Genomic DNA, 67,500 nt, shown 5'->3' on the forward strand with positions numbered 1-67,500 from the left:
GACATGACTGAGTGACTTTCACTTTCTTTTTTCACATAAATAAATAGAAATAAAAAATATATCAATATCTTCTTGTAACTCAATAGATCATGAAACTTCAGAGGTAATGGGTCTAGAGACTTTTGAAAAACAAAGTACCTTTATTTCAGATATACATGTCCTAAAAGTACCAAAGCCACCTTTGAATCTTTTAATTTAGATGAACTCGTAAAGCAGTCAAGTTAAAGTTTTTAAAGTTAACAATCAATCAATCATTGAATAAACAAAAATACAAAGGAAGGTTCCTCAATTCTAAGCTAAACATCAAATTCCTTACCTAAACTGAGAGGCAGGTCATCTGGGAGCCAAGTGGCAATTTCAGAAAAGGACCTAAGCTGCTCCTAGTATACATACAAAACTTCAGATCTCATAGGATGTTAGATTAAAAGTATGTTTATCGATTAGTTGGAGCTGTTTTAGTTTTGAATCGGGTTCTTCACTAGTGGCTCAGATGGTAAAGCGTCTGCCTCCAAAGCAGGAGACCTGGGTTTGATCCCTGGGTTGGGAAGATCCTCTGGAGAAGGCAATGGCAACCCACTACAGTACTCTTGCTTGGAAAATCCCATGGACAGAGAAGCCTGGTAGGCTACAGTCCATGGGGTCACAAAGAGTCGGACACGACTGAGCGACTTCACTTTCTTTCACAAGCAAAAAGAGGCTGGAGTAGGAAACAGCAGCCCACTCCAGTATTGCTGTTTGGGAAGTCACATGGACTGTATAATCCATGGGGTCGCAAAGAGCCAGACATGACTGAGTGACTTTCACTCTCTAACTCAACAATTAACAATGTCTTAATATCATCAAATACCCAGTCAATGTTAAAATTTCTTGTTGTTTCATAACTTTTTTCCCCGGCAGTTCAGTCACTCAGTCATGTCCTACTCTTTGCAACCCCATGGACTGCAGCACACCAGGCCTCCCTGTCCATTGCCAACTCCCAGAGTTTACTCAAACTCATGTCTATTGCGTCAGTGATGCCATCCAATCATCTCATCCTCTGTTGTCCCCTTCTCTTCCCACCTTCAATCTTTCCCAGAATCAGGGTCTTTTCAAATGAGTCAGTTCTTCGAATCAGGTGGCCAAAGTATTGGAGTTTCAGCTTCAGCATCAGTCCTTCCAGTGAATATTCAGAACTGATTTCCTTTAGGATGAACTGGTTAGATCTCTTTGCAGTCCAAGGGACTCTCAAGAGTCTTCTCCACCACAGTTCAAAAGCATCAATTCTTCGACGCTTAGCTTTCTTTACAGTCCAACTCCCATATCCATACATACTGGAAAAACCATAGCTTTGACTAGACAAATCTAGTCTTATAAGAGATTATTTACATCAGAATATAAATGGTATTCAAATATTAAATTTGATTGCCATAACTGTTGCCTTTCTCTTTTCTTAAGAGCTCATAATTTATGAGGATAGATAAGAGCAGAAGAGTTAAATTCGAAGCAGAAACTGATAGGTAGCAAAAGACACAGGAAACTAGAATAAAATGGGAATTCAAATACAACTTTTGGTGACAATCTCTAAAAATAATATTATTGTTCTGAAACAAAACAGAACATTGGAGAAGTTGACATATAAATTACATGATATATGTAATGAACATGATATATATTATACTCCTTGTAAAAGGATAGATTTCTTCTACTTCTAAGCACTCAAATATTTTCCTGTATCTAGGAAATCCAGTGCACAGACACAACAGATAAAGATACATTAATTTTTAACTAGTTTACAGATTCCTAAAGACTTTATTATGGTAATTTAAAATACAAAAGTAGACATAATACCCTGGATAAGCTTCAACAATAAGCATGACTAATCTTATTTCATATATAGCCCCACTCTGTTATTCTCTCCTGTATTATTCTGAAGCAAATCCCAGACATCATATCATCATATCTATAAACATTTTGGCTTATATCTCTAAAACACAAGGCTTAAAAAAATAAGAAAAATGCCATTATCACAACTAAACTATTAGCAATGATCCCTTAGTATTATCAAATATCCAGTTAGTATTCAAATTTCTAGTTGTACCATAAGTTTCATAAAGGAGCTTCTTTCATACGGTATGTTTGTTTGAATGAAGATCTTAGTAAGATCTACAAATTATACTTGGTTGATAGTTTAAGTCTCTTTTACTGTATAGCTTCTCCCTCCATTTCTATTTTTTTTTAATTGAAGTATACTTGATTTACAATGTTGTGTTAATTTCTTCTGTACTGCAAAGTGATTCAGTTACACACACACACACACACACACACATATGTATATATATGTTCTTTTCCATTATGGTTTAATTTATCCTGGGACAGTGAATATAATTCCTCGTGCTATGCAGTAGGACCTTGTCCATACATTGTATACATAATAATTGGCATTTACTAACCCCAAACTCCCATTCCATCCCTCCCCCTCTCCCTGCCCCACTGGCAACCACAGATATGTTTTCTGTGTCTGTGAATCTGTTTCTGTTTTGTAGATAAGTTCATTTGTGTCATATTTTAGATTCCACATATAAGTGATATTACATGGTGTTTGTCCTCCATTTCTCTTCTTCCCTCTCTCCAATGTATTTGTTGAAGAAACTGGGTCCCATAATATATTCCACATCCTAGATTTTGCTGGCTGCAGCCCCATGTCATTTAACATGTTTCTCTGTCTTCATTATTTCTTGTTAACCTAGTAATTTATCCTAAGGGATTGACCTTGTACAGGTTTGGGTCTTTGAAAGACCACCCCTGGAATTCTTCTGGTGGCCCAGTCATTAGGACTTGGCGGTTTCGCTGCCAAACCTGAATTCAGTCCCTGGTCAGGGAACTAAGATCCCACAAACTGCATGGTGTGGCCAAAAAAAAAAGAAAAGAGAAGAGAAAGTTGCTTCATAGATGATGACATGTTCTTCCATCAGAAGTCGCATAATATCTGGTTGTCTATCTACCTGATATGTTGACAGTAAGTGAGGATCACTGTCTACATCAGCACTTCCCAAGAGAAATATAATATGAACCATATATGTAATTTTAAGTGCTCTAGTGCCCCTACTTTAAAAAAAGAATATTTTTTGACACTCCACTCGACTTGTGGGTTCTTTGTTCCCCAAATGGGAATTGAACCCAGGCCTAGCAGTGAAAACGCTGAGTCCTAACCATTGGACTACCAGGGAATTTCTGAAATAAAAATAATTTTTAAAACGTAATTTAATTCAATATATCAAAAATACTACCATTCCAACATTTAAGTGTGTAATGAAATCTTTTATATTCTTATTTTCATACTAAGTCTTCAAAGTCCTTTGTATTTTTTCCACTCACAGTCAGTGGGTGCTAGAGCCCGCTCACACAAGCCTGTGAGAGCCAACTGTAGGCATCTCCTCCCAACTCCGTTCATGACATCCCTTTGGTGGTTCGAAACTGGCTATGGAGGTAGTATTCACTCTAAACAAACACCAAAAGTGGGGTTTTTTTCCACCTCAGAGAGCTAGTTATTAAACATTTACCAGCACACCATAGCTTACATCACATCTCATTTTAGACCAGACACATTTCAAGTGTTCAATAACCATGTACGGCTAGTAGATATTGTATTGCATAACCCAGTAGGGGTTTGCAAATGAGTGCAACTTAGTCTGCCATTCCTTCTTTTTATTAGCTGGAACAGCTCTACAAATTTTTCTTCACTGAATTTAGCTGCCCTGTGTGTGTGCCTAGTAGCTTCTGTCATGTCCGACTCTTTGCGACCCCATGGACTGTAGCCTGCCAGGCTCGCCTGTCCGTGGGTTTCCCCAGGACAAGAATACTGGAGTGGGTTGCTGTGCCCTCCTCCAGGGGATCTTCCCAACCCAAGGATAGAACCCAAGTCTCTTAAGTTTCCTGCATTGGCAGGCACCACCAGGGAAGACATAGCTATCCTAATATACAGTAAATTCAAGGAAGGTGAGATAAATCTTTGACTCTTTTTCTTTATTAGCTAGTGTTTAAGCGAAGAGGAACTAAAGAGCCTCTTGAAGAGAGTGAGAGAGGAAGAGTGAAAAAGTCAGGTTAAAACTCAACATTCAAACAAAAAAATGAATATCATGGCATTCAGTCCCATCACTTCATGGGAAATAGATGGCGAAAAAGTGGAAACAGTGATAGACTTTACTTTCTTGGGCTCCAAAATCACTGCAGATGGTGACTGCAGCCACAAAATTAAAAGACGCTTGCTCCTTTAAGAAAAGCTATAACAAACCTAGACAGCATATTCAAAAGCAGAGACATTACTTCACTGACAAAAGTCTGTGTAGTCAAAACTATGGTTTTTCCAGTAGTCATGTATGGATGGATGTAGAGTTGGACCGTAAAGAAGGCTGAGCACTGAAGAATTGATGTTCTCAAACTGTGGTGCTGGAGGACTCTTGAGAGTCCCTTGGGCTGCAAGGATATCAAACAAGTCAATCCTAAAGGGAATCAACCCTGAGTATTTATTGGAAAGACTGATGTTGAAACTGAAGCTCCAATACTTCAGCCACCTGAGGCAAAGAGTCGACTCACTGGAAAAGACCCTGAGGCTGGGAAAGGCTGGGAAAGAAAGTAAGAGGAAAAGGGGACAACAGAGGATGAGATGGTTGGACAGCATCACTGACTCAATGAACATGAGCTTGAGCAAGCTCTCGGAGATGGTAAAGGACAGGGGAGCCTGGCGTGCTACAGTCTGTGGGGTCGCAAAGAGTCAGACATGACTTAGCAACTGAACAACAATAAGTTAGTGTTCAAAACAATGTCGGTTCTCCAGCAAAAGTAACCAATCAATATTTTTTTGTGTCATTATGAACTCATGGATTCTAACACTGAACTGCTTCAATCCATCACATTTATTCTTTTAATTGATTTTAAGTTGTCCATCGTCGGACAGTGGAAGCCTCTTCAAGCTGAAAGACCACATTTAGACCACTGTGCTACCACTGGCATGGTCCAAATTTTACAGTTTACAGTCACAATGATTAGGAAGTGATTGACCTTATTTTCTAGATCAGAGGTTCCAAATATCTGGGATTCACTGTGCCAGATTCTTTCAAGTGCTCACCTCTGTGACCAGCAACTATATGTGGGAACTTGGAGGCTCTGTTAGAAATTGAGGAAGGGCCTGAACCAGAAGAATGAGCACTTGGTAGACAAAACAATAGATATCCAAAGATAACATATTTAAACTATTACAAAGAAAATTTTAAAGCACATGGTCCTTCTCATGTCATTGATTGGTTATTTTGCTTACATACTTGTTAAGGAGGTATGATATTCACAGAACTGTTGTTCTGACTATAAAAGTGAGTTGAAAGAAACATGAACCTGTGTGAAATTCTTGAATCCCTGAAGAGTTTTGACTTTATCAAACTGAAAGAGAGTGAGTGCTAAAAGAAATTTACATCCTTTAGAAAGTAGAACACAAGGCACAGTTGCACATATTTAAGAAGACAGAGCCTCTTTTTGCTTCATGTGAGTTCAAGGAAGACATACCTTTTAATCAGACTGTACTTTAGCTATGAAAAGTAAGTTTCACCTTAAACAATCTCATCTTAAATTTATCTGTGATAACATTAAGTGGAAAAAGAAAGAGTTCTAACCAAGCAACTATGGTCTCTCTGAGTATCTTCTCATTGAAGTCTCAAGGGCACTAACAATGATTGAAAAATCCTACTAACCAACCAGACTGGCAGATAGGTATGTAAGTCATGCTCATATGTTTGCATAATTTTCAGGGAGAAAAAATATGAAGAACTTGTTTTCTAGTAAAAAGAGAATGCACAACAACCAAAATATTCAAAGAATGTGTTGCTAAAATTCATTAGGTATTCCAAAACAAGCAAAGAAGTATTTCCATGATTTTCTTTTTAAAGACAAAAATATCAAGAAAGGTATCAAACCTGATGTTTAATGTTGTAGTTGTCTTGTCATATTTAAGGTTTTTCAGTATAATCCTTGCACAAGTACATATGTAGATAATTGAATAAATAAAAACAACTATGAAACATGTTAGTGGGGGAAAAAAGTAATGAACTTGAGAGAATAAACAAGGAAAGTTACTAGGCAAAGAAAGGCAGAGATTCCGAGACCCGCAAATGAGAAATTGTTGTCCTGTGCATTTTATATTAGAATCTTGGTTATCAATTTTTTGAGTAGGGGGGTAAGAGGAAGCTTAAGAGATAATTTAGAAAAATGAAAATGTTATGGACTATATTTGAATTTTTTTCATACAAAATGGAAATAGTAAAATACTATGGGAAGAAAAAAATGTATGCTTTTAGCACTTAAGTGATCTATTTTATTGAAGGAAAGAATGGGGCATAACTAGTCATTCTTTCTATTCTTGTAACACTGATGATTCTAGTAGTCCTGTGTTTTCAATAACAGTAAAAAAATAATAATTTTTGTGGATTTTCCTTCTAAGAGGGGCTTGCATTTCTCCTATATACATATATGTATATATATTTATTCTTCAAATTTATATATATTCTTTCAGTCTAAATACTTTCATTTATAAGTGTGTTACTTAACAATCCTGATTTGGCTAGCAATGTTTAAATACATTACTTAGTCATTTATGAGAGTTTGGCACTAAAGTTAAGCAATTATACGTATTCATGTTTACTATATTCATTTCAGCATTATAGGCTTCAGTGATTTCTAAGGAACTTGAAAGTACATCGAGAGTTATTGTCCTTGCTTAGTCACTGTATTTTGTATTATCCATTTCAGTTAATCTGTTGCAAATTCAAGGTGATGATATCATTGCTTCTACTTGTGTTCTATTGCATACACTCATAATGATACTGTCATTTTTTTAGTCAACATCTATGGAAAGATTACCAGTGCGAGGCACTATGCTAGTGTGCTATGGATCAATCAAATGAAAATGTGACATGATGTCTTTTTAGAGAGTGCATAGCACAGTGGTACAGAAAAATCCATACACGGGGAGGTTAATAAAATGTGCTAAGGGCAATGGTAGACATGAATTCTAGGTATTATGAAGGCAAAAAAAATAGGAGTGCGTGTGTGTGTGTGTGTGTGTGCGTGTGTGTGTGTGTGTGTGTGCGTGTGTGTGTGTGTGTGTGTGTGTGTGTGTGTGTGTGTGTGTGTGTGTAGGAAGGTAGGTAGGTAGGTAGTAGAAAAGGACTTTCTAGGAAGAGGTGACAACTGAGGTTGGTTTTATTAAAGAACAATTAGGAATGAAGCAAATGATGAGGAAGAAGGTTGAAACGGGGAGGGTGTTCCACACAGAGACAGAGAAGAAACATGATTGCTAGAGAGGAAGGTGAAAGACAAGACACATACAGAGATGATGAGGGATAAAGCAGAAGGTTAGACGGGGGCCAGGTCACAAAATTCAAAATGATATGATACGGACAGAGCTGGAACTGAGACTAGAAGATTGTTTACGAGGCTGTTGCACTGTTCAGGATGAGAGAGAACTAGGCCAGTGATAGCAGAGGTGGAGAACAGGAAAAGCATTCAAGAACTAAGTAGGAAAGTAATTAGAAAGACTCTGGTGAGTTGAATGTGGGAAATACAGAAAATAGAAGAGTTAGAGACAATTGTGGAGTGTAGCATCAATACCAAACACAATAGCGATTACAGAAGAAGGAGGTTTGACGGGAAGTGATGACTTCAATAATTTGAGACTTGTTGAATCTGAGGTGTACAAGGAGCGTTCTTGTAGCAAACAGCAACTCTGGAGAAAGTCCTGAGGTGTAGCTGCAGACTTGGTGTCATTACCAAATGATATTCAAAATCATGTCAATGGTTCAAGTAACTCAGAAAGAACATAGAGTTGGTGGAATGTTTCTCAACTCACTGTGAAGTTGCACTGTTCTTTATTTTTTAATAAAGGTTGACGTGGACCATTTTTAAAAGTCTTTATTAAATTTGTTACAATATTGCTTCTTCTTTTTTTAATTGTTTTGGTTTTTTGGCCGCAAGGCGTGTGGATCTTAGCTCCACAAACAGGGATCAAACCTCCACCATCTGCATTGGAAGGAGAAGTCTTAACCACTGGATCAGCAAGAAAGTCCCTGAAGTTACACTTTTAGAGCATTTATCTCACTATTAACTGTAGACTTTAGATGCAGCACCTATCACGAGTGGATCAACCAACTTGACTTATCATTACTTTAACTATCTTTGGGGTTATTCTCCAAAGTCTAGACATTGAGGCTCATGTTCAGTGAAGAAGCACAAAACAACAAAGCAGAGAAGCAAATGAACCGAAGCACCTAAAATGGGATGTGCTGACAGCTTTCCAGGACCATTTCTTACATTCCAGGGACCGGACAACACCCACAACATACTAATTCTTCAGTTCGCTCCACCTCTTAGGTCAGCTTTTACACCAGACTTTATCCATTTGACAAAGACGTCACTAAAGTTCCAGGCATTGAGTTCTGTGTCTAGTACTACATCTTTTGACAATACGCTGTCAGGGTAATAATTAGCAATAACACCGCAAGATTATTTGTGGAAATTTTTAAGTGGCAGCTGAATTCTTTGATTAACTTAACAAAAAACTCACTCCATCTCTATTATTTTCATTGACTTTTAAGTTAAATCAAAACTATTTTCTGAGCCACTTCCAGGAAAGAATCGTGAACAAAACACTTGTAATGACATTTCAGAGCCATGTGTGGCAACCATGCAAATTAGCACTGACACAATTTCCAAGAGTTACTAAAAAGAGGTCTTGTGCAATTGGACAAAATGAGTGGGTGTAAAGATTTTTTTAAAAATAGGAGCATGACCTCCAAGATTTTCTGTTGTTTTTGCTATGGTCCCTTAAACGGAAGAAAGTGCCGTTTTCTTTCTCATAGCAATAGTCTATGAATAGTGTGGGACCAAGACATTGTCTAGGAATGAAGGCATAGTCTTGTCATTGCTTTTAGTGGCAAATATGGGCTGCCCTCACCTCTTCTCCTGTGCCCTATGTCCATGGCAAACAGTTTGCTAGAGCAGCTCACAATTCTAAGTCCCAACAGTTTCAGTTGGAAACAGCAGTTTTTCATGGTCCATGACAGCGCTTCAGGGTGCTTCTAATCACAAGGCTCAGGAATAAGTAAATTACTTATCAATTTGAGATGACAAGCAAGATGGAAGTCAAGATCCATTGCTGGTCAAGACCTTCCTTTTCTTTTTTAAAAAGTTAATTAATTAATCACTGTACTGGGTCTTCCTTGCTGCGTGCAATCTTTCTCTAGTTGCGGCGAATGTGGGCCACTCTCCAGTTGTGGTGCTTGGGCTTGTCTTTGCAGTGCCTCCTGTTGTCATAGAGCATGGGTTCTACAGCATGTGGGCTTTAGTAGTAATGGAGCATGGGTTTAGTTGCCCTGTGGCATGTGAAATCTTCCCAGACCAGGGATCGAACCCATGTCCCCTACATTCACAGGCAGATTCTTTAAGCACTGGACCGCTAAGGAAGTCTAAGCTTCCTTTTCTACACTGGATTTAAGGTAGGCACCAATGTGATTTTCCTTGACATTTAAAAGTGGGCTGAGAATATAAAGACAGCCAGAATTGGGCTCCTTCTTCAAGGAGCTCACAGTGGAGAGAGGGAGACACACATGGGATAAGAGAAGTAAGCGAGGTTCCTTCACATTTAGAGTTTAATCTGACTTCATCATTTAAACAAAAAAGGGGATATGAAAAAGAACATGCTCTTAATCTATGTCATCCTATGCAAGTGCATGGCATACAAAGCTTTTACTTCCTGCCTAAACTGATGTCCTTGAGACCAAGGACAGATAAGTTGTAACATTTGGTCATAGAACAGTATTGAGAATTATCTCTTTGAAACAATACTGTCAAAATGGACTGAGCATTAATAATACCAAAACTTAGCTAGATAGACATAAATAGCCAAAATAAGATAGTTTACTAGAAATCCTGTATTTAACATGGAGTAGATCCAAGCATGACATTGGGATATATAAAGCTACCATATAAGAAATTTAAGGTTCTTCCATAATTGCCAAAGTGAGTCTTGAAAGTACAAGGTCCAGCCAAGGACTCTAAAGTTAAAGAGGTTTGTGGAAAAAGTGGAAGAGATTCAACAGAGAGTCACAGAGATGATAAAAGGGTTGGAAAAATAGGAGCTAGAAATTATTTAGCCTAAGTTAGAGAAGACTACCAGGTTTCTTAATAACAGTATTCAAGCAAAGGAAAGGTTGTTATATACAAGATGATGAACAGCTGCTTTCTATCTCAACTGGAGAGTGGACAGAAGAAACAGACTTTGATTACAGCATGACAGATCTAAGTTAGATATAAAGAAGAACTTTTTGAGAATGATGATTACTGGATGAGAGACATTCTCGAGATCTTCTTGCACTTTTCCCTTAAATGATGTGTTTCACTGGGTCCTTTTTAAATTTTCTCTGTCTTCTCACTTTACATGTTCTCCTCAGTTTATTTCATTTATTCTGGCTTTAATTACCCATTCATCATAAGCTGATAATTATTCATCTCTAAGTATTTCCAATCTAGACTACTTTCTACACGTCTCCTGAACATCAGACTTCTTTTACTTGTTCATAACTGATAACCTCTGAATCTCCGGTTCCATTCTCTGGTCTATATGATGGTCGACCATTTCTATCTAAAAGCAAGCCTACTGTGTCATTTCTTTGTCTACAGGCTTCTAACTGGTTCCATTACTCACTTGCTTTCCATTATGTGGTCCCTTTACCTTGCTAGTATCATCTCCTGTCCCAAATGTTATTAACCCCAAGATAATTTCACTTCCTTCATCCCACTGTGCTTTTATGTACTTGTGCTTTTTAAAGTTCCTGTACTCTTCACTCCTTCTAGAATACATCTTCCCACTTCTTTTTGTGGTCAACTTCTACACTTCAGTTCCAGGAATTTTTCTCTGACCTTACCATGTTGGACTTGCGACCCTCAATAAACGTTCATGAATTTCCATGAAAACTTTCTTTGAATACTTTAATGTTGAAGTTATTATGAATAAGAGGATTCCAGGGACTTCCCTGGGCTTCCCAGGTGGCACAAGTGGTAAAGTACCCGCCTGCCAACGCAGGAGACGTAGGAGACATGGGTTTGATCCCTGGGTTGGGAAGATCCCCTGGAGAAGGGCATGGCAATCCACTCCAGTATTCTTGCCTGGAGAATCCCCATGGACAGAGGAGCCTGGTGTGTTACAGTCCATGGGTCACAAAGAGTCGGACATGACTGAAGCAGCGTAGCACAGCACAACACGGGGAACTAGATCCCACATGCTGCAACTAAAAATTCCACATGCCAAAACCAAGCTTGAAGATCCAGAGTGCTGCAACTAAAAACTGGTGAAACCAAATAAATTGAAAAAAAAAAAAAAAAAAAGCCTTCCAGGCTTCAGCTTCAATAACTAATTATTTAGAAAACATCTCAGTTAAGCAGCTCAGTAACAGATCTTGTGACCTTCAGCTGTGGTATATACACCAGACTGTTCACATCACACTGGATACAGGATGCTGCTCCTCTACGACTGCTTGTAGGCTCCTCTCAGGCATTTCCCTATTACTCTTCTGGTACTGAACCCAAGACCATGTCTTTACTCTCTTGTAGCTTAGCACAGTCATTCACATATACTTAGGTACTTTATGTTCTTCATACAAGATTCCTCTGAAGCAGGTTTAGTACGCCCATTTCACAAGTGAGAAAGTCACTACCTATACAATGCAGATGACGTGTAATGCAAGTGTGTGTGTGTTTACATATACACTTATTTATGATACCCCATGTGCTCTAGCCATGAACATCTAAAAAAAAAAAAAAACCCTCTAAATCAAATATCCAAAAGGGTGAATTCATAATTTTACCCCTAAACTTTGTTCTTCTGATTAACCATCTTGGGGAATGGTGTCAGAAGCCTATGAGTGATCCTCAAAACTTTTTTTTTTTAATTTATTTATTTGGCTGCACTGGATCTTAGTTGTGGCACACAGGACTTTCGATCTTTGTTGCAGCACATGGGATCTTTAATTGTGGCATTTGAACTCTTAGTTGAGGCATGTGAGATCTAGTTTCCTGACCAGGGATCCAACTCGGACCCCCTGCATTGGAAAGCATGAAGTCTTAGCCACTGGATCACCAGGGATACCATACTTTGTTCTTTTTTAATCCTCATATTCAATCCATCACCAACTCCCATGAATTATTCCTCCTAAATATCTCTCAAATATGTCCAGTTCTCTCCACCTTTACCATGATCAACGTAGCCCAAACTTCCATCATCTTTTTTTTTTTTTTGTCCATGTCTCATAGCTTGCAAGATCTTAGTTCCTCAACCAAGGATTGAACCCTCACCAGTGAAAGCGAGGAGTCCTAACCAATGGAACACCAGGAAATTCCCTCATCATCTCTTCTAATAGCTTCTATTTCCTCTAGCCCTGCTCCTATACGTTTTCTACAGCCAAGATGATCTCAACATCCAAATCCGCTCCTGGTACTTTCATGCTACCTTTTCCTCCCATCTCATTCAAAAGCCCATCAGCAGCTTCTCATTGTTCTTATCAAAAAGACAAACTAACAACTGCTACACAATGGATCCCACCCACTTCATCTCAAGCCCACCTTATCTCCCATCCTGCTCCCCCCTCAGCTGCTCCAGCCACTCAGGCTTGCTTTCCAACCTTCGAATCTGTGACGGCCCACTCCTCTGCAAACCTCCATGCAGGCTGGAAAGCCATCTTTTCAATGTCACTGAGTTAACTCTTCACCATCCTGCTGTTGGCCACTCAAGAGACACCTTCCCAGGGAAATTTGCTCAATTACCCTTGGGAGTCAAGTCAAATTGTTCTAAGTTCCAAAAGCATCATGTTGTCCACCTTCTTGTCTCCACTCTTCTCTTTACTTTTGTTTTTTGGGACTAATTAATTGCCAACCTCCTGCCTTAGATTGTAAGCTTCATGAGAGCAAGAACTGTGTCTGCCCTTGCTTGTCATCTTATCTCCAGTACTGAGTGCAGCACCATGCAATAAGAATTTGAACAGTTGAGTAAATTAATTTGTTGGTTGATGTCTGCCCCACATTGAGTTAAGTGCTTTACATATATCATCATTACATTTTTGAAGCAGATTTATGAGGTTACTACCATTCTATGATTAGCTCCATTTTACAAATGAGTAAATAACAGGATCGGGAGATAATAGGTGATTCTCCCAAATTTCACAATATGAACACTGAAGTCCTCTGCAGTAAAACTACATGTGTGACTGCTGCCCATCATTGGTAGATGTCTTTGTAGATGTAAACATATTAACTAAAGTGCCGTTACTGAGCAGCAGGTGAGAAGAAAGAAATCTCTGAATCACGAATAGATCATTTATGTGTCTCTTGAGCAAACTTGAAAATCCTGCAACATTTAAGCGTCATCAACAGAATCCCACAGCTGTTAGATCAGGGTACTTAAAAAACAGAAGAAAAAAGTGGGCGGTACCTGAATTGTACTTGTTCAGTGAGCCTGATTGTTTCACTAACCAGTGAGGCGTAATAATTTAGCAGAGCACAACACTGACTATGACTGGCCTGGGGAAACACAACCCAAAGGGTGAAAAAAATATTATCAAGCCACGATTTTAATAACTTGATTGTCATTGAACCATCAGGAAAAAAACTTGCCTCGTTTACGCTGACTATCTTTGTACATGCCCAGAACACTACCGAGCGACTGTAGTGTGACTACTTTGAGCAGTCTGTCCAAAGGTACTTAGGAATTTTTACTTCCCCACCCACACTGTCTAGTCCAAACCTTCTGAGAACACAGATACAACAGCACAGTTATTCTTAATGGTTCTTGTGTCAAGAGTTATAACTCAAACTTCAAGGCAAATTTTATGTAGCTGCTAAGTCACTTCAGTCGTGTCCAACTCTGTGTGACCCCATAGACGGCAGCCCACCAAACTCCCCCGTCCCTGGGATTCTCCAGGCAAGAACACTGGAGTGGGTTGCCATTTCCTTCTATGTTAGTTGATCACAAATATTTAGAAGAGTTTCCTTTTATGTTAGTTGATCACAAATGTTTAGAAGTGTTTCCTCTTCATTTCTGGAAGTTGTGTTAAGGATTTTTAAAGTATGACATCATCTTTTATGAAATTATTGCCATTGTGATTGTGGAATTCTCAGTATACCTGAGAGTTAGGAGGCTGATGGGTGTGTATTCTTCAGGGTACTATACAGAGGGTTGTTAGAAGTCTTATTAGGCAGGACTTCAAGAGGTGGCAATAACTAGATCTCAAAAATACCATCTCAGATCTCCAACTCCAGTATGGGGATCCCTAAACTGGGCTTGACTGCTATATTTAAAATCTATTAGGGGGACTTCGATGGGGGTCCAGTGGTTATGACTCCACACTCCCAATGCAAGGGGAGTGAGCTCAATTCCTGGTTGAGGAGCTAAGATCCCACAGGCTGCAACTAAGAGTTGCCATGCCACAACTGAAAAAGAGCCCACATGCTGCAACTAAGACTTGGCACGGCCAAATAAATAAATAGAAATATCTTTTAAAAATCTATTAGACTTTGGACACTACCTCAAACCAATCAAATTTAGAAGAGACTGACAATTCATCATTTTCAACAGAACATTTATCTGGCAGGATAACCTACTACATAGGAGACCCCGTAAAAAATCAGACTGTTGGATGAGTCAACATTAGGAATTAGATGTTAATTAAGAAATATCTGATTCAGTCATTCCTTTGCTGAAAAATCTTTCATTGCTTTCAGGATAAAGTACAAACTCTTTTAAAATTTTTCCTACTCCTTTCTTTTCAAATCTCAATTCAGACATTTTTGTAGTACACACACACATTGAGCTATTTACAATTTCCTTACCAGTAAGATAAATTTTCTTTTATTTTGATTACAGTCATATCTATATCTCAAAACCCTGCTCAAGGATCTATATTCCTTCAGTTCAGTTCAGTTCAGTCGCTCAACCGTGTCCAACTCTTTGTGACCCATGAATTGCAGCACGCCAGGCCTCCCTGTCCATCACCAACTCCCGGAGTTCACTCAGACTCACGTCCATCGAGTCAGTGATGCCATCCAGCCATCTCATCCTCTGTCGTCCCCTTCTCCTCCTGCCCCCAATCTCTTGCAGCATCAGAGTCTTTTCCAATGAGTCAACACTTCGCATGAAGTGGCCAAAGTACTGGAGTTTCAACTTCAGCATCATTCCCTCCAAAGAAATCCCAGGGCTGATCTCCTTCAGAATGGACTGGTTGGATCTCCTTGCAGTCCAAGGGACCCCCAAGAGTCTTCTCCAACACCACAGTTCAAAAGCATCAATTCTTCGGCGCTCAGCTTTCTTCACAGTCCAACTCTCACATCCATACATGACTACTGGAAAAACCATAGCCTTGACTAGACGGACCTTTGTTGGCAAAGTAATGTCTCTGCTTTTCAATATGCTATCTAGGTTGGTCATAACTTTTCTTCCAAGGAGCAAACGTCTTTTAATTTCATGGCTGCAGTCACCATCGGCAGTGATTTTGGAGCCCAAAAAAATAAAGTCTGACACTGTTTCCCCATCTATTTCCCATGAAGTGATGGGACCAGATGCCATGATCTTCGTTTTCTGAATGTTGAGCTTTAAGCCAACTTTTTCACTCTCCTCTTTCACTTTCATCAAGAGGCTTTTTAGTTCCTCTTCACTTTCTGCCATAAGGGTGGTGTCATCTGCATATCTGAGGTGATTGATATTTCTCCCGGCAATCTTGATTCCAGCTGTGTTTCTTCCAGCCCAGCGTTTCTCATGATGTACTCTGCATATAATAAGTTAAATAAGCAGGGTGACAATATACAGCCTTGACGTACTCCTTTTCCTATTTGGAACCAGTCTGTTGCTCCATGTCCAGTTCTAGCTGTTGCTTCCTGACTTGCATGTAGGTTTCTCAAGAGGCAGGTCAGGTGGTCTGGTATTCCCCTCTCTTGAAGAATTTTCCACAGTTGATTGTGATACACACAAAGGCTTTGGAGAATTTTGAGCATTACTTTGCTAACGCATGAGATGAGCGCAATTGTGAGGTAGTTTGAACTTTCTTTGGCATTGCCTTTCTTTGGGAATGGAATGAAAACTGAACTTTTCCAGTCCTGTGGCCACTACTGAGTTTTCCAAATTTACTGGCATGTTGAGCATAGCAGTTTCACAGCATCATCATTTAGGATTTGAAATAGCTCAACTGGAATTTCATCACCTCCACTAGCTTTGTTTGTAGCGATGCTTCCTAAGGTCCTCCCAGGATGTCTGGCTTTAGGTGAGTGATCACACCATCATGGTAATCTGGGTCATTAATATCTTTTTTGCATAGTTCTGTGTATTCTTGCCATCTCTTAGCATCTTCTGCTTCTGTTAGGTCCATACCATTTCTGTCCTTTATCGTGCCCATCTTTGCATGAAATGTTCCCTTCATATCTTGAATTTTCTTGAAGAGATCTCTAGTCTTTCCCATTCTATTATTTTCCTCTATTTCTTTGCATTGATCACTTATGTTCCCTTGTGGCTCAGCTGGTGAAAATCTGCCTGCAATGTGGGAGACCTGGGTTCATTGCCTGGGTTGGGAAGATCCCCTGCAGAAAGGAAAGGCTACCCACTCATGTATTCTGGCCTGGAGAATTCCATGGACTTTATAGTCCATGGGGTTGCAAAGAGTTGGACACAACAGAGCGACTTTCATTTTCATATCTCTCCTTGCTATTGTTTGGAACTCTGCATTCAAATGGGTATATCTTTTCTTTTCTCCTTTGCCTTTAGCTTCTCTTCTTTTCTCAGCTATTTGTAAGTCCTCAGACAACCATTTTGCCTTTTTGCATGTCTTCTTCTTGGTGATGGTTTTGATCTCTGCCTCCTGTATAATGTTATAAACCTCCATTCATAGTTCTTCAAGCACTTTATCTATCAGATATAATCCCATGAACCTATTTGTCACTTCCACTGTATAATTGTAAGGGTTTTGACTTAGGTCATACCTGAATGATCTAATGGTTTTCCCTACTTTCTTCAATGTAAGTCTGAATTTTGCAATAAGGAGTTCATGATCTGAATCACAGTCAGCTCCCGGTCTTGTTTTTGCTGACTGTATACAGCTTTTCCATCTTGGGCTGCAAACAATGCAATCAATCAGATTTTGGTACTGACCATCTGGTGATGTCCACGTATAGAGTCATCTCTTGTGTTGTTGGAAAAGTCTGTTTGCTATGACTAGTGCGTTCTCTTGGCAAAACTCTGTTAGCCTTTGCCCTGCTTCATTTTGTACTTCAAGGCCAAGCTTGCCTGTTATTCAAGGTATCAGGTATCTCCAAGTATTGCTATATTCCTTACCAATTCAATTTTTCACTCATTCCATCTGCCATGATTCCATAGCAATTTGTATTGATACATATCCCTATTAATACTTCACCATTATAACCATTAATTCACATATATATTTCATTCACTGAAATGTGAGTTTCTTGGGGGTTGGGCCAATCTTATTTAGCATAAATTTTGGTTTAGCATGTGTAAAAACTTAAAAAGAAAAGAAAAGCCTTTAAAATGATTGTTGGCTATGTCTGTTAAGCTAGGTGGTAGACTGATTGTCTTCATTCCTCAGCAACTCCAGAATACTCTATTTTATAATATATTCCTTTTTACATTCTGCTAACCAGTAGTTATTTTCAGGGTTTTGAATTTTGCAAGGGAGTAAAAAATTTTTTTAAATATTTTGGGTGGCAAAAAAGAGCATTAAAAGAAGCTACCATCCATTAACATCTTAATTTCTATATATATATATATATATATATATATATATATCACAGAATATGTACAATTTCAGGGTAATAAGCAAATTCAACTTTATGAGATGTTACCTAAGATTGTCTTTACATTTCATTTCACCACCAACTGGTGAAAAATAGCTTTTAGGAAATGTTAAACGATGTAAGTATTCTTCCCCAAAATAATTTTGAAAATTATGTATCCTTGTAAATATTGACACACAAAAATAAAATTATATCATCTTAAAAAATCCAATGGAATCTTTATATCATATTTATTTGATATCCACCATCATTCATTTAAAAATACATGAACATGCTTCCCTGGTGGCTCAGTGGTAAAATATCTGCCTGCCAATGCAGGGGACATGGGTTCAAGCCCTCGTCCTGGAGGATCCCACTTACTGTGGAACAACCAAGCTCGTACAATGCAACTACTGAGCCAGCACTCTAGAGCCAGTGAGCTGCAACTACTGAGCCCACACGCCGAAACTACTGAAACCTGAATGCCTAGAGCCCATGCTCTGCAACAAGAGAAACCACTGCAGTGAGAAACTTGAGGACCCAAACCAGAGAGCAGCCCTGCTCACAGCAGCAGCAATGAAGACCCGGCACAGCCATAAATAAGTTAAAAAATAAAAATACATGAACACGCAACACAGGGAATATAGCCAATATTTTATAATAACTATAAATGGACTATAATATTTAAAAACTGTGAATCACTATGTTGTACACTTGAAACATACAGTACTGTAAATCAACTACACTTCTATTTAAAAAATAAACTAGTGAAGTGAAAAAAGAAAGGTAATTTAAAAATATGTGTACAAACAGCTGGAAAATTACATTATTCCTTTATTTCCATTCTACTTCCCTGCAGTTTTATAACATTTATACTTAGAAGCCTATTCGTGCTAAGTTGCTTCCGTCATGTCTGACTCTTTGTGACCCTATGGACTGTAGTCAGTTGGGCTCCTCTGTCCATGGGATTCTCCAGGCAAGAATACTGGAGTGGGTTGCCATTCCCTTCTCCAGGGGATCTTCCTGACCCAGATATAGAACCCATGTCTCTTACATGTCCTGCATTGGCAGGCAGGTTATATATATATGATCCTTAAATGTTATAAAATATCCTGAAATGAGGTACCATTATTAGTGTGCACATTTGGTCTAAGGAACATAAATATATTAATATTAAATATAATATAGAAATCATTGGGAGTGCATTTCTTTTTTTTTTTTTTACTTTTGGAAATACATTTCTTAACCAAATTTTTTCAATTAATTAATATACTAATAATTTGTTTCCTAGCTTCCCAGGTAGTAAAGTGGTAAAGAAACTGCCTGCCAATGCAGGAGACCTACGTTCGATCCCTGGGTCAAGAAGATCCCCTGGAGAAGGAAATGGCAACCTACTCCAATATTCTTGCCTGGAAAATTCCATGGACAGAGGACCCTGGCAGGCTACAGTCCACGAGGTTGCAAAGAGTCAGACACAACTGAGTGGCTGAACATGGAGTGAAAAAGGGTTTGTCATACATTTTATTCCTTTTTCCTTCTTTTGAATATGTGTTGAGAACATTTGTTCACAAAAAAAATTATGGATGATGGGAATAGAAAGAGTTTTAACTACATCACAACGATCTTTAAACTCTTGAACTGTGACGCTGCAGAAGACTCTTGAGAGTCCTGCAAGGAGCAAGCCAGTTGTGTTCCAGTGGCTAAGATTCCGTGCTCCCAATGCAGGGGTCCCAGGTTCAATCTCTGGTCAAGGAACTAGAGCCCACATGCCACACTAAGAGTTCACAGGCAGCAACCAAAGAGCCCCCACGCCGCAACTAAAAAAGTCTCGCATACCACAGCTAAGATCAGGCACAACCACATAAATAAAAATTTAAAAGAAAAAAAACCCTGAAGGAAATCAATCCTGAATATTCACTGGAAGGACTGATGTTGAAGCTGAAGCTCCAATACTTTGGCCATGTGATTCAAATATCCGACTCACTGGAAAAGACCCTCATGCTGGGAAAGACGGAGGGCAGGAGGAGAAGGGGGTGACCGAGGATGAGATGGTTGGATGGCATCACCAGTTCAATGAATATGAACTTGGGCAAACTCCAGAAGAGAGTGAGGGACAGGGAGTCCTGGTGTGCTGCAGTCCATGCAGTCACAAAGAACAGACACGACTGAGCAACTGAATGATAAGATACACGCAAAAAAAAAAAAAATCCTTGTGATCGATCATAGGAAATTATTTTTAATGATCAACTGACACTTCAATTAGGGCCGCCTTCAGTTCTGTTGAAAGCAAAAGCTGGAAACTATTAGTGCTACAAAAGTGTGGCTACCAAATAATTAGGGATATTCACTTTTTCAGCTTGTCTCTGGTGTTCCTTTTCCATCATAAGGCAATGTAAAATAATACAGGAAGATCAGGGTTGAGTGGGCAATTTGCCTCTTTCGGTGAAGGGAAAGAAGCGTGATTGGGCAAAGTGAGGTGGGAAAGGAAAACCAGCTTGAGAGGAAAGATTTCCAGCAGCTCAGTTTTGGAAAACAAATGTGTGTGGAAGTTGAAAGCCTGCCTTAAGTGCTTACATGTGCTGAGCTTAGTAGCTCAGTTGAGTCCAGCTCTTTCCGACCCCATGGACTGCAGCCCACCAGGCTCCTCTATCCATGGGGATTCTCCAGGCAAGAATACTGGAGTGGGTTTCCATGCCCTCCTCCAGGGGATCTTCCCAACCCAGGGATTGAACTCAGGTATCCCGCATTGGAGGTGGGTTCTTTACCAACTGAGCAACCAGGGAAGCCCTATGTGATTACATATCCCTTGGAAATTCAGTGTATACCTCTAGGGCTAAGCACACCCCAGTTTGAAGGTCACTGGGCTAGCTAGACCTGAAAGCATTACTGTTTTCTTTGAAGTAGTTACATTCCAATCCTGGGATGTACCCTCAATCTTGAAGATACCCTAATCACAGCTTTGGGATGGTATGTTTCTTTTGTAAAAACAGATCTCATGATTGATATTGATTCTCTCTGCTGTAGTTTTAAAGTGTGGTATTTTCTGACCTTGACATTACCACCAGATTCTGGGAAAAGGGAGTTACCTTATTTGGAATGTAAGACTCCTAAGAGTTGCTGCCTGCAGTGGTGTAGAAAGTCCCGCTTTAGGTTATTTGTTTATGGCATTGTATTTTATGGCCTTGGCATCTTTCTGCTTTCCATATTTCCTTACCTGACCCTTCTGAAGGTAACTGGTTTGCACTTATGAATTTACGAAAGAGGTGGATTAGTGTGGAATGTATGGCTACCGAACAGAGCCTAGTTATTTAATCAGCCTAGAAGATCTGTGAACCAAACAGTATTTGTAAACTAAATATTTGGGATGGATCTTCTACAAAATCAGTAATCCGTAGTTTTCAATAAAAATAAATGTCAACCTCCTACCCCATTGTTCTCATCCTTTGCAGCCTAAAAATTCATATTGTAAAAAGAACCTATTTTTTTAATAACTCACATACACAAAAGAGGCATTTTACTTTTTACTTCTCTCTGAGATTAGAGTGAACTAACTCCTATCTGTGATTAACCAGAATAAAGACACTGCAACCACAAAGGGTTAGCTACCATTAAATCTGGGCTTCCCAGTTGGCACAGTGATATACAATCTACAAGCCAATGCAGGAGACACGAGAGACTTGAGTTCCATGGAGGAGCCTCTGGAGAAGGAAATAGCAAGCCATGCCTGGAAAATCCCATTGAGAGAGGAGCTTAGTAGCTACAGTCCACGGGGTTGCAAAGGGTCAGACACAACTGAGCACCACCAACCATCATCATTAAATTTAGACTTTAAATTAAAAGCATAACTTCACAAATAAAGTAGTTTTGCATATGTTTTAATGATCTTGTAGCTTAAATTGAAATTACTATTCACTAGTTTTAATTTTTTTTAATTTCCAAACAATCTGTCTACAACTGCATAATTTACGGAAATGCCTTACATTGTGTAACATACAAATATTACCAACACTTAAACCCTACCATATTTCTGTTCTACCAGCTTATTCAGTAAAAAATCTGTTTTAGTCTTTTGTTGAAAATTCAAGGTTGTAAGTACCTAGTGCCTGCCAGTCTGCACATTGATATATTACTGATTCATTTGACAAATCCTTCCTGACTGTCTGCTATGTCAGAGTCACTGCTTTTTGATGCTGAACATACAATATTGAGCAAACCCAGAAATGGTCCTTGCTCACATGGAGCTATCAGTTTATTGGAGGAGTATGTGATAATCAAATAATTATAGACATTTAAAAGCTGCGATTTTGACAACATAGTGTTTCCCTGGTGACTCAGACAGTAAAGAATCTGCTTGCAATGCAGGAGATCCAGGTTTGATCCCTAGGTTGGGAAGATCCCCTGCAGAAGGAAATGGCAACCCACTCCAGTATTTTTGCCTGGAAAATTCCATGGACAGAGGAAGGAGCCTGGTGGGCTACAGTCCATGGGGTCACATGGACTTAGTTGTGTCAGACACAACTAAGCAACTAACACTTTAAAAACTGCAGTTGTGACAAATGCTGTGAAAGAGATGAAACAGTGCTGGGAGAACCTGCAACAGGATATCTGAATGTTGGGAAGTGTGGGTAGTCAGGGAAAGCTGCCCTGAGGAAGTGATGTAAGAGTGAATGTGGGTTGATGAGAAGAAGGGAAGGAAGAGTGTTTATAGAGGCCAGACAGGGATCAAAGCGAACCTGAAGGACAGGAGGAGTCTAGTTTTTGGAAGAGAGAGTTAGAGGAAGTAGTTGAGGCTGGAGAAGTGGAAGGCAGCCAGACCTTGCTGGGCTGTGCAGGCCTCTCACGTGTTTTGATATGTAGACCAACAGAAATAATTAAAACCTTTGTAGGGTTTTAATGTTGGTGGAGTGATAAAATCAGATTGGCATTTTAAAAAGATTACTGACCTCACAGTAAGAAGGGATTAGAGGGCAAGGCTAGAAAGTTTGGTGAGATAGAAGCTTCACTGAATGTATATGCATGTAAACACAAGCTTTTCAAAAATAAATCATGTTCTAAAGGGATTTGGAATTTTTGAAGGAAAGAATCACTGTTTTTTTTTTAATCTTTCAACTCTTTGTGTTTATTTTTTGGAGGCAGGGTAAAATTGGTTCACAGATAAATGAAGAGAAAGAAGAACGAACAATATTTTCCAGAAGTCCTGGGGGGAAACATATCATCAGAGGTAACTGTTAGCTTTATTTTTCCGATTATATACTCAACATAAATTATAATTTCAGTATATAAGACAGAATGGAGAGTTCATCCTTTTAATCACTTTTCATACTTATAGTCACATACAAACTTACATGTATTCAGGAGCATGGCTTAATAAAGACTAGGTAGGTGTTCAGTAGCTATTAATTGTACCAATTACTCACTCCTATTATATTTGTTAATATACTTATTGCTTTTTCACTCAATAATAAGACTTGGGTTATATAATACCACATCAACCTTTTTAATGGCTGGTCAATAATTCATTATAGGCATGTGTCATAATGTATGTAAATAACCCCACACTGATGGAAGCTCAAGTGTTTTAGGTTTATAATCCTTGTGATTCAATGAACATCCTTGCACAGACATTCTAATACTTGCCAAGGATAAGTCCCTAGAACTGAAGTTGCTGGGTAAAAAGATATATACACATTTTACATTTTGATATATGCAGCCAAAGAGCCTACCAGAAAGTTATTCCTACCTCCATTCCCGATTATATTCATTTTCTTATACTTCTGGTGGGTTGAAAAAAAACCACACCTCCTGGAGTTTTTAATGCACTTTTCTCTGATACCTCTCCAATTCTGCACATCTTCTCATAAGTTTACTAGCCACTTGTATTTCTTCTTACATGATTTTCGAGTAAATGTCCTTTGCACATTCTTTTAATCTTCTACTAGGTATGTTTATCTTGTTGACTTATGACAACCCTTTGGAGATAGTGATATTAAGCCTTTGTCATATATAGCCTGATCTCTTTTTCCTAGTTTGCTTTAAAAAAAAAAATCTTTATTATGGTTTTGGAAAACAAAGGTTTTTACAATTTATATAGTCAGTTCTGACAATCTTTTCCTTTAAGGTTTCTGGCCTTTGTATTCTGCTTAGAATTAAGTCTTTCACTCCCCAGTATTACAGAAATACCTCCCCCTAATAACATTTTCTTTTGGTACTTTATTTATAGTTTTGAGAGCATTTCTGGAGGGCAATCAGGTAGCTAGTACAGGACTTTATAAAATGTTGATTCCCTTTACCAGAAATTCTTTTAGAATTTATCCTAGAGAAATAAGATGCAAAGCTTTAGTTTCAAGGATATTCACTAGAGTTGTTTATAACTGCAAAAAACCCGAAAACTGTAAACAATGAAATGTTCAACAATGGAAGACTGGTTATATCAATTATGGTATAGGTATCCCATTAAAATACAAAAAAATTAATCATATTAAAACATATTAAAAACTAAAAGCAAAAAGAGGCCAAGTCCAACTCATAAACATCAAAATTTTCTTTTGGCTATGCACAAAAAAAGGAAGACTGTGTTTACACAATAACCTTTTTCTAGTATTTGAATAAACATATTTAAATTTTAGTACAGCTTCCAATTATGCTGCTGCTGCTGCTAAGTCGCTTTAGTCTTGTCCGACTCTGTGCGACCCCATAGACGGCAGCCCACTAGGCTCCTCTGTCCCTGGGATTCTCCGGGCAAGAATGCTGGAGTGGGTTGCTATTTCCTTCTCCATCCAATTATGCAGATACATTGTTAAGTGTACCATTTGTATTTTAGTAGCTAAAGGTGCTTTAGACTAGAGGGTATTACCCTTATATTCAACTTAGATATGCCTCAGCCAGTAACTTTAAGCAATTCAATTAACCTTTTTGTTTCCTTATCTGTTGAATGAGAATAATAATACCTACCCTGATTTAACTCATAAGGAAGTTGTGTAAATTGTAATTCACTGTAAGCCACATAGAAAATGGTGCTAATATTATTTATATTGAACTACTATTATCATTGCTTTTGCTTAAGTTTATTAAGGTATGATTGATACATGAAAAGCAGTACATATTTAACGTATACAACTTCATGAGTCTGGAGATAAGCATATACTTGTGACACCATTACCACTATTTGTGCCATAAACATTTTCATCATCTCCCAAAGTTGCCTACCGTCCATTCTGTTTATTGTTTTTGTTGTGATTTGTTCAGTTGCCCAATTGTGTCCTACTCTTTGTGACCCCATGGACTGCAGCACGCCAGACCTTCCTGTCCCTCACCATTTCCCAGAGCTTGCCCAAGTTCATTTTTGTGATAAGGACACTTAAAAATCTATCCTCTTCTGAGTGTACAATACAGGCTAACTATAGCCACTACACCATACAGTAATCTCTAAGACTATTCATCTTGTATAACTGAAATTGTAACCTTTGACTAATGTCTCTCATTTCCCTCTCCTCCTGGCCCGTGGCACCATTCCACCTTCTGCTTCTGTGAGTTTCACTAGATTCCTCATCTGGATTTCACTGTATTTTTCCCTTCATGTCTGGCTTATTTCACTTAACACAATGTCCGCAAGGCCCACAGATGTTGTTGCAAATGGCTGGACTTCCTTCTTTTTAACGGCTGAATAATATTCCATTGTGTGTCATATGATGATTGTTGCTTTCAATGTAAATGCAATGGAAACAGTAGCTCAATATCTTCAAAAAGAATATTTTTTAGTTATCTAAGGGAAAGAAGAATAAACAAAAGGAGAAGTGGCCTACTAAAACAGATTGTGGGGGAAGATAATCATCCAATAAATATTTACTAATTGCCTACTTGGAGCTGGTTTGGGGTTGGGGTAGGGGAGAGTAAGAGTGAATAATACATAGTCTCTATTCTCAGCGACTTTATTCTGGTGGATGATACATGTCAGTGCCACATACAGAAGCACAGCATATTGTCCCTAGAACCTAAAGAGGCAAAGGGCTGTGGAGGCAAAAATGCCTCTTGAAGGCAATAAAGAATAGCCAAGTTTGGTCATCATAGATCAGCTGAACCAGGTAGAGGAGTTTAGCCTCATCAAGGAGTTACGGGGAAGAGTTATCAAGGTAACCTGCAGCAGTTCTACACAGCCTAAAGTGAAATTAGGGGACACATTGGCTGGGGATGCCCCATTCTGGAGGGGTTCCCCTGTTAAGCATAAGGGGGAATCCCCTTAAATATGGTAGAACCCCAACAGCAAATATAGGGGCTAGAGGAGAGAACAGATCCCTGCCTGCCAGTAGGAGACTGGAAGGGGTGGGGGAATTCTTAAAAACTCCGTTTACAGAACAGGAGATCCCCTTTTGTTACTTAAAGTTCCCTTGCTCAGGGTATTCTGAAACATCTGTGGATTACTATCCTCTTGAACTTTCTTTCTGATCCGATCTTCCTTCAGGGTTAAGAAGAAGAAAACTGAATATATATTTATACATATACAACGATAAAAATATACACACACTCATACATCATACACTCACACTGTTTGGCTGTGAGGAGGTCAGTGGCCCTAGTATTTAAGTCATTTAGTTGAATCAAGTGTTGTTCATCCCTAATCAGTGCATGCTTAACCAAATCTCCAGACAGAAGATGACGTGAATTTTCCAAAACAGAAGGTAAGCTACATGTCTGAGAAAAATAAACTTTGGACACAACTAAAAACTTAATTTTTGGCGATTCTGATGCTACCAGAATCAGCCAAAAAAAAAAAAAACTAGGATACTAGCACAAATATATATTGCCTGTTATGTACTAGGCAAATAAGATGAAAAAGCAACAAAGATATGAGTTTAACAGTGTGGGAATGGAAAAAAATCTTTAAAGCCGAAAAAAAAATTCTTAAGAACACTTACTTCCCATCACCTTAACCCTGGATAAGCAATTAACTTCAGTAACTCTTCCCTCTTTTTCTGGAGAAGGGAGTGAGAGTTAAAACTGAATAAATACTGTATTTATTTGCAAAGTGCCTGGAATTTTAAAAAAAATGCATTAAGGACAAAGCACAGCATTATTATAACATTCTTCCATATAGTACATAATACATATAGCCAACTGGGCAGAACCCTCTCATTTCTCCAACATACAAATTAGGTCATCAGAGATTCCACTGTCCTAAGTTTTCCAACAACTAAAACAAAGCAGGACAATTTTTTTTTTTAATCCACAAACTGTACCAATCTAAGGACTTATATTGCAGTTTCAGGCTGTTTATCATTGGTGGCCAGGTGACAACATGGATATGTAGCAATCTGATCATTACTAACAAAATAATTAAAAGCCAAAATCTCTTTGTGGCAGGTTAGTACTATCATTCTTTACATTAAAATTACATTTCATCTATAAGGTAGAACTAACATTTTTTGTTTGACATACAACACAGTTCATTTATTACAGATACTAAAATTACAGTGAATTAAGTAAAAGTTGATATGAATAAATCTATACAATATACAATCTACACAATATATGGGTATGGCTGTGCATGGGTTTAGTCCATTCAAAAATCTTAAGGCAAATAGTATTTTATAATATGTCTGGGATAATCTGTTTTTTTAATCTTGAAAAATAACATATTCAAAGTTTTAAATACTGTTTATTTTAAAAATAGAAATTACTGAAGAGAACAGAATCATAAAACTAGAGAGCCTAAATATTGTAACACGTTGTAACACATACTCTTTATTAAATCATATAACGTTCCATTAATATATAACGTAAAAGATTAAAGCCTCTAACACATGATAATCTATAACCGTAGAGTTGTGTGTTTTTCCCATTTTTCCCCATGCACATCCTGACATACATTAATGTAAAAAGTAACATGTCCTTTTTTCCCTACTCAATAATTATCTTGAACGTATTTTGAATGTTTGTGATTAACCTTTTAATACTGTTTTATTTAGTCCTCTTAACATATTTATTAAAACAGTAAAAAGCTCCTCCGTAGTTTGAGAATATCTTTCTTTAATCTGAAATGTGTGAATAAAAATTATTTCAGATTTGTTTCACATTACTTTTAACTTGTTTTTAAAAGTTTATTTCATGTTTCAAAGAGTAAAATGAATCTCAACACTTTAGAATTTGCTAAATTTAGCACATTAAAAAATACTTTAAAATACGAGTATAAGGGCTCCAAATTGGAAAATCTTTTTCTGAACAAGTTGACTACGATTATTATTGTAAGAGTTTCATTTCCAGCTCCATCTGTTCTTCTAATCACTCTAAATTCCATGTGCAGTGTAAACAGTTAAAAAAAAACCCAAAGTCTTAAAAATCAATCCTTGTCTTAACACACACGCTCTTCGGAGTCGCACGCAGCGTCTGTGTGAGCCGACTCCTCCCCACTCTTGGGGAAAACCCTGCCTAATATTTATAACGTTATGACATACTGTAATACTCACAAGGTGGTTGTAGAAGTATAAACACGACTGGAGCTATCTGATTGGCTGCTGGTGATGTAACACCCATGTCAATACTTCCCACTGAACGCACGTGTTCGACCTTTTATTTAAATTTCCATTTCATCACAGCAATAAGACACTCGGGGCGGTGCATTTTCTGTGAAATGATTATCGCCCAGAGGTGCTGCATCGAATACACAATGCAGCAGACGAGGAGGTGCCCCCGGTTGTAACCTCCTCGCCCGAAAGGTACAGCCTGGTCCAGTCTTTGTGGAGGAACAAAAATAAGTTCACTTCCTCGGGCACCGTTACCCCCCGCCCCCACCCACCCCACCTCAGCAAATGACAAGGCTGGAGAGCAGCTCCCACCGTACAGTTATTTCTCAAAGTCCCAGGTGAACTCGTGGCGAGGGAAGGAAAATGTGCGTCCCGGGTGCGGGTAGGTGCGTGCGGGCAGCGGGGAGGCGGCCAGACCTGACACTCGCCAGCTGTTTGTCCTCCGCGGAGCCCGGCCCCGGCTGCACACGCCCGCCCCCTCCCCGAGACCCCCCAGCCCGCCGCCCGGCCTTTTGTCCCCCGCCCCTCGGCCGACTTCCTTCCCCCGCGGCCGCACCCCCGCCCCCAGGCCGGAGGCGCGGCCCGGCCCCTTTCCCGGTCCCCAGGCGCCCCCACCCCACCCCAGCCCAGCCCCAAGCCCAGCCCCCTCCCCCCGCCCGGCCCCCACCCTTTCCCCCTCCAGCGGTTACTGCTACCCCGGTGCATTGTGGGCGCACGGTCCGTTGTTCATTTGCCATTCGACCTCCGCCAGGGCCTGGTCGGACGGAAACGCTCCGCCGGCTTTATTGTCGGTTCGTTATGTGGCGGAGCCCGGCAGTTTAACGTGCCTCTCGCCCTCAGCGCTTCGGAAGCCGGCAGCCGCGTCGGGACTCCTCGGCGCGCCGGAGGAAGGATATCTTGTTTGGAGGGTCGGTGTGTGCGCGCGGCTTTAAAGAGGGGGCAGCGGAGGGTGTCCCCGCACTCCGCCTCTCAACTTCGAAGGCCCCACGCGCGCCGGCTCGCTGCTCACCTCTCCGCCGCCCGCCCCCCCCCCTTCTCCGCGCGGGACGCTGCCCGGAGCGCCGCGGGGCGGGGGTGGAGGACGAGGAGGCGGCGGCCCGGCGGGCGGCGGCGGCGGCGGCGGCGGACGCGTGAGGCAGCCCCGGGGAGCGAGCGCGAGCCGGGCGGGAGGGCGAGGCCGAGCCCCGCGAGACCGGAACGCCCGCGGTGGGGGCGGGAGCGAAGCGGACGGGGAGCGGCGGGGAGCGCGCGGGACGCGGCCCGAGGCCGGGCGCGAGCCGGGGCACCGGGCGGCGGCGGCGGCGCGCGCCATGTCGTTCAGTGAAATGAACCGCAGGACGCTGGCGTTCCGAGGAGGCGGGTTGGTCACCGCCAGCGGCGGCGGCGGCGGCGGCTCCGCGAACAATAACGTTGGCGGGGAGGCCTCGGCTTGGCCCCAGCAGCCCCAGCCAAGACAGCCCCCGCCGCCAGCGCCGCAGCCGCTCAATGGGCGGGGGGCCGACGAGGAAGTGGAATTGGAGGGCCTGGAGCCCCAAGACCTGGAGGCCTCCGCCGGGGCTGCCGCCGCCGCCGAGGAAACCAAGGAGTTGCTGCTCCCCCAAGACGCGGGCGGCCCCACCTCGTTGGGCGGCGGTGGCGCCGGGGGCCCCCTGCTAGCGGAAAGGAACCGTCGGACTCTGGCCTTTCGAGGCGGCGGCGGCGGGGGGCTCGGCAACAATGGCAGTAGCCGCGGCCGCCCCGAGACCTCGGCGTGGCCCCTGAGGCATTTCAATGGGCGAGGGCCGGCGGCCGTGGAGCTGGAGCTGGACGCGCTGGAGGGGAAGGAGTTGATGCCGGACGGCGCGTCCCTGAGCGACAGCACCGAGGACGAAGAGGAGGGGGCGAGCCTGGGCGACGGCAGCGGGGCGGAAGGAGGCAGCTGCAGCAGCAGCAGGCGGTCGGGCGGCGATGGCGGGGACGAAGCGGAGGGCAGCGGTGTGGGAGCTGGAGAAGGAGAGACTGTCCAGCACTTCCCGCTCGCGCGGCCCAAGTCCCTAATGCAGAAGCTCCACTGCTCTTTCCAGACCTCCTGGCTCAAAGATTTTCCCTGGCTGCGCTATTCCAAGGATACTGGCCTTATGTCTTGCGGCTGGTGCCAAAAGCCCCCCGAGGACGGAGGAAGCGGGGATCTGCCCCCAGTGGGGCACGACGAGCTTTCGCGAGGTACCCGCAACTACAAGAAAACCCTCCTTCTGAGGCACCACGTCTCTACCGAGCACAAACTCCACGAAGCCAACGCCCAGGTACGATATATGTTGCTCCTGCTTTTTCAGATCTTTGGGGGAAAGGTTTATCAGCTAAAACTCACTCTACTGGGTGAAGACATCTTTCCTGTTAGGAGAGAGGTGTAGGGAATTTAGGCGTGGGGGGTTCGAAAGCCTGGGAATAAGTTTTCAAAAGTTAACCGGGGGAGTTGGGGGGAGGGGGAGGAATGACAATTTTCTAATCATAGCACTGAATTTGATTTAATTTTTTTCATGACTCAGATTTCTTTGCCCGTCAGATTGAATCAGAAGGAAAGTTTAATAAGCGGGGTTGAAGGTTTTAACCCTGTAAGGTTGGCTTTGTGGTTAGAATGTTATTAGCTGTGATTTTAGAAAAGCTGCTTTAATGTTGGTAGTCTTTTAGCGTGCTGTTGGAAGTCAAATCTGGTAACTCTTTGAAGAATGAATTAAAAACTCTTTCCTTAACCTTTGACGCTACCCCTTTTAGGAGAACATGCAACCGAGAAAATTCTTTTTATCATGTCAGGATAATGTGAAATATGAGAGTAGTATGTAAATGTAGAGGAAGCTATTTGTATAAGACTTCGTGAATGATTATACTAAATTCATCTCCTTAAACTTTTTGTTGAACTTCTCTTTCCAAAGGTATGCTTTTGGTAAATTGTGGTAGTTTTTACTTGCTTCCTTCTCCAGATTTCTATGCTGAGATTTTCTGTAATCCCCTTTTTCAAAAAGTTTTCATTTAAATGTAGTTTACTTTAAACTTAGGATATTTGAAATGTTGACTGTAAAGTTACCTCTACCAACTAGTTGATTCGAACTGGTAGAGAATGTATTTACCAAAATCATAAGTTCTTAGTTATTAAACAGGTAAACGGTACTTCTTAAATCTTGCCTTAGTATTTCTGGATTAAAGAGAATAGTCTTATCATTTTGATAATCTCTTTCCAAGCCAAGCAGATGTTAATCAGTCCTCCTAAGACAACCTGTGGTTGTAGATGGAATTCATTCTTTTGTATCGGTAGCCAGGCATTGATTTCAGAAAGTCACCTTTCAGATACTAGTCCCTTTGTGTGTTGGAGTGATCTTGCTGTTTAGAACACTTTCAGTGGAGTTAATTAGGCACTGTCTAATAACCCTGTAGCCCAGAAATTTCTCAGAAGTTGAGACTTTAACATTAAGGCATAGGGTTGTTTTTCTCAGGGGGGTAATGGCAACAGTTTTTTTCACAACTTTTAGTTGCCTAAGCCCTACAAGGAAGGTCATTTAAAGATGTAAGGCCCGGAAAGATTAAGTAAATTGTCCCAAGTCTTACAGTTCTTGGTTATAAATGAGACTAGCCTTTATAAAGAATGTTGCAATGGAGGAAGGAAAAAAAGGTTTTGGAATAAAATCTAGGTTCACATCTCAGCTTTCTGCAGTTACTAGCTTTGTGACCAAACACACATGTCCCTTATTTTGGCAAGTAATTATTCTGTTCCCATTTTACAGAAGAGGAGTCTAAAGGCTTCGACGCGTTATATATTCCTGAAGTTAAGTAGTATGATGAAGTGGAGGGCTTGTGAAAATGAAAGTATGTTTTTCTAAGTGATGAGTTGGTTATTTAGAAAAATCTAAAAGGACAATCAAACTGAATTTTCTTAATTCAGTGGATCAGTTACTCTTCTTCAGTGTAGTCTGTGTAGGCAGATCTGAATGGGAGTGCAAATTATTACAATTAGCTGCTTAGTGAACCTGAAATCAGAGGAACGGGGAATTAGTTGGATAACCTTATGATAGACTTAGCATGGTGTATTCCTCTCCCCTTGGCATATATCTGGATTAGGGAATTCATCCCTAGGTAAAACCTTTTCTAAACTTAATCCCTGAATTATCCCTCCCTTACCCTTTGCCCCCTTGAAACTCCCTTTTTACAATATAATCTGCAGACCAACTACTTTCTCTTAGGACATTATATCATTAGACTGAGAATAATACAATTTAGTCAGTCATTCTGTTTGTCTAAGGCTATTTATTGGTTCCCTTGATTGGATTTTGGATGTTTCCACTCTGAACTGATCCTAATCATTTCTATTTACATTCTAAGCTTAGTTTGGGGTATTACCTTGTAATTGGCCCCAGGTACCACCTATAGGATCTTTTTGTCTTGTTAATACATGAGTGACAGGTTCAAGAACTTAGTTATTTCTTCCTATGCGCAGTTAATTATTTTTTTCATTGCCCTGCAGCTTTTGATTACCTGCAGGAGGCAGTATAACACAGTCTGTAAGAGCATTCTTGAGCTTAAAAGTAGGGGAACCTGAGTCCTATAATCCTCTTTCTTGACAGGCAAATGAGTTAACTTCCAGTTTCTTCATGCATGCAAAGTGTATATGCCAGCACCTAGTCACTTAGTAAATGATAACCATTATTTATTATCACCATTACTTATTTTCTTTGGAAATAACTAATTCTGTAGGGTGGGGGGAACTGGCACTTCATGTCTCAGTGTTACCAGTTTTCTCAGTTTGCAAGCCACTTGCATGGAATCATGGAATCTCATGGAATCACTCTTGATTCTAGAGAACAAACCAGTTTTTTTCATGCTTTTAGCGACTTTGGCCATTCAGGTTCTTTGAACATTCTCATTGCACATGCAGTTTTTCTCATCTTCATGAAGAATATCTTGCATGAGCTTTCTCCTGCCTTAAAATTACTGAAATAGTTTTGTAGTTCCTCAGGCAAGAATTAAGTTTGAAGTTGGGACCCAGTTCACTCCCTTTATCCCCCTCCCCACTTTTTTTCTTTAATTTTAATGAGTCTGTTTTCGTGGGGAGTTTAGCCAAATCTTACTATGTGAATAAGGGTTACTTTACTTTTTATTATGATTTCTGTAAAGGGAAAAATAATGGTGGCGGCCAAGAGACTGTGGCATATTCCTTTTTTTTTTGCGGAGGAGGGGGAGGTGGGGGGCCCTGCCTTGCTACCTGTGGGCGGGATCCCTGACTAGGAATGGAACCTGTGTCCCCAGCAGTGGAAGTAACCACTGTACTGCCAGGGAATTCCCAGGGGCCCATTCTTAAAACCTTTGATATTCTGTTATTTTGATGTTGATTGTTAAGGATTGCTCATGCAAGAAGTCTGCAGATGCTCTCAGAATCTGTTCTGCAGCATTCTATTTCTGAAAGATCCTTGTATTTTATAAGGATGTAAGGGACAACATATAGTTTCTATTTTGAGTAACAACTGACTAAATATCTTGAGAGTCTGGTTCAGTGATCAGCTTATATAAGATTTGACCATTTGGCCCAGAGGACTTTAAAATTGCTTTAATAACACTGATTACCACTGTATCTTGGTTCAGATCACTTTCTACCCAGTTGGGAAATTTTCATCGCCTAAATCACACATTCTGTCAACTCTTTCCAGTTTAGTAAGCCTAAAACATGTGTTCAAGTGTGTTACTGTTATAAACTTAAGTTAACCTTTCCAGAAAGTAAATACTTAATTTAGATCAGTGATTGATTAAAATTACTAATTGGAATATGTTGGTGAGCAGCAAAAGCAAAGGTGAGACAGAGCTACCAGCCTTCTTTGCATTTGGCAAAAATTAAATTTTTTTTTTTAAGGATTTTGGAAGAAAGACTGAAAGCCTCTCACTGGGAAAGATTAATAGATATTACAGACAACCACAGAGCCTACGATCCATTAAATAACCGATTTGTGTAATGTTTATATAGGTTCTAGCAGTCATTTGTTGTATTTTTAAAATCGGGTTCCTTTTGCCATGTGTTTTTGACTATACTTTATAATGTGCCTAGGGACTTCTTTCTCCCTCTTAAAATATACCTATTAGGTAGATTCCAAGGCACTGAGGATAAACCTATGTAAATAAGACATTTTTCTGACCTCAAGAAACTTGTACTCTAGTAAGGAGAGAGAGACATTGCAGTAAAATGATAGCTACCATGTTAGAAATATATTCAAGTTACGGTTAAGATACTAAAGGAAGTCGTCATCCTATTTGTGAAGGTTGGGAGAAGCTTGTAGAATTGGATCCTAACTTGTGTTAAATGAGTAAGTGTTGAAGAGGGGAGGGCATTCTAGGCATTGCAGTTGGTAACAGCTTGAGCTAATGGAAATTGATGCCTTGATGTGTCTGAGAAGTAGATGATTTAATTCAGCAGGATGAAAAATAAAGTTTGAGTGGGTAGACTGCAGGTTATGGATGATCCTTTTATGTTGAAATGATTGTATTTTTTCTGTTGGGCAAACCATTTAGCAGTTTAAGCAGGGGAGAACCACGATGAAATATGTGTAAGTTGATGTGTAGAAGCACCTGTTGGCATGTATGTGGTTTTTGAGGAGAGCTGGTAATAGAGCATATTTTTGGCACATAAAATTGCTGGAAGTTGTAATCACCTGAAGACATCTACCCCAGACCTATAGATTTACAATTTCTGGGGATAGTATTAATACTTAAATTGCAAGAGAAAATGTCATCACTCAAGGAGATCAGAGAAGAGATACTGATTTCAAAGGAGATATCCTTTCTTTATCTACTGACATACATAATTTGTCGGTGCTACTAGTATGCATTTATTTGGCATCATGCTTACTGTGGCCTTGTTTGTCCTCATACTAGAAATGGAGTTTGAGTTTTAGAATTTGGGTTTGTGGGTTTGTAAATGGACATTGATATTTTTATTCTTTCAATATACCGTTCCAGTGGGTTGCTGCAATAAAAGATTTTTATGTTTTTAATGCTTTCATTTTATACTTTGTGTTTGAATATCTTTTTTTCCTACTAATCCATTTATCAAAAGGAGTCTGGACTTCTGGGTAGGGACTTAAGTACTTGTTTTTTTTTTTTTTTAATCCAGTAACAGTTTCTAATCATTTGTGGATTGACCTCAGATAGGTAACTGCAGCTGAATTTCTCTCTCCCCCTGTCCCTCTCAGAAGAGTGGGGAGACTGGGTAGTGTGATCTTGGGTTCTCTACAATAGCTGGTGTTATCCAGTTCTCCCAGCTGGAATGCTGTGAACACCCTATGATCTCCCTCCACACCTCTGCCTTGAAATCTAATTAATCACTCAAGTTTGGGTTTTATTTTACTTTAGGAATTTCCCCCGCTCTGCCTCACTTCCCCTCCCCCCATCACTGTTACCTGTCTTACCTAGTTAAGGTCCTTATTTGTTGTAGGTATGTTGCACACCTAACAGTGGCTTGCCCTGGTCACAGTATTTCCAGTGTCATCCCCTGGTAATTACCCTCCACTTAGCTGCCACAGTCATCTCTTTATCAGTTAATTCAGTCAGATTGTTCTAAAGCTCTGTAGGCATCTATACCAGTGGTCCTTAATCTTGTGCAGGATTCAGATCTCTAATCTGGTGCAAGTTATAGACACTTGGCTCCAAAAACATTAAGAGCATATTTGCATTTCTTGGGCTTTTTGGATCACCTTGAAGTTCTGCATAAATCTAGAATTGTGAGGATGTATACATCCTTGGTTCTCTTTCTCATGCTGTCTCATTTGCTTAGACTCTTCATCCTCTCCTTCCACTCTTGCATCCTTCAAGGCTCTGCTCAGATATTTGTTTCAAAAAAAGATCTCAACCAAACCCCCAAAAAACTGGATTAGGTGCACCACCTGTCTGCTCTCTTAAAGCTCTTCAGTATCTTAAGAATCTTGCTCAGTATTAAACTTTAGGCAGGGAACTAAATCATTTTGGGTTCCCAGTGTAGAACCTGTCTGATACAGGCATTCACGTAATGCTTATTAAATAAGTGAGTAAAGTCAAGATTTTTCAAGCTTTTAGCAGCTTTTTCTCTGATTAAAATATTTACTTTTGGCCTCTCTGGAAATAAATTTGAAGATAACCAAATGTATGCTTCTATATTTTCTTAATTTTGGAAGAGTTAATTAAGGTCTCTAAAAATAATTTTACTTATGGGCATCTCCACAGATAAAAATAACAGGAGACTCTTCATATTTATAGAATCTTTGGGGTAGCACTTTTTTTTTTTAATCTGAATGTCTGTTTCCTTAGTCTCCTTGTTTATCTAGTTTAAACTAATGCTTGGCTAAGTTGTGTTTTCCTTTTTGGGAAAGGGAATAGAAAATTTTCCAACTAGTCTTTTAAAAAATCAGTTCTGGAAATACTTAAACCTTTTTATCAGTGTATTTTTATCAGTGGTATCTCATGTTTATCAATATACTAAGAATGGACATAGAATGTTAAAGAGGGAACCGGAGAGACAGAGATAGAGATGACTTGAGTTCTTAGGGACCAACTGTTATTTTTGTCTTTAGTAACTAGGAATTTATTTGGTTTAGCAAGTAATATTGGCAGTTTATTTTAGTGCTTATCTTGCTTTATTTTACCCATATCCTCAAATAATACTCCCCTTGTAGAGTACATGTACTCTTGACTGGTAAACTCTTCATTGTGAAGAGTATATATAATATGTGCTACAGAAACATGGCATAGTGCTCTGATCAGTACTGAAGGAGAAATTGCTAGGGCTGTTTGTAGCCTGTAACATTACTATTCTGTTACAGTAGTAATGAAGAAAAATAGTTGTTGAATGGTGTGTTTGGCTGTTTAGCTTGTGTCAGAAGTGGAATGGACAAATATTTTGGTGGATAGGCTTTTGTCTTTAAGTTATTTTTGAAAATTAGGACACTTGGTGTGATAATGGCAGAGAATTACAGAAATTGGGACTGGCCCAGAAATTTCAGAACACAGTGACCATGGCCTAAGATGACTGCTGTGACATAGCCACCTCCTTCTTAAAGTGTTTTGAAATGCTTAATGCATAAACTTTAAGCACTTCTTGGCTTGTAAAGGCTCATTCACTGCTTCCACAGACACTTTACCATGTACTGCCAAATTTTTTGTTCTTACTGTTACTACAATATCTGTTAGAACTTTGAACCAAATGAGCTTTGCTGGGCAGATATGGCACGCACAGCAAAGCTTATTTTTAAGCCTGCATCATAGAGCAGTGTAGTTTGGAAATTTTCTGTAGTGAGTAGAGAGCATAATAAGCAAATTAATAAAAAGTCTTATTTAGATAGCCTCTTAAACAGTATTATGAGTCTATAGAAAATTATAGCAGTAACAACTTAAGACATTCATTTAGTTCTCTGTATAGAGTCCTAAACATTTCCCATCCCTTTGCTAAGTAGCTAGAAACTTCACAGCATACTGATTTTATATACAAGATAAAATATCTTTTTACCTCACTTCTTTCTTCCAGCCCCCAGAAGCAAAAATTTGGGACTTAATCGTGAATTACTTGATTACTTTACTCCCATCTGTGGCTGTTAGCAGTTTTTGCTTACGATTGGGTGTCTTAATAGAAGGAGAAAATAACTGGTTTAGAATATGGGACATTTTGGTATGATAGAGCAAGAATGTGGGGGTAGGGTTAGAGTATAAGTGTAATTAATGAGGCCCTGGGAAGTGATAGGGATGCTGCCAAGGGTCAGTTGGAAGTGCAAAGGGAATTCTCTGCTTCCTTTGCTTCATTCTGTAGTGATCATAAACTCCAGATTTGCACGATTATCTGTAATGTTTCATTATTGCTGTGAAATACTGATGTGTCCTGTAATTCTGGCATTTTTATTCTGTTTCAGTTGACTTCTCATACCTGGAAACAATACGAAAATTCTTACATGGATCATGTGATCTGGTTTAGTTTCAGGATTATTATATGTGTGATCTGCTGTATACAGAATTCAGAATGGAACCTAATGTTTGTGTGATTAAGCTATACCCATGATGAGGTTGCTTCCCAGGTGAAGCTAGTGGTAAAGAATCTGCCTGCAGTGCAGGAGACCCAGGTTCAATCCATGGGTCAGGAAGATCTCCTGGAGGAGGGCATGGCAACCCACTCCAGTATTCTTGTCTGGAGAATCCCATAGACAAGGGAGCCAGGTGGGCTACACAGTCATAAGGTAGAAGAGTCAGTCGGACGTGAAAAGAGTTGACACAGCTGAAGAAACTGAGCATAGAATAGCACACATGATGGGGTTAAATGGAGATGTGGGGTTGCTTGGAATCTCAGCACCATTTACAGTATTCTATGAGAATTGTTTTGCAGTCCTAACAACTTTGTTCCCTACACCCTTCCCTCTGCCCCTCATTCTCTATTTCTCTCCAAGCATATTAGTCCTCCCAGCATCCAACAATCCAGTATGTATCTTTTCTGGATTTTTCCCAGACTCTGTCTACTCATAGACTTGTATATATGTGTCTTATTATTTTATAGTAACAACTTGTATTTAATATTTTGTGCCAAAGCAAATAATGAATCTTTAACACTTAATAAAGAATAGACACCTGCCTAATTTAGGGAGCTTACCCACCTAATGCCTGGAGAAGGAAATGGCAGCCCACTCCAGTATCCTTGCCTGGAGAATCCCATGGACAGAGGAGCTTGACGGCCTACAGTCAATGGGGTTACAAGAGTCAGACACAACTTAGCGACACCACCACCCGCCTAGTGACTCTGTGAGTAGGGCCTGAAGTTCTTATTTAGAAACACTCCTGGTACTTACTGCTTTATTAGTTTAAGAAAGGACACACAGTTAATAACCAGTGTAGGCAGCATTCCAAAATCTAGATCACATTCCTTTATTCTTGCTGTCGATATCCTGTTATTTTACAGGAAACTACAGTAACTTAATACTGATGCTAAACTGAACTGTAATGAATATTTAAAAGATTGATAACAGGGAAGATTATAAACATTAATTATTTGGAGTTAAGGAATTTTACCTGATGGGTAGTTTTATGATCCTAAAGAGATGACATTTTGAAAATTGATTTGGGATTTATATAACTGGGTATTCCTGTAGTTTGAAGCGCATTTTTTAAAATTAGAGTCTTATGTTACTTTCTCTTTCAGTTCAGTTCAGTCACTCAGTCATGTCTGACTCTTTGCGACCCCATGGACTGCATAGTTAGATATGATTAACTTTGTTGACCTAAATTGTCTGACTCAGTATTTGCCAAGACTTTTAAAATTCACTTTTTTAATAATGTTAAATAGAATGAGATGCTGAGCATATTTTAATCTGATTATTTTAAGTTAAACCAGAAAAACTACTGTGTTCTTAGCAGTTACAGAGATAAGGCAGATTAATTTGATTCTTACGAATGTTTCTTTACGTGAGAAAACAATCACTCTTTATTTTCATTTCTTTTTTTTTTTTTTTGGCCATGTTACTTGACTTGTTGGATCTCAGTTCCCCAACCAGGGGTTGAACTTGGGCAGTGGTGGTGGAGTCCTAACCACCGGACCACCAGGGAATTCCCTGTTTTAATTTTAAATAATTCTCAATCCATGTCTTCAGCTATATTTGGAAAGATAGCATGATATGCGATACACAGTATTCTTTAAATAAAATTCTAATCCTCAGGATGTTTCTTTTTTTTTAAATGATAGCAGTGGATTGCAGCAAGCTGTTTACATCCTTTCTCTTAATATTTAGATTATGAACACCTCAGTCTCAAAATATGTAATGATTGCTAACAGATTAATGTAGATAGTGGTTTTAAAAAGTTACATTGATAATGATATGTTGTCTTTGGTATGGAGGCTTTAAAAAGTAAATAAAATTTAATGTTAATGTTTTCCATCTATTGCAGGAGTCAGAAATACCATCAGAGGAGGGGTACTGTGACTTTAATAGTAGGCCAAATGAGAACTCTTATTGCTATCAACTTCTTCGACAACTAAATGAACAGAGGAAGAAAGGTATTCTTTGTGATGTCAGCATTGTGGTGAGCGGAAAAATCTTTAAAGCTCATAAGAACATCCTGGTTGCAGGCAGCCGTTTCTTTAAGACTTTATATTGCTTTTCAAACAAAGAAAGCCCTAACCAAAACAATACTACCCATTTAGATATTGCTGCAGTTCAAGGTTTTTCAGTCATCTTGGACTTCTTGTATTCTGGTAACCTGGTGCTCACAAGCCAAAATGCCATTGAAGTAATGACAGTGGCCAGCTATCTTCAAATGAGTGAAGTTGTTCAAACTTGCCGAAATTTCATTAAAGATGCCTTAAATATAAGCATTAAATCAGAAGCTCCAGAGTCTGTAGTTGTGGACTATAATAATAGAAAACCAGTTAACAGAGATGGCCTGTCTTCATCACGGGATCAAAAAATTGCCAGTTTCTGGGCAACACGAAATCTTACCAATTTGGCAAGTAACGTAAAAATTGAAAATGATGGTTGTAATGTCGACGAGGGCCAAATAGAAAACTACCAAATGAATGACAGTAGTTGGGTCCAGGATGGTTCACCTGAATTGACAGAAAATGAGTCTCAAGGTCAAACAAAAGTGTTTATTTGGAATAATATGGGCTCCCAGGGGATTCAAGAGACTGGCAAAACAAGGAGAAAAACCCAAGCTACAAAGAGATTTGTTTATAATATACCACCTAATAATGAAACACATATAGAAGATTGCTCAGTGATGCAGCCACCTGTTGCCTATCCAGAGGAAGATTTATCATTCATCAAGGAAGAACCAGGTAAATACTGTATTGAATATATACAGAGGTGTCTCGGTTTTTATTCTCATTCTGGTTGGATATAATCTTGTGTGTGTTATTAAAGTAATATACATAAGAAATAGTAAATTTGAGTCTTTGTTATAGGTAAAAAATGACTCGAACAATCACATCTTATATAATCTTGTATCAGATGTAAGATTTGGTATATCTGAGTTTTTTCTCTACACATGTATATATAGGTTTCTCAAAGGTTGTGTTAAATAATCAGGAATTGGCCCACGTTTTATGGCATGTGGACTCTATGTATAGCTCTTTGATTTTCCTGGTCTGTAGCCTCTGCTCGCTTTTTGTACTCAGTGCTGGAAAAGATAAAATCTTTGGTTGTAATATGTGATTAGTTTGTCATTTCAGAACGTTTTTGAGATTTAGTTAGCATTCTTTACTCAATTTTTTGTAGTTAAATATTTGTTTTATAGAATTTTGCAAAAGTTAATGGGATTCTGTTTTGTTTGGAACCACTCACTGTTCTGTTCTCCCCATAAATCTTACAGAAACTGGAATATTTTAAGTTTGTCCCACTGTTTCCTCATTTTCATTCTCATTTGCCTTAGTTAAGAGAGGCCTCTGAGACCTTTCTCTTTACTATAAGAACCTTTGCATATCACATCTTATAGTGTGGAGTTTGTTTTTTTTTTTTTTTTAGAAATGAAGTGAGGCAGACCATTGTTGAAGAGTGAAAGTAGATTTGAAACTTTAACTTAATTGTCTGTGTGTAACTTACTTTTATTTGACGTAGTCCAGTGGGTTTGAGGTTTTCCTTTGTGGAGCCCAGACTTGACCATGTCCACCGCTGTCATGTATCATTTAGTGCTTGTGTTGCCTCAGAGATCTCTGTTTGATTTATGTGATGGTGATCACCTGGGGATGGAGTGCTTTCCGTTTAAAAGAATCATTGTTTTTAGTTCCCAAAGGGCAAAATGCCATAATCCTGTGAAATGGTTTTCCTGGCTGTTTAGGTTTGGGTTTAGTTTTCATTGGTAGAAATCATGTGGAAATCAGTATACATGTATAATGAATGAATACTGTTTGCTGAGCTTTCCCCTCCAACTTGTCGAGTCTTTAGCAATAAAATCCCAGAGGTGGTTTCTTAAAACTATTAATGATAGACTTAGCAGCACTTTGTTTTGGCTTAATTTTTAATGTAGAAGATCTCGAATCAGTTCTCAGAGTTAGAACTGCATTTTTTTTTTTTCCTACTGCATGAATTACTCAGTTAACAGTATGGTGGGAGGCCTATAGTGTATTTTTTAAAAATATATATAGGTGCATGGAATATAAGGAGTAAGATTTTTTTGCATAGTAGTTGACTGACAACTAACCAAGCTAACCTCATTCTTAAAACTAATGCCACACATAATTGGAGTGATTCAAAGAGAAGAAAAACAGTGTTAATTAGAACCACAGTGCATACTTTCAAAAATAACATTACTGGTGATTATCATCTTAGCAAGCAACTCCTAGCTGAGGTTGTATCAGTGTACTAGGTCTATCATAATTTAGATAATTCTGTTATGTCATTGATGCCACCTTAATATCTGATGAATCTTGCTTAACTGAAATTTGATTATATCAGTGCTACATTCCCGCTGTTAAAACTTTTAACAACTTTTCGGTGCCTCTGAATCCACCTTCATTCAGTGGCAGAAAATCCTATAAGAGCTAGAACATGATATGATACAGAGCTAGAAAATTTTAACTGTAAAGGGCCAAGCAGTAAATATTTTGGGGTTTGCTGGTCGTGAACTCAGTTACTTAACTGTCAGTGTAGCGTGAAAGCAGTCATAGAAAGTATGTAAACAAATGAACAGAAGTGTGTTCAGGTAAAGCTTTATTGCCAACCCTTGGTGTAGAGCAGTGGGTCTTAATCATGGCTGCATGTTGGTATTGCTTGGGAACTTTAGCCGTCATGATGCCTGACTATCCCTGCCGGGGATTTTGGTTTATTGGTCTGGGATGTGGCCTGGTAGTTGAGATTTTTGTCAGTACTACAGGTGATGGTGCTGTGAATCACTGATAGAGGAAAGAGCCCAAATTGAATCAGGTTTTGTAAATGAGTTCTGCTACTTACTATGTTACCATAACCAAATTAAGCTAAATACTTGCCCTCAGTTTCCTCCTTAGACTATGTCACTTTTATAGGGTTATTTTGAAAAATGACAAAACATAAAAATACAGCTGTGGTGGTCATCTTAGTCCCCCTTAAAGATTAAGATTTTTTAAAAATCAGTTTTCCAGTGCAGTGTACTTTGTACCAGATTCTTGATAGGTGGTCTAATAGCCTCAGCTTGACCTTTTGTTTTAATGTAGGATGAGTATGATTATAAGGAAGTTACTTTATATTGAGCTAGAATTTGCTTCTCTTTAACTTCCTGATTCTGCCATTTTTAGTAGTATAATCTGAGCCTAACTTCTAATCTCTTAAATCAACCTGATAACCCTTCAGGTATTAACATTTAAAAATTTCCCCTGAAGTCCCCTTCTTTTAGGCTAAGTGCTGTACCTCCCGCCTTGTGAATTCCAAACTCTTTTTACATCTTTCTTTACAGTCATAGGCAGTTTGTTTCACCCTGATGAAATGTTGGTGCACAAAATTGACTAGAACTCTCCAGGCAAATTCTGAACAATAAAGAACATAGTGGATCTGTATTTACCAAGGTCTTTCAGTTACTAAAAGTAGAGGCAGGTTCCATCTTTAGAACTGCCCAACATTAAAACCTTGGCAATTTATAAACTAGTGACCCAGTCTTTTAAAAAATTGAGGCTGATTTAAAACTTTTTTTTTTTTTAAGAATTTAAAATTCTTTACCCAATCATCGGAAAAGTCATGGTGAATTATGCATTTAGTCCACAAGCAGTGCTTGACATGTTTGGATTTGTGGGTCTCTTGTAGGAACAGTGATTTCCCAGATTCTTAAGCCTACTGTTTGTAGGCTATAAATAATGTTGTCTTCTTGCCATATACTGTTGAAAGTGATATTTGGGTGCTTCATAAAGAAATGTAAGATACTGAGATAAGGTTTATCAGAGATTATATTCCTAATGGTATTTCTTTAAAAATCTTAGGCTAGTATACCTGTTATCTGACTGCTGGGATTCCCTTCAAATCATTTTTGATTTGTACATGTAAATCTAAGATTAAAAATTAAATTGTATAAGGGCAAGAGTAACCAGTGCCTTAATTGTCTTACACAGTGTTTTCATTTATACTGTTAGAACAAGTCAGGTGTTAATCCCGTTTTTTATCTGCTCTGGACTCATGGAACATGGGCTTTCTGAATCTGTATTTTTGTATTGTTTGTGCCAGTCACACTAGAACGTTGTAGCCATTGTAAATAACTGTACTCTTCATGTAATACATTTGTATATATATGCATTCAGTAAGATTTTGAAATTTCTGACAAGAAACAAATACAGATAAAATTTTTAGCAATAAAACAGTGTGCTGGTCAAGAGTATTAATATGGTTAGCCTAATTAAGCTTTTTATTGGCTCTAAGATAATAAGCAGCAATGGCATCCCACTCCAGTACTCTTGCCTGGAAAATCCCATGGACAGAGGAGCCTTGTAGGCTGCAGTCCATGGTGTCGCTAAGAGTCAGGCATAACTGGGCGACTTCCCTTTCACTTTTAACTTTTCGTGCATTGGAGAAGGAAATGGCAACCCACTCCAGTATTCTTGCCTGGAGAATCCCAGGTACAGAGAGCCTAAGTGGACTGCTGTCTGTGGGGTCGCACAGAGTCGGACACGACTGAAGCGACTTAGCAGCAGCAGCAGCAGCAGCATCAGTCAAGGGTATTAATATGGTTACCCTAATTAAGCTTTTTATTGGCTCTAAGATAATAAGCAGCCCTTCAGAATGAGGAAACAGAAGTTCTACAGGATGACAAACTTTCTGGTACTGAATTCTGAAACGAATTTCTCCAGTGGGGTTTCATATAAATGACATCAAGACAGTTTTCTGAAAAGCATTTTCTAGTAAATACAGCAGTAGGGTATATAATTGTCTTTAATAAAAGCTGGTAAAATTTCGTATAGATGATTGAATTTTTCATAATGATGTACAAATACTCAGATGCATGGTGGTTTTATTTGATCAAAGGATATAATTTAGAGTTTGTAAACTCTAAAAGCTCCTTTCTCTTATCTGTACTTTTTGTTTGTTTGTTTTGTGGCATTTGTGAATTTTTATTGATCCTTACAAGCAGTTTAGGCTGTAACATCTTCAATTTGTGTAATTGTCTTTTGGTTGAAAAGCATATAACTCAAGTGTATAGAAAACTATTTTGAGAGAAGAATGCTCAAACTATATGTCTTTAAGATACCCTAATGAGTCACATTTGAAGTAGTGAATTACTACTTCTACTGAAGTTGTCCACCAACCAGTACTTAGGCCCCTACATATTTTGGGTGACAGTTGATACAGGGAATCACTTCAGAGGTTCCAAAATCTTGAAATGCTTTCTTTCTTTATTTTACTTAGTTTAGCTGAGTCGGATCTTAGTTGTGTGGGATCTGACTAGGCATGAGGACTCCAGTAGTAGCCTTGTAGCATTGGGATCTTAGTTCCCCAACCAGGGATCAACCTAGTGTCCCCTGCATTGCAAGACAGACATTTCACTGGACCACCAGGGAAGTTTCTTGAAATGCTTTCTTAAATGATTGGGCAGGGCAGGGTGGGGGTTGTTTGTTTGTTTTAATTTAAAATATTTTTACAGCTTTGAATATTGGCCATCTGATTTGAGACTTGTCCATAGTTTGGCCATGTCATATAAAGTTACTGTATGAACTACTTAAAATGTGTAAAAACCATGGAACCTAGACTTAGTAAAGAAGATTTGGACTTTGGACTTGGTTCTGCCACTTAACTTGCCTTAAGTTTATCATACAGAATGTCTGATAATTAGAAGGAAAGAAAAATTTATAATATGAAATCTTGAAGGTTATAAAAATTAACCAAAGCTTTTAAAAAAGCATTTTGGCAACAAAACCTGATACTCAGTTGGCAGCAAAATCAATTTGTATTTTTTACTTCTTTCCTTAAATGTGAACATCTGTATGTTTTGTTGCAGAAATACATTTTGATTACAGGATGCCACCCTGGACCCCTCAGGGGGTATCACAGTTATTACGTTCCTAAAATCTGAAAATGTATGTATCCTACATCTTAACCCAAACATTCCACATAGCAGGTTTATGGGCCTGGATTAGTTCTTAAGGGATTCCAGATGTACTGCCCTACCTTTCAGGCATCCTTTTGAGTATATTATGAAGAATGAGCTACAAGTGATTTAAAGTCACTTTTCTTTAGAAACTGTTACAGTTGCATAGTCAGTGGTAGTTTGAAGGGCTGATGCTCATTTTAAAAAATAAATGTCCACCGTTAGCTAATGGACTGTAAGCCATACTAATATGTAACACTTCAATATTTAATCTTAAAAGGATGATAATGAGTAACTGTATGGTAGTAGGAATATTCTGCCATCTTTTTTTCCTTCTCCTTTATTTTCCTCTGCCTAGTGTTCCGTTCCATCCCACTCTGCCATACTGGATCCAAGGGGTGGCTGCATTAATGATGATTCTTTTCAAGTTATAAGCATTAAGGAAACAGAATTTGTTTGGTCAGACTGAAACTGGATGTTGAAGAAGCCTTTTGTGGATCAGTTTTAATGCTTTCTACCTGCTGAGGGTGTTAACTTTTCTAAACCCTGTTAATGTCAGCCCCTGAGAATTTTTTAAGACTGGATTTTTTATTTCTGATATAGCCTTAATATTCTGGGGTGACCAGAAGTGTCATATTATAACCAAATACTACTTGTCTGGGACCCCAAAATGACTTTCCACTTCGTAAGAGGAAATTTGGTAGTAAAATTTTTAAGTCCACACGAAACTGAGCTAACAGGTTAGATGATATTGCTATTATAAGATTGAGAACTTGTTCACAATAGGATGGCTGTGAGGTAGAAACGTATCTGTGCAATGTGGTAAATGTTAAAATCAGAAGTGTGGCAGAGTGCAGTGGGGGAGGTTCCTGATTTCTCATTAAGAGTTGAAGAAAGCTTCACAGAGTTGGATCTTTTGTGTAGGAGTTTGCCAGGAGAGGGTGCAGAGTGGCAAGAATTGAAGGGAGTAAGTGAATAGAAAGGGGAGTGTAGTAGGGATAGTGAGGTGGGGTCAATAGGTTAGGGCCAGGTTGTAATTCTCTGACATGGTAATAAATTGTGAATTCTATTTCACAGACTGTGAGCAGTGAGAGGTTCTCAATTAGAGATGCAATCTTGTTTATTTATTTGCCTTTAACATAAAAGCATTTGGAAGGTATTATTCATGGATTGGAGTGGAGAAAGTCCTGAAGAGACCTGTTAAGGCCCGGTCATGAAAGAAATAACCTTGTTTGAACAGAAGCAAAGAAGAAACAGTGGAGCCTAGTCTAGTCTGTCACTTGAATCATCACTGAGTTGGGGGGTAAAGGGAAACTACAATTTGTTGAGTCTCTCAGCTGCCATAGAACTGTCAAGGGTGCTTTATATAATACGTTTGCAACTGAATTTACTCATCACTGAAAAAGGAAAAAAACCTTGACTGCAATGAACGAAGGGAAAAAAAGTCTAACAGTTTATTAGCCTTAGTCCTCAGAAACTGTCTACAGAGAAATTTGTTTGCTAGTATATATTTACATGAAAACAAAAATTGAATAGATCTTACTGAGTTTTTGTAGGATGGAGCTGTCATTGTTTCTATAACCTCGATTTCTGATGTGCTCTCGTATGTCATTCTTTTCAAGAATATTTGTGTTTTAAGAAAATCTGGATTAGTTTGTACTTGCCTCATGTGCGGAATTTTGAGAACCAAAAACAAACGGTCAGGAAAACAAACTGTCAGGAAGACCTCCTTCCCAACATAGTTTTGTTGAGCACTTACAGGCAAGTGCTGTACAAAGCACTAGATGCTTTGGAAGTGACGCTTGTGCCCTCTGTGATCCAAGAGAAACCTATAACCCCATATCCCAAGATTAACCTCATTTAATGATGTCATGATTTATGTTCCACTTTATAATTTGGACGTTATTTTTATTTACTGAAGTTACTTTTCATAGCAACCTTGTGAAGTAGGTGAATATTGCTATTAATTTTCTTGTGGAGAAAATAAAGTTAATGATTGTTAAAATTTTAAGAGGAGGGTAAAGGCCGAGATTTTACCATGTCATCCTTTCCGTTGGTTGGTAATCAGGTTTTTAAAAACTCATGAATGAGATGTCAGAGAAGAATAAAAAATGAATTCAGAGGTGGAAGTTGCTTCAAAGATAGACAAAAATGCATGTAAAGGACAATGACAGCTTATAACTAGGTACATTCAAAGTTTTGAGGTTGGGGTGTTTTTTTTTTTTGGTTGCATTGGATCTTAGTTGGCGTGTGTGATTGTGAGCAGGGATTGAACCCAGGCCCCTTGCACTGGGAGTGTGGAGTCTTAACTTTTGGACCAGCAGGGAAATACTCAGAGTTCTTTTTATTAAATAAAGAGATTAATAAAGTGAAGGCTGGTTTGCCACAGAATGCTGATAGATTTTTGTTTATTTTTTAAATTACAAAAATTTTTTTGGATGTGCTACATGGCATATGGGATCTTTGTTCCCTGACCAGAATCGGACCTGTTTCCCTTCTTCCCTTGCATTGGAAACTCAGTCTTAACCACTGAAACACTAGGGAAGTCTAGTCCTTCTAGATAGGTTTATTTATTTATTTTTTGATTTAGCAGTATCATTGAATGGTATCAAGTATCACTAGGAAGGTAAGTGAGTATAAGTTAAGATGGGTATACTTCTGCACTCTCATTTCCAACATTGCAGTTGTACCTTTTTTTAATGACCTGCTTTAGTGCCGGGTTTGGTGCTCATGTTGTCAGGAGGCAGTGTAATCCCGTTGAAGAATAGTGCAGCAAGCACTCTGCAGTAGCTTTAGTTTCCTCTTAAGGTTGAGAATAAGAATACTCTTACTGCATGAATATGTAGTGAAGTTTAATATGTTGTGTATATGTAGATTGCATATACAAAAGGACTTTATGCATAAAATCAGGGGTGTATTCTTTGTTTCATTTAGGGGGAGGATCACCTATTCACTGGCAAATGCATTTGAGAAGGATTTCCATAGGAAGGTCATGAATGTCATTTATCAGGGTTTATTTTTTTTAATGTACTTATTTATTTATTTGTGGCTGTGCTGGGTCTTTGTTGCTGCGTAGGCTTTTCTCTAATTGCAGGGAGCAGGGGATACTCCTCATTGCAATACGAGGGCTTCTTGTTGCAGAGCACTGGCTTTAGAGCACAGGCTCAGTAATTACGGTGCACAGGCTTAGTTGCTCGGTGACATGTGGGATCTTCCTGAACTAGGGATCAAATTCATGTCTCCTGCATTGGCAGGTGGATTCTTTACCACTGAGCTACCAGGAAAGTCCTAGAGTTTATTTTTTAGTCCTATGCTTTTTTGAGAAAATAAATACAAAGAGTTCCTGGCAAAGCAGAATATGATTCTTAAATCAGATGAATGGTTGGTTGCCTGGTTTCTATCTTATTCACATCAACTCAGCTGATTACGGAGAAGGCAGTGGCTCCCCACTCCAGTACTCTTGCCTGGAAAGTCCCATGGATGGAGGAGCCTGGTGGGCTGCAGTCCATGAGGTTGCTAAGAATTGGACACGACTGAGCGACTTCACCTTCACTTTTCACTTTCATGCATTGGAGAAGGAAATGGCAACCCACTCCAATGTTCTTGCCTAGAGAATCCCAGGGATGGGGGAGCCTGGTGGGCTGCCATCTATGGGGTTGCCCAGAGTTGGGCACAACTGAAGCGACTTAGCAGCAGCAGCAGCTGATTACAAATAAGTTTCCAGATGGTTTGAAATAAGATGCAGCAGTGATAGCATGTTATTACTAAGTTAGGTGTGCTTTTATGAAAGCTATTGTCAACCTGGAGGAGCTCACTTGTTTTGAGATTTATTTTTGATATCAAGAACCAAGTAGTTTACGCCTTTCAAAAGGGTTTTAATATCTGTAGTGTGGATATGACTTGTTCTTATACACAGAAACAGGTGGTTGCTCAGTCGCTAACTTGTGCCTAACTCTTTGTGATCCCTTGGACTGCAGCATGCCAGGCCTCCCTGTCCCTCACCATCTCCCGGAGTTGGCTCAAACTTATGTCCATTGAGTCAGTGATGGTATCTAACCATCTCACCCTCTGCTGCCCGCTTCTTCTTTTGTCCTCAGTCTTTCCCAGCGTCAGGATCTTTTCCAGTGAGTTGGCTCTTCACATCAGGTGGCCAGAGGACTGAGCTTCAACTTCAGCATCAGGCCTTCCAGTGAATATTCAGGGTTGATTTCCTTTAGGATTAACTGGTTTGATCTCCATGCTGTTCAAGCGACCCCCAAGAGTCTTGAAAGTACCATCAATTCTTCAGTATTCAGCCTTCTTTATGGTCCAACTCTCACATTCATACATAGCTATTGAAAAGACCTCAGAAGGAACTTATTTGCCATCTATTAACGTTTTAGATTGAGGTGAACATTCTTTACTAGTGTCCATGTAGGGTTAAAGATCACAAACAAAACCCTAATATTTCACAGATAGGGTAGGAAACATGACGTTGTCCATTAAGAACTAGCTGAGGAAAGCCTTCAACAAATAACTACAGAATGTTACAGAAATAGAAACACCATATATTTACAAACCTACTTGGCAGAATTTTAAGAAATGCCCTGTACACACTTTAGAGTGAGTTTTTCCGAAAGATTGGGAAGGGTAACATTGTTTGAATGATTTTAATTTTTTCGAAGTTTTTTTAATATTTATTTTTGGCTATGCTGGGTCTTCCACGCTGCATGCAGGCTTTCTGTAGTTGCAGTGAGCTGGGGCTATTCTTCATGTGGTGTGTGGATTTATCATTGATTGTTGAAATGCCATTTAACTTATCAAAGGAAAGCAGAGTCATTAGATTTCAATTAATTTATGGTTTATGGATGTTTATATACCAGAAAATTGACAAAATTATTTTCTTACTGTTATATTTTTGCTGTACCACGCAGCTTGCAGAATATTAGTTCCATGACCAGGGATTGAACCCTGGCCATAGCAGTGAAAGGGCTGAGTTCTATCCACTGGTCTGCCAGGGAACTCCTGAGATATGTTAAGTTAAAACTTAATACAGGTTGCAAAGGGAAGACTATTCAAGCCAACAATTAACAGCACCTGTTGAAAAAGCCTTTTAAAGTCATGTATTATGATAAATACTGGGAAAATAAAATCTAGAGAGTATGCCTGCTATCAAGGAACAGGAAAGGATCAGTGTCTGTTTACTGTTCCCTTCTTTACACGTGAACTGCTTGTTTATTCTCCTGACTTCAAACCCTTTTACTCTAGGGAGTAACTTCACATTCTACATTTAATGTTACAGAGGAAATAAAAGCCAATAGAGATGTAGTCTCTAAGTGCCTGTCTTCAAACCTCTCTCTGTATGTATACTGATTGTCTAATGCTTCTGGATCCCAGACTTTTCTAAGAATCTTATAGATTTGATAATTCCTTCTCTTTGCAATATTTCTCTTTGCAGTGTCCTCTCTTTTTCTTAATGACTTCTTCCTTTCAGCATTTAAACATGTTTTAATTTTTGCCTTAAAAAACCCAAACTCTTAACTTGAATATCTCACTCTATCCCTTTACAGCCAGATTTTTCATTGTCTGTCTTGTGTCTCTAATTCATCTTCTATTCATAACACAAGAGTAGACCATAGCAGTGGGATGATGCTAAGTGAAGTGAAGTTGCTCAGTCGTGTCCGACTCTTTGCAACCCCATGGACTGTAGCCTACCAGGCTCTTCTGTCTATGGGATTTTCCAGGCAGGAATACTGGAGTGGGTTGCCATTTCCTTCTCCAGGAGATCTTCCCAACCCAGGGATTGAACCTGGGTCTCCCGCATTGTAGACAGATGCTTTACCGTCTGAGCCACCAGGGAAGTCCCTGATGCTAGATTTTTAAATTGTTGAGTCGCTAAGTCGTGAGTGACTGACTCTTGCTGTCCCATGAACTGTAGCCTGCCACACTTCTCTGTCTATGGGATTTTCCAGGCAAGAAGGGGTGGGTTGCCATTTCCTTCTCCAGGGAATCTTTCCAACCCAGGGATCAAACCTGAATCTCCTGCATTGGCAAAATAGGAACCTGAATATTAGGAAACTTGTAAATTAAAGAATTTTGAAGATTATACTGAAAACTGATGAAACATTGAAGATTTTTAAGTAAAGGAGCAACATAAAACTTAGTGTTTTAGGAAGATCTTTCTGGCAATGTTGTGGGAAATGAAGAAAGTATTGTATTTTGGAGCAAGGAGACCAAGAAACTGTTTGAGTAATCTAGGAGAGTAATGATGAGTTCTGAATTAAGGCAGTGGTAGAAAAAAGAAGCAATGCAACAAATTCAAGGGAAATAATTACATCTTCCTTTTACAAATATAGGAATTACATCTTCCTTTAAAAATCTAGTATTAATTGATCTTTCTAATTCTGAACCAGTGTAGAAACAGTAATATTTTATACATCTAGCACTTAGTACTCTTGCCTGGAAAATCCATGGATGGAGGAGCCTGGTAGGCTGCAGTCCATGGGGTCGCTAAGAGTCGGACACAACTGAGCGACTTCACTTGCACCATGCATTGGAGAAGGAAATGGCAGACCACTCCAGTATTCTTGCCTGGAGAATCCCAGGGACAGCGGAGCCTGGTGGGCTGCCGTCTGTGGGGTCGCACAGAGTAGGACACGACTGAAGCGACGCAGCAGCAGCAGCAGCAGCACTTAGTACTAGCAGCTGCAGCTATCTTTTGGATATCAGACACCATACTTGGCTTGCGTTGACTGATTAAATTTCTGTATCAGATCTATGGTACAGGTGGATGCATATGAGGATATTGAGCCATGTGGTCATACAGATGGAGCTAGGGTACCTAATTCACCTTGTCTTATGTATGCTTTTATGCCTTGTAGTGTTAAACACATAGTAGTTATTCAGTACTTGCAAATATTCTCTATTTAGTCTGCATAAGAAACGTTTCCAAGAAGAGAGTGGTGTTTTGGGGTGTTGGCTATGGTGTGGTTGTAAATAACATACTTCTATATCTCCTTTTCAGATCTGGATGGTGCTCTACTCTCAGGGCCAGATTGTGATAGGAATGTCAATGCAAATTTATTGACTGAAGCCAGCTCTGGTCAAGAAGGAGGTGATGCTGGTAGGTACAGTAGAATTTTAGCAGGAGTACCTTTAAGAGGATTTGAAGTTTTGGAATGTGTATGTGTTTATTAAGGACTTACAGCAGTTTCTTTTCATTAAAGGAAAGTGGTAGGTATTAATATAAGCACTTTCAGTCTGTGGCAGCTAATGTTGATTATAGAATTTAGAAGACTGGTAAATACATGAATAGGTGTTTCTTTTTCTTTGAAGGAGACATGTTAAAGCTCTTAACTATCAAAAGCAATTAAGTTAATAGATTGTGGCTTTTAGCTAGTGTATAGATGGGATGAGAATGGTAATTATCAGAATGGTTGACTAGTGTATTTTAACTAGCTTTGATGTAAATTAATAGTTTGGTTGTTGATGACTATAGAAAATACCAATTCTAAATAGTGATGTTTATAACTGCTTTGTGGGAAGTGTCCTGCACAAGAAGACAAAGAATCCATGAGTATTCCAAAGAATAATATAGGTAAATTAAGTAGGAGAAAGCTCTCTTTATGGAATGTCATGCTAACATATTTTTGCAACCTCCAGGGGAAGTAGTTCAAAATCATCATTAGATAGTAAGCCACTATTGCTAGGTTCATCCCATGATGCCTGGGTGAAAGTCTGTTGCAATCATCAGTCTTGATTATATCATTGATCCAAATAAAAAAGAGACATTTGCTTGGGGATAGTTGGAAAAGTGAATATGTAGTATGGTTTAAATGATATTCCTAACAATATAAAAATTCTTGGATGTGATAAAAGCACTATAGTTTATGTAAGAGTTCTAAAAGATACTGTGTTGAGGGGTAAAGTGATGAAGCATGCAAGTTGTTTTCAAATATTACATAAAAGGTGTACATGTGCATCCATAGAGAGAAAGCACTTGGCAAAATTAACATTTGTTGAAAAAAGTGATACAATTTCTATAGCTTTAGAAATCTTTTAAGCAGTTGGGACAACAGTGGTACTCCTTACAGAAAGCTCACAGGGGCTTTTGAGTATATGGTGTGCACAGACCAAAATTAAGCTATAACTCTGAAGAAACTACCTTAAGGTGGTTTCTCCTAACTGTTGAAAGAAGTTATATAAAAAAAACTTTTTTTTTTTTTTCAATTGGCTGCTTTGGGCCTTCTCTCCTGTGCATGGGCTTTCTGTAGCTGCTGAGAGTAGGGGCTTCTCATTTTCGTGGCTTCTTTCGTTACGGAGCAGAGGTTCTGGATGCATGCTGTGGTGCAGGGGCTTAGCCTGCCCTGAGGCATGTAGGGTCTTCTCAGATGAGGGATCAAACCTGTGTCCCCTGCATTGGCAGGCAGATTCTTAACCAGTGAACCACCAGGGAAGTCACTGAATGGTGTATATTTTGGACATACAAGCATAGTAAACAAGCATAGTCCTTGCTGTTAGAGCTTACTTTGTTTTGCTCTGATTTGGACAAGAGCTATGAGTCATAAAACTCAAAACTTTATTTAGAAGTGTGAAACTGAAAATTGATTAACCTTCACAGGCTACTACTCCCAACCTTCCTCCTTCTCACACACACAGATGTGTCTCACTTTACCCCAAAGCAGTATTGCATTACAATTAAAATACGTAATTATGGATTCAGAGGACTTTTCTAACATTAAAAAACAGTAAGTGAGAGTATTCCCAGTACAAAACAATTTACAGTAGTAGTAATGAATCACAATTTTTAAATACCTTGGAGATTTTTTTGTATTGTGGATATTAATACTTTCACTTTTTCCTTAAGAGGGAAATCTTAAGTTCTTTTATTTTTATAAGAGGCAATGTATTTGGCAAATAGATATAGAAAATTGAATTCTTAGAAAACCTATTTAGCAGGCATTCATTTATAAAATTGTATGTATGGGAGAAAATTTGCTACATTCCTGCACAAGTGTACTATGCATATATCCTAGAAAGGAGTGTTCAGGCAGAGGACAGAGTAAGTGCAAAGTGCAAAAGGTTTGAAGTAGTAGCCATTTTACCAACGTGGAATAGAATAGAGGCCAGTGTGGTTGGAATAGAATAACCAAGGGAGTGGTTTGGAAGCAAGGGCTAGATCAGTTAAGGCTTCGTAGTGTAGTGGTAGTCTTTGGCTTGCACTGTAAGATCGTTAGTCCTAGCAGACTTTAGTGGAGTAGTATCTGGTTCTGATTTAAAGTGTTTTAAAAATCTGATTGCTGTGTTGAGAATGAGCTCTAGGAAGGCACCACGGTGTGAGCTTGGAGACAAACTGATGGCTATTGAAAATAATCCAGAGGCAACAGTTGCTGATGAGTTGGGATAGCGTGGCAGTAGTTATGGGGGATTCTGGATATGTTTACATTACCAAAGGAGTACTTTCCAGATTTTTATTTAAGGATGAAGTTAGATTTTGGTAAACTCCCAGATTCATTGCTACCTTGCCCTCCAACGTGTCTGAAACAACAAGTAGGGGTCTAATAATATAAGAATTTTACTTTCGTAATTACCCTATATTTATACTCATCATCCTTAGCCCATCTTTTCTGTACTGATCGAAGACTGTCCCATTCCACAGCTGGGCTTCAGTGTGGTATGTCTTCAGTGGCAGAAAGGTTAGAAACAGCAACAATTCAAAGGGGAGTTTCATGTAGGCTCCACATACCATTAAATAGTATTTTACTCTACTGAATTTTTTCTTCTGTGTTTAAATTGTATTTTAAACTTCAGTTTGTTATTTATTCTAATACCAGGATATAAATTAGGATAATAAGGTACAAGGCCATCTCAGTTAGACTAAATAACCGTTAGACTAAATAACAGTTTTTTAATATAACTCTTTTATATTAGGCTGTTCTATCATGATGCTGATAAAATAGTTTTATATCCATCTTTTTAATTCCAGTAAGAGTCATCTTAATTACCATCATTATATCAAAATCACTTTTTAATTGTATTAGGTCCTTCACATGATTTCAAGTATGGCCTGATGCCTGGCCCTTCTAGCGATTTCAAGTATGGATTGATACCAGGTACTTCAAACGATTACAAGTATGGATTGATACCAGGTGCTTCTAACGATTTCAAGTATGGATTATTGCCTGAATCTTGGCCAAAACAAGAAACTTGGGAAAATGGCAAGTATTAGTTAAAACATCTACAGAGCTCTTAATACTGTTTTTATCAATTAATTAAAAGCTTCCACATTCTGGGTTTTAAAAAACTCAGATGGTAGTAGCCATACAATAATCCCTATTCTCAGGAATAGGCAAGCTTTTGACAAGTTTTCTGTTTAATGTATAATAATTGCTTTTTTGTTGTTGTTTTTAATTCTCAAAAGGTGAATCATCTCTAATCATGAACAAGTTAAAATGCCCTCATTGTAGCTATGTAGCCAAATACAGACGAACACTAAAAAGGCATTTGCTCATTCATACGGGAGTCAGATCATTTAGCTGTGATATTTGTGGAAAACTGTTTACTCGAAGAGAACATGTAAAAAGACATTCCCTGGTAAGTAACTTACTTAGATGAAGTGTGTGTGTTTAAGGTATTTTAACACTATTTACCTGCAAATTTTTGCTTTAAACAATGAATGTTATTTGTGAAACCAGTACTGAACTTCATACAGAAAGATAATGGTGTATTTACTGTTTGTTAAATGGGAGGTTTAATTTGAGTGGTTCAAATTTATTATATTGTCTGTACTGTCCTAACATTGGTTTGTTTTTTTTTTTTACTTCAATTAGGTGCATAAAAAGGATAAAAAATACAAATGTATGGTGTGTAAGAAGATCTTCATGTTAGCAGCCAGTGTTGGAATAAGACATGGATCTCGGCGCTATGGTGTTTGTGTAGACTGTGCAGATAAATCACAACCAGGAGGACAAGAAGGTGTAGATCAGGGACAGGATACAGATTTCCCTCGGGATGAAGAATATGAGGGGAACGGTGGAGGAGAAGCTGATGAAGAGCTGGTTGATGATGGAGAAGATCAGAATGATGCATCTCGATGGGATGAATCAGGAGATGTTTGTATGTCTCTTGATGACTAACTGACCTACTATACTCCTCAAGGATGCTGCATTTGGACATAATATGAATCAACAATTTGGATTGTTGAACTTGAAGGCTTGCAAAATATGGTACATGCTGGATGGTAGTTACATTGCTGTGAAAACTGTAGGGTCAAAGCCTTATAGCAAAAAAAAAATTTTTTTTTTATATTTGCACAGGACTGTACAGCAAACAACCTTGTGGTTGAATTACATGGAGTTCACACATCTTCAGTCAGTTATCAAAGTAAAAATATTTTTTATTTATAGGATATACAGTAAGTATTTGGATCCTCTGAAAATATAATACTTGTTCTTAAAAAAGCTTACATTCATGTGCCACTTTAACATGAATGAAGAAAATTCATTTATTAAGAGTACAGTGACAGTTGACCTAATTACTCTGTCCATCAAACCACTCAGGCTAGTTTGTACTAGTAGAGTTTTGTTTCTATTTTTATTTTTATTAATTTTATTTTTTTTAATACAGATTTTCAGTGAGGGGCCTTTTCAACCCCATTGGTTCTACTTTTCTGTATTTTTCACTTTATTTTGCTTCATAACTTAAACCAAGTCTCTTCTAGTCTTAGGTATTATTTCTCAATTTTGTGCTGATGGGCATGTTTATAAGAACTGGAGAGGTAATTTATTGGAATGAACTAACTGACTTCCTCCATTCCCCCTTTCCTTTCTGACATGAATTTTACTACTTTATAAATGAAGAATGATGTTGCAAAGTACCATGGTGAGGTTGACAAATACCACTAAAATGATTATGATTTAAAAGTAACTTTCTCCTGCTGCTCTAATCTGATAAATGGTTACTATATGACGTTTCTGACAAGGCATTTGGTTTTGGGTATCTGTTACTTTGGCACTACTCTTGTTTGCTTCCTTTTATTTTTGCCAGTGTACTATACCTCAGTCCTATTTGAAAAGACAGAAGTCTGATTGAAAGAAAAGTCATAGAAATAATAAGTGAAATGATTTGTTTTATAATTTATCCTCCATGTCCAGTTTGGTTAGCTTGTTATGCAATATAAGTGAAATATCAGGTTTTTACTCCTGTGCCCTTTTATCATTAAAATGAACACAAAAAGTGCATTCTCTTTTGTTTCATACTTATGGGGTATTCAGGGTTTGAAATTATGATAGATAATTAATTTATTTTTCAATTCCTTGAAATCACTACATCTTGATATATATATAGTCTTTTTAGTAGTCACCATGATTCAACAATCTGCAAAGGTCTTACAAATAAAATATTGCGAGGCTTTACAATTTATTATTCTGTTCACTAAATTCTTCGAGATACAAGGGATGATGTATTAAGTTGAAATCGCCAGATTTATTTAGTCTGATGAATGAATTAACTGATTGACTCACAGCAGCATTTCACATAGTTGATATTAATATGCACAATGTTTATCAGGAACATACTGTATATTATATAAGATTGAGGGATATCATATTTTCAGCTTTCTTTTAAATAGAAATTGAGTATATTTTCCTATTTTATATCAGGTAACTAAATTATGCTAGTCATGTGGAAAAAATTGCTAAGTACACTTTGACAGACATAATCCTTTTGGTGCTCCATCTGATCAAAGTTGAAAAGACTGGGTTTTTTAAGAGACAGGCTTTCTTACTGTCTCTGATTTCAGTAGAAAGATGGTTTCACATTAGACATTGATGCTTCTGCTTGGATAAATCAAAGATAGAGTACAGTTACATGGTGAGATGCATCATTTGTCACCTAAACTTTATCATAGTTTCTATAAAACTGAAAAACTGACATGAACAGTTTTGGTTTGGTTTTTGTTTAAGACTGAAGAGTACATCTTTTTCTCAGTGTTCTAGACAAATGAGTAAAACGTAATTCTGGTGGGGTCCAAAGTAGACGTTAGTTGGGCAGAGATACTATGAATGGAAAAGTATTTTAAACGTAAAATGTTCTGCTTTGTGAATATGTAAGTATAGTATAAAGATTTCTTTCATCCCATTTATCCCTCTCCTTTAAAACAAACCATAGTTTACAATTGGTAGATCTGTCTATATATAAATATATATTAAAGAGAAAAGATATATATCTGAAAATCACCTAAATCTGCTTTATTAGACTACAGTTCACTTATTGCATAGAAACTGGACTTGGCTTTACATTCTTAATGTACTTTTACTTTTCCTTAAGATATGAACTTACTCTCTTTAAACTGATTTTCTTTACTACTTAAATTGTTTATGTATATCTGGTAAATTATGACCAAATTTTTGTTAGATTGCATACAGTAAATTGAAAATACACACTTGGTACACTACGGATTGTTGTGCTTTTGTTTTGGTTTTAGTTGGAAACAAGGTTTGATGTAGATGGCTTGTTACTGTTAATTTAAAATATTCTATAATTATTGTCCATTACCTTCTGTGTTGTGTTGTGACAGATTTGGCTATATTTTTAGTCAACTGAAATAATGATACTTTAAGACTTTGTTTTTAGAAAGGTAATCCAAAGGAAAAATGTTTATACTCTTGAATATATTAGCCTCAGCCTATATAAAAATTTCTTCTTTTAAAGTAAACATTTTACCAGAAACAGAACTGACAGATTTTTCTACTTGCTGACTGCCTAACTTATTTTGTTTCATGATCTTGAAGGGACTGCCTTTTCCCTTCTGGGTCTTTTTAAAAAAAATAGTTTAGTACTAAGGTATACTACTGGATGTTTCTATTTTTTTAAGTATATTCTTTTTCTGACTTACAGTACAGTTTCAGGAAGTTGATAGATACTAAGAACTCATGATTGGTCTCAGAGAGGTAACAGTGGAATACTCGTAATTTTGTCTGTGGCGCCCTGGCGGAATTATGTGTTACACATTTGCTGAATTTTTCTCTTGTAACTTGTATTTTAAATGAAAAATATTTTAGATCTTTTATTTAATGAAGGGGGAGAGTATAAACTGTTTATTTCCTATTCATTTTGTAGTAACAGACCCTCTCATATAAATCAAGATATCATGTATTATTTCTTAGGCGTCTCAGAGGCAGGCAGTTCCGTACAGCCCCTGCTTTTTCATTGTTATTGGCCCTTATTTTTCACATTCACTAGATATTTTGCTAAATTTCAGCACCCTAGCAATTAAGAGCTAAAAAAGAAAAGAAACATTATAAGGGAAAATGGAACAATAATGCATAGCTTTGAAATCGGAGGGGAAAGCATGAGCTGGTTTTTTGGTAGAGCCATCCTGCTGAGGAAGAGTGAGATGAAGAAGTTTATTCATGTATGTAAAGCACTTAGAACCCTGCCTGGTGCATAGTAGTGACATGACACATCGTAGTTGTTTAATAATACATGAGAACCAAGGGGGGAAAGGGTTGGAGGAATAGAGAACGCGGAATGAAAAAATTGGGGCTTAGAAATTTGTATTAATACAATGTGTTATAAAAGGCCTGATGACTAGTATAATAGTGGGGAAAGTGTGATGGAAAATGGGTCTTAAAAACCATAAAATTTAAAACCAATAAGCTTAATACATTTTTAGGATATTGTCAGCATAGGATGAAAAAGTTATTTTTCTGAATAATTCCAAAAGCTAGCTTTTTTTTAGTGCCTGCACATGCCATTGCGCTTTACCTTATCAAATCCCCTATAAGTAGGTGCTATTGTCTCCATTTTATAGACAAGGAAAGGTTCCATGAGATTGCCTATTTGAACTAATGTAACAGTCACTACAAGGTAGAGCTGGGTTTTGACCAGGTCTGATTCTGAAGCCCATGCTCTGTTTAGGGGGCTCTGTTGCCCCTACTTTTGTAGGATTTTAGCTCTTTAAAGTGGTCTGTCTGTGGAGACATATTTTCCATATAAAACAGCTATCTTAGGAATTTGAGTGTCTGTCTAATCCTTCCTCCCCCAAATGTCCTTAACTACTCTTGCCTCCTAATACAGCAATTGTTACACCACATGACTATAAACAAGATACCCTTCAGTGTAGCACATGCTATTAATTGGCTGTAGCATTTTCATTTTAAAAGGATGATTTTTAACTGAAGAATTAGATATGAACCCATTTTTGTGCCGTTCAGTCACCCAGATCCTTAAACTTAACTATGGTACATATATACATGCTTAGAACTAACTAGCGTATTTTTTCTTAGTCACTTTAGGATTTTAAATGGAAAGGTTTTTTTTCCCCCTGCTGTATCCCTACTTTCAAGTGAAGTTGAGCCATTCAAGATATTTAGTTTAAAATGTTTTAGGGATAAGCACATTTTACAAGATGTTTTGTAGCCCTGAATTTTATGACATTGGGTACTTAAAATTTGGAGTATGCTGCTTATTGAGAACAAAGTTGAATTAAGGAGAGGGTTGGTTGAGGCCATTATGAGATGGGAGAATCAGCATTTTAAAAACACTGTAAACAAAAGAACACTTTCTGCCTGCTGTTTGTAAAAGCTCTTTGGGAAGATCTTTTACGAAGACCAATTTTTAATGTAATTTACCTACCTAGTATAAGTGTCCTAAGACATGTATGTAAACTTCCACAATGTTTTTTTTTTTTTGGTCTGTGTATTTAGAAAATACACATGAATCTTTATCAAACCTAAAAATATAAACTTGTGAGCACTGAACTGCTTCTGGCTTTGTGAATTTTGTTGACTCTGATATTTAATCCAGATTGCTTTTAACGATAATAATTTAGACTAACTGGGTATGGGAACTCCTTTTTAAACTTTGACTTATGTATAATTCAGATACCTTTGTATTGTAGAATATTAAGGTTTATCTTTTTATGAGAAGTGCATAAAAGGCTCAAACTACCTCCTAGTAATTAATAGAAAGCAGTCATTTATAATCAGCATATCATTTGTCTTTCAACTGTATTACTTTTGGAATTCTCTACAGGTTGTAGAAAACATTGAAATATTTTCCCTGAAAGTACATACAAATGGGTTGAAAAGCAAAGGTAAACTACTTCACCTATATTTATTGCATATATAGCAGATTAATGGGTTAACAACTTTCAAGTCTTTGAAACTTTAATAATACAGAAAACATTTTTTTGTGGTGATGGTGTTAAAGTAATAGAACAAAGGAAATCATAGAATGACTGGATACCCAGACTTTTAATTATTAAATGAAAGTTTTGATTTAGTTTGGAAAATGAAGAGGGGATGCCCATATTGCATACAATTCCTAGTGTCTTTAAAGTTCTAAAAGAACTCTCATGTGGCAGGAGATACATTCTAATGGTTTGTGTAGTTAATATTCTCTGTTGTTCCAAGGGGTTAAGATTGGGACAAAAGATGAAGTGGGGATTACTTGAGGGAAAAAAACAACCCCTTCACCCAAAATTTCAATTTCAAAATGATTTTTTTTGGTTGTGATTTTCCTGAACCATTGTGGTTATCAACTTTTTGCTTTTCTTAGACCATTGTTAAAAATTATGTATAAATATCTCATGAAGCACATTTTGACACCAAAATGGACACAGCTAAAACTTAGAAAATCATGTTTAGCTTTATGGAAAAAATTGTTACTTGAACTTTTTTCTTTTTCACAAAAAATCCAGACCAATGTTTGGAAGATGGTGTAGGAAATTCAATGATTGGATCTGTAATTAGATAAGAAAATTAAAGCTCTTTTGAATTTTAACAACTATCTGAACTAAAGGAAATTTAAAAATGGAATACAGGAAAGTTAAAGTGAATAAAATATAGGTTCTGTAGTTGCATGGTGCCTTACATGCTATTACTACTACCTTTTGAATTCCCAACCCCCCCCCACCCCCGCAACAGTCAGTTTGGCAATAAAGTACTACTCTTCCAAGCATAATTAGGTATGTTTTAGTCTTAGTGAAAGATACGCAAAGACAGTCCTCTTGAAACATATCCCCAACAGTTGTTGAGAGGACAGTATATAAAATGGTCTCATTAGTTATTAAAAATAATTGTTAGAAGTAAAGACACTTTATAAAGATTCAAGAGTTAACCAATACAGAATTGATTCCCAGGGAGGTCACTACAATGACTTTACAGTCAGTTTTAGATCAGGGCTCTTCAACTTTCAGTATCTTACCTGTAACAAATTCATTCAATAAATATTTAACATTTGGGAAAACTTTTGAAATTAAAGACTACAAATTATATTCAAATAACAGTCCTGGCGCATAGAGCTCAAAATTATTTCCTAAGTAAATGATTAAAGACATAATATTTTTAAGGCTTTTGCCTGCTAGTATCTCATGGCATACAGCTTTCAAGTCAATTTTCTTTAGTTTGTGTTGTGCCATGCGTAGGATACGTGAGGTCACACTGGGCCCTAGGGACCCTTCAGTACCATTGTAGTTATCAACTTTTTGTTTTTCTTAGAACATTGTTAAAAATTATGTATAAATATCTCGTGAAGCACATTTTGACACCAAAATGGACACAGCTAAAACTTAGAAAATCATGTTTAGCTTTACGGAAAGTACTTAGGGTATAGGTGTCTGTACCCAAAGATGTAATAACCAAACCCAACCTTTGGCAAATACTACCATAGAGATCTCAATACAAATAGTGGTGTTTTTTTTTTTTAAGCTATACCATCTCCATAACTTAAGCAACAAGATTAGATACTTGCTGCAAAATTTTAATGACTGGCATAGCCACCACTAACATCTAAATATCTTAATAGTGTATATAAAGAAGATGTGAAGAAACTAGAAAGAAAACCCTATTGAAGTTTATTCCTTCATGTAGTGTAGGCTGCAACAGTGGTATAGATGAAGATGTGTGGACCTGATGTTTTATTTACTGATAGAATATTTTGTATTTGTGAAGAGGCATGTTGGGTGTTAGCATTTGTATTTTATAGTGGGAAAGACAAATGTGTTTATCTGTCCCTTGTTCTTAGTCATCTACTTGAATTTTGGTAGCTCCTGGATTCCTAAACAGAGATGGTAGTATTTACATAGAGACATAAGTGATTCCCCAAAGCAGGTTTTACCACACTAAATTTTCAAGTAATTGCCACTTAAATCATTAGCTCATTCCAGAGAATGGCAATTATGAGAATTGGATCAGCCTCCAAGAATTCTAACCCAAGGTCTTAACTTATTTTAAGAATTACTTTGTGTGTGTTAGTTGCTCAGTTATGTCTGACTGCGACCCTATGGACTGTAGCCTGCCATGCTCCTCCATCCTTGGGATTTTCCAGGCAAGAATACTGGAGTGGATTGCCATTTACTTCTCCTGGGGGTCTTCCCAACCCAGGAACTGAACCCAGGTCTCCTGCATTGCAGGCAGACTCTTTACTGTCTGAGCCACGAGGGAAGTCCAAGAATTACTTTAGCTCTAGGTAAACAGTTAGAATTTTATATATGTAGGTATAATTTTTCTTCAGTTGGTAGTCTTAAATTTGCTTCCTTATAAGATTTTATTATTTCATAGGCTTTGGGGCATTTACCTTGGAGTCCTACCTTAGACTTAAGGCAGTTTTTTTTGAGCCATTAATCATCCTAAACTTTTGCTGTGTTCCTGCCTTCTGAAGGTCGCTGACTTTGGGGCACCCTAGTCTGTTTGCTGGCCTTCTTTGTTACTACTGTTACTACTGGTGACCTATACCATACTCAAAATGTAAGTTCCCATTCAGCCAATGGACTCTCTTCTTCTTTGGTCATACATGTGTTCAGCAGATATACTGAATACCAGTTTGTGAGAAAATGATTACCCATGATGGATAATGGGGTCACACTGTTCACTATTTTACTGTCAACCATTTGGGATGGGAAAAGATGCAAAGTTAGACAATCAGGGAACTTTTATCAAAGAGGCCTTTAATTTCAGTGATTTTTAAAAGGAGTGATTTAGTGGAAGGGTCGAATGGCTGAAAATATAAAATAGTGCAGATTAAGTTAGTAATGCATACACAGCACTTTGCCTTCTTCCTTTTCAATGTAATAAAAAGGAGAATACTTTCACCTTGAAAATTTACTACTTTCTACGTGCCTCCCACTTCTTTGTCAGCTATACTGGACAAGTCTGTAGTAGACAGGCTCTTCTTTTTTTCAGAAGACCCAACTGTACTCAGGGAAACGGACACCTTAGTGTAGAGTCTCTGTAGTGTTAGGGGGAACTAGATGATGAAATGACTACCTAGAGCTCTCTTATCCAATAAAAGTTGTTCACTCGATTGCAGGAACTTGGGGCTGATGTTCATTCCACATTTTTTGAATAGGGAAAGAACATCACCTCTCCTCAAAGGGTGAAATCACAAGCTTCTATATTCTTCCATGCCCCCACCCCAAGTTATTCTTAAATAGCTTAAGATTTCTACTTAATTTTGATGTACTTTTTTTTTTTTTTTAATGGCATATTTAAATGAAGTGAAGTCGCTCAGTCGTGCCTGACTCTCTGCAACCCTGTGGAGTATAGCCTACCAGGCTCCTCCATCCATGGGATTTTCCAGGCAAGAGTACTGATGAGTGGCTTGCCATTTCCTTCTCCAATGGATCTTCCCAACCCAGGGATCGAATCTGGGTCTCCCACATTGTAGGGAGATGCTTTACCGTCTGAGCCACCAGGGAAGTCTGGCATCTTGATGCATCACTAAAATTAATCTCACCTCACTCAAGATTCCTATCATCTAATTCATATTCCATATCTATGTGTGTTGTATATTTTACAGTTTGCTTTTCAGTCTGTATTCTGATAATCTTTAATAGGAGTCAGCAGATCTTTTCTGTATAGGGCCAAACAGTAAATCCATCAGTATCTATACTGAGGAAGGATGTGCCTTCTTAACATCAATGAATTATTTCCTTTCTAGGATTACAAATCTGGGGTAACAAACAGGATATAACACTTCGACGGCACCATTTTATTTTACAGGATTTTTTGATATAAACCTTAAAAATTTTTTTTTGTTTACTGTGTTTTATTTTCTATTTATTTGTTTTTGGCTGTATTGGGTCTTTGTTGCTTTGCGCAGGCTTTCTGTGGTTGCAGCAAGCAGGGGCTCTCTTCACTGCAGTGCATGGCTTCTCCTTGTGGTGGCTTCTCGTTACAGAGCACAGGGTCTAGGCTCGCTAGCTTCATTAGTTGGGCACACGGGCTCAGTAGTTGGGGCTCATGGCCCTAGAGTACAGAAGCTTGGTAGCTGGAATCTTCCCAGACCCGGGATCTAATCCACATTCCCTGCATTGGCAGATGGATTCTTAAACCCACTAGGCCACCAGTAAAGTCACAATGTGGACTATTTTTAAAGTCTTGATTAAATTTGTTAAAATATTGCTTACGTTTTCACAGTTTTTTTTGGCCACTAGGCATGTGGGATCTTAACTCCTCAACTAAGCACTGAACCCCCACCCTCCTTGCATTGCAAGACGGAGTCTTAACCACTGGACTGCCAGTGAAGTCCTCCTATGGCACGGTTTTAGATACCACCTTGGCTGTGATGAAGCAAAAAGATTTTAACAGGAAATCCAATAAATATATCCCAGTATGCAGAGTGTCCCCTCCATTCCCTAGTTGCTAAATGAGAGAAAAGTGAAAGTTGCTCAGTTGTGCCCAGCTCTTTGCAACGCTATGGACTGTACAGTCAAGTCCATGAAATTCTCCATGCCAGAATACTGGTGTAGGTAGCCATTCCCTTCTCCAGGGGATCTTCCCAACCCAGGGATTGAAACCAGGTCTCCCACATTGCAGGTGGATTCATTACCAGCTGAGCCACCAGGGAAGCCCAAATAAGAGAGAATATGTCAAATTCAGAAATATATTCAGAGCTTTAAGAAGAGGAGATTTTAACTTGCTGATAAAAGTATGTATACTTCTAAATTAGACTTTTATTGCCATTTAATTCTACCTTTACCCTATAAGATTCTTTTATACATATACGACATTGAGTTTCCATAGCCTTTAGAATGTAAGCTAGGAGTCTACACTTTAAAAAGGTGTACTTAAGTCAATTAGACTTGTGAGTCATCTTGGACACAGTTTGAAAATACTAAGCTTGTGAGTAACTGACCCCAGATATGTGACCTGAAAAACAT

The 67,500-nt window shown here is 38.4% G+C and overlaps 2 protein-coding genes across 2 annotated transcripts; one reads left to right on the forward strand and one right to left on the reverse strand.

The window, feature by feature from the left end:
- Positions 1-29,292: 29,292 nt before the first annotated feature.
- LOC138088332 (uncharacterized) lies at positions 29,293-29,676 on the reverse strand. Its single transcript, XM_068983431.1, has one exon. The coding sequence runs from the start codon at positions 29,674-29,676 to the stop codon at positions 29,293-29,295; it is 384 nt and encodes a 127-aa protein (XP_068839532.1).
- On the forward strand, positions 29,675-57,472 carry ZBTB10 (zinc finger and BTB domain containing 10). The gene is made up of 6 exons (XM_068984000.1): positions 29,675-30,646; positions 40,269-41,157; positions 53,362-53,460; positions 56,450-56,554; positions 56,758-56,930; positions 57,167-57,472. Exons 1-6 carry the CDS (start codon positions 29,675-29,677, stop codon positions 57,470-57,472), a joined length of 2,544 nt encoding a protein of 847 aa, XP_068840101.1.
- The last annotated feature ends 10,028 nt before the right edge of the window (positions 57,473-67,500 follow it).

This window comes from Capricornis sumatraensis, chromosome 11, assembly GCF_032405125.1.
Source record: "Capricornis sumatraensis isolate serow.1 chromosome 11, serow.2, whole genome shotgun sequence".
NCBI lineage: Eukaryota > Metazoa > Chordata > Mammalia > Artiodactyla > Bovidae > Capricornis > Capricornis sumatraensis.

Bases quoted from the DNA above. Each gene is read 5' to 3' on its own strand.
- LOC138088332 (XM_068983431.1), bottom strand. From the start codon at position 29,676: ATGGCGCGCGCCGCCGCCGCCGCCCGGTGCCCCGGCTCGCGCCCGGCC.
- ZBTB10 (XM_068984000.1), top strand. From the start codon at position 29,675: ATGTCGTTCAGTGAAATGAACCGCAGGACGCTGGCGTTCCGAGGAGGC. The intron at 41,158-53,361 runs GTAAATACTGTA...TCTCCTTTTCAG, and splicing joins ATTCATCAAGGAAGAACCAG to ATCTGGATGGTGCTCTACTC. The intron at 53,461-56,449 runs GTAGGTACAGTA...GATTGATACCAG, and splicing joins TCAAGAAGGAGGTGATGCTG to GTACTTCAAACGATTACAAG.